This window comes from Carya illinoinensis, chromosome 2, assembly GCF_018687715.1.
Source record: "Carya illinoinensis cultivar Pawnee chromosome 2, C.illinoinensisPawnee_v1, whole genome shotgun sequence".
Lineage (NCBI taxonomy): Eukaryota > Viridiplantae > Streptophyta > Magnoliopsida > Fagales > Juglandaceae > Carya > Carya illinoinensis.
Window position 1 is genome coordinate 7,070,418 of NC_056753.1, and position 72,089 is coordinate 7,142,506.

General features: G+C 36.5%; 4 protein-coding genes across 6 annotated transcripts; 2 read left to right on the forward strand and 2 right to left on the reverse strand.

Annotated features, from left to right (window-relative positions):
* Positions 1-12,812: 12,812 nt before the first annotated feature.
* LOC122299395 (uncharacterized protein At5g41620-like) lies at positions 12,813-17,304 on the forward strand. Its single transcript, XM_043109654.1, has 3 exons — positions 12,813-13,326; positions 14,376-14,501; positions 15,513-17,304. The coding sequence occupies exons 1-3, from the start codon at positions 12,934-12,936 to the stop codon at positions 17,037-17,039; spliced, it is 2,046 nt and encodes a 681-aa protein (XP_042965588.1). The 5' UTR covers positions 12,813-12,933; the 3' UTR covers positions 17,040-17,304.
* A 25,576-nt stretch (positions 17,305-42,880) lies between these two features.
* Positions 42,881-57,422, forward strand: LOC122299403 (BTB/POZ domain-containing protein POB1-like). Of its 2 annotated transcripts, XM_043109665.1 has the most exons (7): positions 42,881-43,297; positions 51,406-51,474; positions 54,526-54,651; positions 54,887-55,008; positions 55,099-55,162; positions 55,270-55,549; positions 56,325-57,422. In XM_043109665.1, exons 1-7 carry the CDS (start codon positions 43,042-43,044, stop codon positions 57,136-57,138), a joined length of 1,731 nt encoding a protein of 576 aa, XP_042965599.1. In that variant the 5' UTR covers positions 42,881-43,041; the 3' UTR covers positions 57,139-57,422. The 2 variants fall into 2 exon arrangements, with proteins under 2 accessions (XP_042965599.1, XP_042965608.1); XM_043109674.1 differs by lacking the exon at positions 51,406-51,474 and having other exon boundaries at positions 42,883-43,297.
* Positions 57,423-63,543: 6,121 nt separating this feature from the next.
* On the reverse strand, positions 63,544-66,367 carry LOC122299416. 2 transcript variants are annotated; one of them, XM_043109685.1, is made up of 2 exons: positions 65,432-66,366; positions 63,544-63,907 (listed from the first exon to the last, which is right to left on the reverse strand). In XM_043109685.1, the coding sequence occupies exon 1, from the start codon at positions 66,205-66,207 to the stop codon at positions 65,449-65,451; it is 759 nt and encodes a 252-aa protein (XP_042965619.1). In that variant the 5' UTR covers positions 66,208-66,366; the 3' UTR covers positions 63,544-63,907; positions 65,432-65,448. The 2 variants fall into 2 exon arrangements, with proteins under 2 accessions (XP_042965619.1, XP_042965627.1); XM_043109693.1 differs by lacking the exon at positions 63,544-63,907 and adding an exon at positions 64,934-65,355 and having other exon boundaries at positions 65,432-66,367.
* Positions 66,368-69,187: 2,820 nt separating this feature from the next.
* Positions 69,188-72,023, reverse strand: LOC122299427 (protein CURVATURE THYLAKOID 1A, chloroplastic-like). The gene is made up of 5 exons (XM_043109706.1): positions 71,758-72,023; positions 70,821-70,915; positions 70,570-70,677; positions 70,265-70,336; positions 69,188-69,597 (listed from the first exon to the last, which is right to left on the reverse strand). The coding sequence occupies exons 1-5, from the start codon at positions 71,915-71,917 to the stop codon at positions 69,532-69,534; spliced, it is 501 nt and encodes a 166-aa protein (XP_042965640.1). The 5' UTR covers positions 71,918-72,023; the 3' UTR covers positions 69,188-69,531.
* Positions 72,024-72,089: the final 66 nt, after the last annotated feature.

Genomic DNA, 72,089 nt, shown 5'->3' on the forward strand with positions numbered 1-72,089 from the left:
ATCTTGGCTTAGGGTCATGAGAGACACACACACCCTTTTTGTTAAAATAGCCAACACCCCGTTTTTAAAACACCAACTCAAAGTGAGATATAATACTATAATGACTTACAAAATTCAGTTAAAATATATTGGAAAGTTATTCTAAAAACATAACATAGGATAAGTTATGGAAACGCTTGAACAACCTTTGTATAAGAATTGTAAAAGCAAGGAAATATGCAAATAGAGTGGTGAGATAAGGAAATAAAAAAATAACATGATAAATTTTTTTTTTTTTTTTTTAACACGTATGCAAAACACACATAATCCACAACCACCCATACACATTGCAAGCATCATCAATGTAGACACTTACCTCAATTAGTGAAGGTTTATTGAACTTGATCATTGGCAGGTAGTCTTTTCAACAGTCCGATTATGGCCTTAAGCTTCCAAGTATATGCAACCTTAAGCATTTGAGAAGTATGGTTCCTTTCTAAATAGGAAACTAAAATGAAGGAGAAAGAAACGAGACAAAGAGAAGAAGCTCTGAGATTTTAGAAAAGTGAGTGAAAGAGATAGCTGACGAAGATAATAAAATGGAAAAGAAATTGTTATGGGTTTTTTGAAATAATCGCGGGGATTGGTTCGTTGATTAGTGGGCTCTCAGCTGTCTAAGTGTATGCCAGGTTGGCAGAGGTGACAATAATGGTAATGATGAACCCCATCGTGTTCCAAAAGCTCGACCAAGGAGAGATGGGTTCCTCAAATAGAGTTGGTCTCCTAGTTTGTTGTGGTGAAAGTTGCACACTTGACGATAAAGATTGCGCATGGTCAAGCAGAAAGTGAGAGTCTGTGATTTTCCTTGTAATGATGTCGTATTGGCAGAAATAAGGAGTTTGTTGAGGGCACTTGGTTAGGGTCGTTTCCAAGCACTCCCACATTTTTTTTTAGCAATCCAATTAGTTCAGGGCACTTGCTCAAACTAGTAAATGGGCATGAGGAATGTGTTCATGTACTAGCCTGGACAAATAGTAAGGCGGGGAAACTACTTTTAGGCACCTATTTGGACTTGTATTGCTTTATTTGTTGCTCAGCTATTGCCCAATTTAATTTAATCATTTGCTCGCCCATCTTGCTCTCATTGTGCATTGCCCACTTGATGCTATGCCCAACTATTTTTTGCTTGTACTATGCTTACTCTAGCTTGCGTGACCCTTTCTTTGCCCATAACTTTGCTCGATAAGGCTTTCCATTCAAACCCACCATGAAAAACTCATGCTTTCATAATTAGTTTCACTTTTCTCAACCTATACAATTTTAGATTACACAAATTATTTTACTTAAACCAATCAAAACTGATTGTTTATGAATTAGTTTATGTTAATGTATACTACTTTGATTAGAATACTACCTAGATTACATTGATTTATCTTACTTTAATTAGAATATTTCCCTATTTCATTTGGCCTCTTTCCCTATAAATAAGTCTTCTTATTGTACATGTTAATTTTTCATAAATAATAGAAGTCTATTTCAAATTCCATTTTTTCTTGTTTTCATTATGGTATCAAAGCCCCAGGTTTATGTGGACTCTTTGAATAATTTTTTCCATATTTTTCTCTAGCAAGCATGTCGCTACTTGGTGCTTTTCAACCTTCATCACTGCTCGTTTTGAAACCAAATTTAAGAATCAAGTTCGCAAGGTGCTGATCTTCCAATCTATGAAAGACCCAATTCCATCTGCTATCACATGCGCCGCCATGACCCACCACAAAATTCGATCCTCAATACCACGGTAAGCCACCAATATTTTCTTTTGGAAATACTAGATCCCCCGCTGGGGGATCCCGCTCCCAGTGTTTTATTTTTTTTATTTATTTTTTCTTTTTCTTAATGATTAAGAAAAATTTATTTAATATTATTATGAATTTTTTTATTTTTTTAAAATGTTTAAAAATATTAAAAAATGATATGAAAAAAAAAATCTAAAAAAAAAAATTTTCTAAGCCAAGCGGGAGCCCCCAGCGGTAGCTGTAGAACGATCCTTTTCTTTTTCAGATCTTTCACAACATATTGTGATAGAACAGCTACTAGCGAGTTGAACAAGGCTTAAAATCAACAATAGTTGATGTTGCATGCACTTGCACACACCGCCCAAAGGATCTAGCTCTCATCCATGCGTCGACAAACTTCCATCTCATTATGCCACATCAGTCTTATCTATGTTGGCAGTGTCTTTGACCATTGACAATTGACTTTGACTAAGTGCTTCCTACCTAATTTTTTGCACCGATTTCATATTTTATCTATTTTTGCATTGACTTATCTCAATGGCTCAAAGTTTTCTAATTTGGAGAATATTGATCGTCCGATTGGTCCTATTTTTAATGGGCCAAATTATAATATGTGGGCCTAACATATGAAGATTTTTCTATGAGGACGCCAACTATGGGGTTATGTGTCTAGCAAAATCTCTCTGCCTACTCTAAAGATGGTGAAACATGATTTTACTTCACATCTTAAAGATTGGGATAGTATGCATTGTAAGATTATTTGTTTGTTGATCAACACTTCAATTCCTCTTATTTATATTTTACTTCCAAAGCTTGGGAATGCAAAAGTTGCATAGAATTTTCTAGTGCGTCGATACAACTACACTCATATGATGCTTCTTGGAGTTCCAACTTGAGACTAAACTTTATCAAATGTGTCAAGAATTAGGTTAGCCTATTTTTCATTTTTATTCTCAAGTAAATAATATTTGGGAACAACTATCAACTAGAGACCCTTAACTAAAGTGTCCTTAAGACGTAAAATTATTTGCGGCATATTGTGATCATAAAAAACTTACGCCTTTCATGATGACACTTCATAAGAATTTTGAGCTAACTCAGACTTCTCTTTCTCATTGTACGCATTTCCCAACACTAGAGGTTGCTATTTCTAAAGAATATCGTCGTTCCACTATGAACATGCAATCTCTGGATATGCTTGTGACAATTCCTTTACAAGTGCTCCCAAGCCTTCATCTAGTCACTCATCTACACAGGTTCCCTTCAAGTTAGTTTTATGCAAGTACTACAAAAGAGGGACCTCACCATCTGAATGCCACAAGTTAATATCAAAAGCAACAAGCTTCCACTCAGCTGGTTGTCGCAGTTGCTCCATCTGATATGAATCTGAATCTACTCTTAAGACTCCATCCCACTCTCATGCTTTCACTATAGCTTATGTTGAAGCACTAATTCACCATGTATTGTCTCGATCATCTATTGCATTGTTTGTCACCTTAGGTAAGTCTTCGTGGTTCATCGACTCTACATGTTATAATCATATGACGTCTAACCCTACATTGTTTTCCCACAAACTTTTCCTAATCCTGGCATTCATGTTGATAACAATTCGCACATATCTATCACTTATATTGGATCTGTCTCATCCTTTTCCTTATATGTTAATGACGTATAATTAGTTATATGCAACTTCCACCTAACTATGAGTATCCTCACAAAGTCTGATGTCTTCGTTGTGCTCTTTATGGTCTCAAATAAGCTCATTGTGGGTGGTTTGCCAAATTCAATTTTATGGTTGCTCAACAAGGTTTTATTCCCATATCATATGACTTATCTGTAGTATTTTTGTAGACCATTGATGTGGGTATTATTATCATTATTCTATATATTGACGATATGATTATTATCAGGAATGAAATTTCTAGGATACAAAGTCTTCAAACATTTATGAGTCAAAATTTCAAATAAAGCACCTGGGCAGACTCAACTACTTTCTTGGACTTGAGGTTATTTTTGGCACAAATGGTTATTACCTCTCTCAATCTAAATATGCTTCTGATTTACTTTTTTCGGTTGGTTTGATTGACAACAACACTGTCAACACCTCTCTGGAGACTAATGTTAAGCTTCTTACCACTGGTGGTAAGCCTCTTTCTGATGCTACTCTCTATAGACAGTTGGTCGGTAGCCTCATTTATCTTACTATCACACTACCAGATATTTCCTATGCGGCATATTTGGTTAGCCAATTATGATTACTTCTTGATCTACCTCTATTTCACGGACTACATTTTTCCTCAAACTCGTCCCTTCTTTCCTGCATTTGGGTGGGGGTAATTATTCTAATAAGTAGGGTTGCTTTTTTGGGCATATTGGGTGGTATGGGTCTTGGGGTTGGTCTATTTGGTGATGCATGGAGTCTCAACATGGGAGTTGGTGCATGTAACTTTAGTGGGGAATTTGGGTTAGTAGTGTTTTGAGTTTGGGATCTGGGTAGAATCCTTGGGTACAACACATCACTTCCTATTCTCGTAACCTGGCTAAACCAAAAGCTCTAGATAATGTAGAGGGTTTAAACATAGTAACAATAATTCCGAGATCATTCCAAAGTCCACTAAAAAAGGTACTAATGCGAAAACCCTTAGTTATTCCACTGGTTTTATTTGATAATGCTTCAAACTGAGTCTGATACTCCTCCAATGTACTGGTTTATCTTAACTTTGTAAATTCACCAACTAAATTCTCATATGCTGAGGGCCCAAACCGAACCTTTAGGGATGTTACAAACTCATCCCAAGTGTGAACTAAGCTTGAGTCCATGAGCCAATAATACCAAGAGGGAGCATTGCCCTCTATATGAAAGAAGGCTATTTGTAGCCTTCATACATCAGGTATATGATAATAAGTAAAAAATTGATGGGCCTTAAGAACTCATTTCATAGGTTTTGACCCATCAAACTTAGGAAAATCCAACCTAAGTGATCTGGCTTATATCCCCCATTTCCCTCAAACAAAGGATTATTACTAACCTTAGCATTCAAATTTGCGAACCCTTCACCTTACTATTGATTTCTAGCTATCACTGCTAACTACTTATAGCTAGATGCCAAGTTATTAATATGCTGCTACACTGCTTCTAATATGTTCTTCAGCCTTTCTTGTTCTTCCTGCAAGTGCATATTCTCCCCCTTCAACGACGCCATTGCTTCAGATAGCTGGGCTTGCCGAGTGTCTTCCGCCATGTCATAGGAACACGGCTCTAAAACCACTGTTATAGTGTATGTAATTTGTAAAGTAAAGAAATATAAATCTATAGGCTATTCGAGGTGCCTAAGGCATCCACATGTATACAAACATTGGATGAGAAACTAAGTACCTTCATTGATCTACTTTCAGAATTTAAATAGACTAATACAAAGCTAACCCACTACTAACACGTTTGCATAGCTCAGATGCAACTACCCACGTCTGACATTGCTCAACCCATTTAAACACTAACTAGACATAGTCAACATATATAACCCACTAACATAATGGCCCACGACCGGCTTAACCCAAACGGAAAACATAACATAACATAAATACCCTTACTGAAATAAAATAATTACATTAGTGTCCCGCCCTTAGGACATACCCAATATATACCCAACCCTAGAGTATAACCCTAGCCACCGCACATAATAGGGTGATTAATATATTGACTTTTTGGATGTACTTTGTGCCAAATACAGGATGAAAGACCCATTTGGATTAGGATTGTATTTGTTGGTTTAATGAAAATTTTGATATTTCTTTTTTGGAAATTTTCTATTTGAAGGATACGAATCTTTATTAGATCTTTAGGAGTAAACCCATATCTGGAATAGGAATGAAACCATGGTTGCTTTGCCATATCCTAGTTTTTAGCCCATGTTATGTTAGGCAGTACAATATAGTTAAGGTGGAGGCAATTGGAAACTAGGTATCTCTCAGCAAAATGGTAGTCTTTTTGAGAAAATGCCAACAATAGCTAGGAGCGGTATAGCTTGGTATGTGGAGGACTTATAATTGGCCTCTCATAAAAGTTATAGCCAGCTCAGACAGTCAATGTCAAAAGGTGTTTCAGAGTTGCATTGTTCTTTTTCTCTTCTATTTACCAAGGTGGGGAGAGTGGGATGTAAGAAAAATTATCATTTGAATGGAAATTAAATGGGATTTTTGGTGAGAAAAACTGAAGCCAATATTGTCTAGAATGACACTGATCTGGAAAAAAAAAATGAATGTAGCTGGGTACCCCACTCACATCATCATCTGAATAGAAATTAAATGGGATTTTTGGTGAGAGAACTGAAGCCAATACAGTCTGTAATGACACTGATGTGGAAAAAGAAGAATGTAGCTGGGTAGCACACTTTGAAATTGGGCTTATTTTTTAATAAAAAGACTTGCTACTTATTTATACATCATCTTCTTACATTATCAGGCAATTTAACTTTTCAAGCAGAAGTAGAATGCTTTTCTCTTTAGCCTAGTAGTGCACACTGTACCCCGGCCCTATGGGCTTGCGTTTCTATCATGTCATGAGACTTCAGTGTATATGATGTGAAGAAGGTTGGATTAGATGGCTTCCCATTAGTTTATTTTTTATTTTTTAAAGTTATTATTATTATTATTATAAAATAAAAAGGCTTTCAATCGCCGTTAGAAACCGTGCTGTAATTATATGTAAATTGAACTGGCTTTATCCATCTATATCGATCAATCCATCTAGACATGAATTGCTCAGTGAGATCTTTACTGTAGTTGTTCAAAGATTACGGCATGGAAAATGACTAAATTGGCTTGTTATTCTGCTTTAGCTTCTTGGTATAGAGTTTGTTTGTTTGTAGTTTTGCATGGCTATCTGTTTGTATTTTGTAGTTTTGTTTAGATTTTGTTGAGCTTGGCTTTGAATTTTTGTACTCTCAAGCTTTTTGTAACCACACGATATATTAATTTGCCACAACTGCAAATATATCAATAAAATTAAAGTAGAGTCATCTTATGTTAAAAAAAAAGAGGCTAAAATGGTTCAAACCTTTGCTTTTTTGTTTGTTTTGTATAAATCTTTACTAGTGGTGAGTTTATAAGTGTGAAGGAAAGTCTCACATCTTGAGTTAGCTTTTAAAGTTGAGAGAAGCTCAAGACCACCCAATACTGGTATCAGAGTCCAAGTTTACCAACAGTCTCAAACCCAACAATCCACGGGAGAAGCAGGTTGTCGTTGCCTCTAACCTAGGGCCCAATGTGTGAGGGGTAGATTATTAAAATTATCCCACATAGGTTGTGGAAGGAGCTGGTGGTCAGTTTATAAGTGTGAGAGAAAGTTTAAGCTAGCTTTCAAGGTTGAGAGAGGCCCAAGACCACCCAACAATTAAGTCTTGATGTAAACTGTAGAACCAATCGTTTTGGCTATTAAGCTACATAAATACCATCATCTACATTTTATAATGCTGATCCATATAGCATTTTTGAACAGGACAGTAAATGGCGGTTCCAAATCATGAAGAGCTCTCACCGATAGATTTCAAAGTGACCGAAATAAACTGGATGCAATATTCTATTTCGAACCCTACTTTTTACTATAAATAGTTTTCAAGTCTCCCTATATTTCAGTGCTTGCCAAATTCTTTAAGCCTTGTGATATTTCTCAAACTCCCAAATGCTATGATTGTGCATGCTGTTTAACATACATATATAATAACAGAAATGATAGTTACAGTCATGAGTGCATAAGTGCAACATAATCACTTTGAAAAAAGTGAATAAATACGAGATTTACATGAAAAGAAATTAATTTTAATAGTAGACTCTATTCTTTTTCAAAATGATTGCACGATACTTACACACTTCACAATAGTACGTAACATTACTTATATAATAAATTAATTAGCACGCTCGCTATCCTCCTTGAGTTAGTTTTAACGGCCACTGAAATCCTCAGAGAGTAGGAGAAGTTTGAGAGAGGCAAATGAGTATGGTAAAGGTGTATAAAGTGTCGAGACTCGTGTCCCCAGTTGATTACTAACCAGGTAGAACTAAATTTTTGTAATCTCCCTCAATTTTAGTTTTATGGGCCAGTCACATAAATGCTGGTTTTTATCTGGGCCATTAACTACCAATTGGACAAAACCTAGTTTGGGCCACTCGTACAAAGGTAACTTCTTACTAAGACGGCCCACTAATTGGATCCTGTCACCTTTTCTGCTTTTTGGACTAATTATACATTACTGTAAAAATAACAAATATTATAGGAATTCGTTAACAAGATTTTCAGTCTTCTTCTTCTTCTTCTTCTTTTTTTTTTTTTTTTTTTTTTAAATTTATAAAAAAAAAAAACTAGAATTTGCAATCTATAAAAAAAAGGAAAAAAATTGTTAAATTGCAGAAGTTATGATGATTGAGAAACCCAAAACCATTGCGAGATATTTTATTCTATCTCTCACACAATCAACGATCTCTCTAATCTCTCCAAGTTCATATTATACAGGCAAATTAGTTATATACACACAACAGTGTACATCAAACAATTTTCCTCCAACAAATAATATTTTTTTCAATCAAACATCATACTTTAAGATTCTAAAGGTAATATCATTAGAATTTGCATTTAGCAGCATATCATGTACAAAAATTATCCTAAACTTAGTTCAAAGAAATGTAAATAATCTATCTTCGATGCAAAATATATGCAGCAGATCATATTTTGGTGAAGATGGTCATGCAAATATTACACAGACCTTATCCTAAAAGAACACTTCAAAGAAAATATCTAAAAATAGCAGCTAGCTAGCATATTTCAATTCACAGCTTCCTTCTTGTATAGTTGCTATATATATACACTGAGAAATATAATATATGCCTTATTATTATTATTATTTTTAAAATAAAATTTAATATTAAAAAATTAATTTCTTTTATATAAATCAAATATTTATTCAATTTTTTTTTAAAAATAATTACACAATCACGTGCAAGTATCCTTTTTCTTTGCTTTATTTAATAAGGTAGTTTGCATTGCCAGAAAAAAGGAATCAGTCTTCTGTTGTCTACTTGCTCGGCCCCACAAAAGTTAATGCACATGTAATATTTGCCTTCCTCGATCTGTCATAATAACTTTCTGGTTTTCTTTGTTTGAAAAAGTTGTCCTGATCAATAACTGAAGATCAGTCAAAATGCATGAGGGCATCCAACATGAAACCAGGTTTTTAATAACAATTAATAATTATCAGATGTTCAGTTGCAGATACAAGAAATTTCGTTGTAGGTCCATTTAATATGGCTAAAATTCCAATTCCAGAAAGAGAAATTGATAGAGTATCCAACGTCGTTCTTCTTGCAGAATTAACTGATCTTTCTGACACTGAGCAGCTTGCAAACAACTTTACAGCTAAATATGTCTTTGTACCTCGCAAGACTAGCTATATATACATGGAATGGCAGGCAGGCTAACTCCAAAAATATGTGATAATCTCCACAAAAATTGAATCTTGAGTACTTGAATAAGCTGCATTTAGTTTACGTAAGAGTCTCGGCCATGCAAAAAGCAGAAGATCAAGATTAGTCATGAGTTCATAACTAGTAAATTCTTTCTTTCTTTTCTAGCTAACTTGTTCTTTCTTTCTTTCTTTTCTTCCATAAAAGTTCTTCATAATCAAAGCTGTTGCATTGTTTTGGCTTGAGGTGGTCTGACACATGCGAGTCTAGCTAGCCATGTGATATTTAACGACAACAAAAAGATCAGAAAAAGTTGGTAGATTCTCGTTATATCGATCAAATAAGCACGCATGCATCGAGTGCTCTCCAGGCTGCAGCAAGTACTGCTTGTTGCAGGCTACGTGCATGACACATGTCATGCACCCTGACCTGGCCCACGGCCTAAAGCTTAACGAAACTGGTTCAGTTAAAAGAAAGCCGTTCTTCCTGTAATGGATCGATATTGCGGGGGCTACAACCTTAATGGTGTTTGTTTCTTATCCTTTTCACGTTGCATGTCTCTCATGGAAAACCTTGAACGGTTCCTATCATCGAACACTCTCCCCACAACAATAATTGCATGCTCCAATCTCCAGAAGAAACCTCACAAGCAATCCGCATCATGATTACAATCGATGGACTGCATGTTGTCAAGTCTAGGGAGATGAGAACGCGCGTGTGGGGATCAAGATATTCTGAAGTGATCATCCTGATTAAAATCAATTATCTCTAGCTTTATTTCGTACTAAAAGAGATGTTGGTTGGGAACTTTACACTAATGATTGTGTTTTGCAAACAGAACAGACAAAGCAAAGACTTTGGACCACAATTTTGGAAGGAAGAAAGCCTAACCACACATGCAAGTGGTCCAGTACTACTACTTGTACTGATTCTGGTGCGTGATGGTCCTTCCACCTTTATTTCCCACGTAAAGGCCGTTGTAGTTCGGAATTGAAGAATGACACAAAGACAAAGAAGCCCCCACGTTGATGTGCTGATGATGCAGCACAAAAGTCTAGCCTGCATGCTTCTGACAGCCGACAGATCTATCTTTGTACGTAGGACCACCTGCATCATCTATCCCAAGTTTTCTTTCGATTTTAGGTTTCAGCTCATTTGGACCAAATTAAAGATACCCAATGCACCAAAACTGGCTTAAACCGCACGACCCCTACTTATGTACTCTTTAATATCTCCCACACCCCACTTGCGGCACTCCGTACCGTCTTCGGTCGGGGTGCATTGCATGCATGCGTCGTGCCATGCATCCACGCGCATGCATGGTCAAAAGCTTCTTAACCTTTCAACCTTCCCTATATAATCATTGAGTATAAATATGGATATCTCAAGTGTTGTAAGATCTGATTTTGTTCAGGAAAAAACAACTATATTTGTGCGATCGATGCACATGTTAATTTGTTAATGAAAAGCAATAAAAAAAAATTAACTGTCTCATGCACGGTCTAATATAAGTCTGGCTGAGTATTTTTGCATATGTCGTATGAAACCTTCAAGAATATTGTAAATATAAATTCTTTTTAAAAGACTTTCGACTAAATACGGTCTCAATTAAAAATGATACATAATGTCTCAACTTGATTTGCACAATGTACTCCCAAACTAGCACATGATGTTTGGTAATTTGTGTAGTTAGGTTTGAGTATTGAGAAGTAGTGTTGAAGTATGTTGTGAATAATAGTAAAAAAGTAGGTGAAAAGTAATAATAGAATATTGAATAATGGTAAAATGTAATGAATAATAGTAAAAATTAGATGAAAAGTAATAATAGAATATTAAATAATGGTAAAAAGTAATGAATAGTAATAAAAAGTAGGTAAAAAGTAATAATAAAGTAATGAATAGTAATAGAGAATGTTGAGAAGTATTGAGATACTCTTGGTACCCAAACATAATTCGGCTATCCAAATTAAGGCCCCCACACCTTACACCGATGACGTGAGTCAGCCATGTATTTTATTTTTTTAATAGAAACCAAAATGTACCAAATGCCCCGACTAATACCCTTATAACTCAAAATTCTCCCAAAATATCCGCCTGTTGCCTCCTAGCAAAGAGGCATGTGAAAAAGATCGTCCCAACAAATAAAATGATTGCGTTTGGATAATAAGGTGATTTCAGATATTTTGTAAATAGTAATAAAAAATAATAATAAAACAGAGCCTAAATCTCACCATTACCAACAACCAAATCACCCTTTTTTCGCAACAAAAACATAACTTAACACAATCCAAATAAAAAGGTAGCAATTCTAACACCCCCAAATCAGAAAAATGGATTGCCGCCCAAACTCATCAAATATTGTTTTCCAAATCAGTTACTCCATTGTCTCTTCTCAAATCCTTCATTGTATAATAAAAAAATAGTGTGAAACAAAAGAAATAATTGACAAAAAATAAATCTACGGTTTTTCTTTCCACCTCAAGCGAATATACAATCCATGGATTCATCAGTATTATATCTGTAAGTAGTAGTAAAATAGTTTGAATTAAAATATTTTATTAGGTCTTGAAAAATAAGAGAGAAAAAGTTGAATAAAAATATTATAAAATTAAGTTATTTTAATATAATTTTTGTTTTAAAAATTGAAAACTAGTATTGTTTTTTATATTTAATTGATAGTTTGAAAAAGTTATAATAATTAGGTAATGATTATATGAAAAATTTAAAAATTTGAAATTAAAAATATTTTGTGTTTAATTAATGCCTGAGAATAAAATATTTGAAAATATTTAGAATACTTAATAATAATTGTATTGTCAAACATATCTAAGTATCCAAATGGGCACTTAGTTTATCTAAGAATAATGAGAATAGGTAATGACCAATTTATTAGCCCTAGATTTATTTTTATTTATTTTTCTATATATTGCATGGGCTGTAACAGGACATTTAAATTTCATTGGTTAATGGGATGTTTAGCCATTTTTACTTATGTATTCTGTAGGAGTAATATTATAGTTATTTTTATGTATTTTTTGTATATTTTATTGATATAATTTGTTTGATCAATTATTTTTTAATAGATAATTAATTATTTTAATAAAATACATAAATATATATAAATGACTATTCATGACATTTTTTATTCTTAATGTTTTATCATATATACAATAATTGCTTTACAAAGAAAAAGAGAAGAGGGAAGTGATACGTTAGAATTAAATGTTGAGGTCCCGTTTGGTTATACAGATAAGATGAAATATTTTAAATAATAATGAATAAAATATTATTATAATATAATTTTTAAATATTAATTTTATATTAAAATTTGAAAAAATTAAATTATTTATTATATTTTATATTAAAATTTTAAAAAATATAATAATGAATTAAAATAAAATAAAATGAAATTTTAATTTTTGGTTAATCAAACAAATAAAGGTACAAGCGTTGTCAACAATAAGCTTGAGTGGCTGCCGAATGCCGAGCCACGTCTGATGTGCCTAGAGTTGTTAGTTGTAGGGGGTAAATCGAGTTTACTCAAGGAATAAAGTAAAAGCTAGCTGTGAAGCAGAACGGTCGGAAGTTTTGAGATGCATTTGATTTGAAAAAAAGAAAAGGGTGAAACACGGGTAAAACAGCGAAGCACGCGCAGATTAAAAATTGAATTGCGAGAGAGAATACGAGGCGGAAGAATACTAAGATGGAAGGCAAAGAAAAAGGTGCGAAGAGAGAAGCCAAAAAGCAGGGATTGATGGTGAAAAAGTTGAAACGCCGTATGTTGGTAGGGAAAAGAGGAGGCCCTTGTACTCCACCACCCACATGGAGGCTTGAGCTTTCATCTCACGAGAATGATGACACCTGTACTAGTAACATACAAGAATTCCTCACCTTTCCCAATAACACTGCAACAGTCTCAGCCAGAAAGCTCGGTGCAAACCTCTGGGACTGGGAGATACAGCCCCATCAACACGTCCCACTCAGGCTTGCTAAACTGAGTAAGGGTGTTGCTAGGCCCCGTCACCACCACCACAGGCACAAGGGGTTTGAGGTTTCCCAACACTTGGTTGACCCTCCTGATAGCCCCCCTTACTCGGTACAACTTTACCAGACTTACCCTGCCTTTCTCCTTTTCTGGTTGCTGAATGCCAACGTGCTTTTCCTTTTAAAGTTTTGCTAGTTATTTGGGGTTTTTATTTTTGGTTGTTTTCCTGGGAGGGGAACTTACCTGGTTATCCTGTGTTCTTGATTTCGTTTAGTTTCTGGTTTTTTTGTCCCAAGGGGGATATTTTTGTTAGTTGGCTCATTCAGAAATGTTTTCCCAGCCCAAATAATTTTTCTTTTTGGTTCAAGCTTACGGCTTTGTGGGATATCACTGGCTTGGTGGTTAAGTGTTCGCTGTCCTCTTCTTCTATTTTTTTTTTCTCCTCTGCTTCATGAATTGTTCAGATCTCATCTCTGGTTTACTACTATTTCGTTGGTAATTTTTCATGTACATTTGGAGAATTCGGTTTCGGCTGAAATATTGCTTCTTTGGATTCATGTCTTTGGTACTAAATACTAAGCGGGCTCTGCTTGGGACCTGTCTTGATGCATTCCCTTGAGATAGAAGGACTTCACCACATCCACCACATCGTTGCTAGTTGTTCAGACTATTATCAATTTATCACTTTATATCCATCCAAAGGACATTTAAAAGATATCTTAAAGATCGAGATGGAGTCACTCTTTCAGTAACCTTCTTTCCAGTCCATTTAATTTTCCGTAGGAAATTTCCTTGCTGTTTTCCTACCTTGCATCATTCTTTGAGCATTTTTCTTCTTGTTGATATCTTGCTTCCTTGGTTTATAGTATCAATAGTTCTGGAAACAGAAATTTGAAATTGCTTCTACCGAGGAAAAAATGCATGCGAAAAGTTTACATGTTACTAGGAATAGAGAGCATTTGCATGGTTTAAACGAGGGGTCTAATTGGCAAGGGTATTACATCTCGTTTAGCATTATTTTGAAGAAATAATTTTGTGGCAGCAACATGGATGGAATTAGTGTGATCTAATTGTAGCTGTAAACCTTCTGTCATTTCCTTTTTTTCTTCCTCCTTTTTGAAGTTTTTTTTTAATCTAAATACTGATTTTACCCTTTGCAGCCAGCTAGTGCAACTCGGTTGAGGAGGCATGTTGCAGCTTCTCCTGTACGACAGCATCGATCACTTCAAAGGAACCATTGTGCCCTGCAGCCTTTATCTTCTGCAAGTTATGGTAGCTCGTTGGAGGTAAGAATGTAGCCTAACCATCCATAATTCTATCTTCTGCAAGTTAGTCTTTTCTTTCTTTTCCTTTTATTTTTTTCTTCAATTATTATTGTGATGTATATGAGATAGCCTGCCCTTATCACCAATTTGCTAAACAACAATAGAGGAGAAATTATATGAAAAATCTTGCCATGGGAAGTTGTAGATATTAATATGTAATAGCAGAATTTGAAAAATGTTGAGCCTACAACTAAGCACAGAGCTTCCTGGCACAAGTGGCCTTGAGATACAAAATGCGTTGTATCGGGACCATGAGAACAACATGCTAGAGGACCTTGAACAAACTATGGAGGAGCTGATCAAGACTTTCCTTTCCAATGCTCTACTCCTTTGGACTACTACAATAGACTTTAGTGGGCTGAATTTGCATGTTTTTTCTTGATGCTTTCTTTTTTCTAAATAGGTATTTTTCTTGCATACAACCCGTGTACTTGGAGTAAACAATTTGAGAGTTTTAACAAAATTTTTATTACTAAAAAAAGGACCGTGAGAATGAAATTTTATATGGTCAAGTAATGTTTGTCAATGGAACAAGTGAAAAACTTACACCTGATACCTTTCAGGTTTATGTTATAATTGCCTCTTCCGATACCATCAATACTCATATTAATCATTTCCTCTAATGCTTGAGAATTATGACAGAGACCTTATTTTCACAGCTTCTTGAATGTAAGATGCTGATGAAAAGCATGACTGGCATATGTTTGAATCTTTGATTAATTAATCATGAATCGGTGACAAGAGATGCAACTAAATAACCTGATGACTTGTTAACTTCCTTTATGAAAGTATACTTACAAAAAAAAGCTTCCTTTATGAAACTGCAGTTTCTGTCATAATAAAAGTCATATCCCCTAAGTTCCTTGTGATAATTTGATTCTTTAACTTCACTGCTGTTACTTTCCTGCTTTTAAATTTCTCCTCGAAAAAATTCTTCAATTTAAGGGCCATTTCACCCTATTATTTTCACAGGTGGCATGTTATAGCCCTGCTGTCACTCCCACAAGTTCTTTGGACTTGAAGGCTAGAATGGTTGAATCAAGTTACGGCCTTAAAACATCCACACCGTTACTGAAGGTGCTCAATCGGATCTGGAGTCTTGAAGAAGAAAAAATATCCAATATATCGTTGGTAAAAGCATTGAAAACGGAACTATGTCGCTCGCAGGCTAGAATTAGAGAATTGCTAGAAGAGAAGCAATCAGATAGGCATGAAATGGATGACCTGATGAATCAAGTTACTGAGGATAACCTTGTTAGGAAGAATAAGGAGCAAGATCGAATTAAAGCTGCAGTGGGATCTATCAGGAATGAGCTAGAAGGTGAGAAGAAGTTAAGAAAGCACTCAGAAAGCCTGCACCGAAAGCTAACTCGAGAGCTTTCTGAATTGAAATCATCTTTTTCAAATGCTTTGAAAGAACTTGAAAGAGAGAGAAATGGACGGCTTCTCTTGGAAAACTTGTGTGACGAGTTTGCTGAAGGAATAAGAGATTATGACCAAGAAGTCCGGTCTTTAAAGCACAAGACTGACAAGGATGGGGTTGGTAGGGAAAACACTGACAGGTTAATTCTCCATATTTCAGAAGCATGGCTTGATGAACGGATGCAAATGAAATTGGTGGAAGCTCAAAATGATCTTGCAGAAAAGAATACAATCCTGGACAAGTTAGGGTTTGATATAGAAACTTTTCTTCAAGCTAAACAGTCCACTGAATCAAGGAAAAATAGTAACTTGTCACCCCAGGAGCTAAAGAATGTGGGTCGGCTTTCGCGAGAATCCTTTCCTTTGAATGAGACTGTTAGTGCACCTCAAAGTGCAGCTGATGAAAATTCCTCTACGAATGGTGATTCATGTTGCTTTGAACTAAACAAGAGTACTGGTGGGAAACGAAGCAAAGGCAGCTCCAAACAGAAGGATAATAATGCTGCAGAGAGCGATCACAAAGAGATTTTGAAATCAAGTTCGCTTAGAAAAAAGGTAGGATTATGGGAAATCAATGAAGTCTGTAACTCATCTTGTTTGCACGGTCAGTTTGAAGAACATAAGATGAAGGCCATGCCATGTAATGGTAGCAGGAGCCAGTTAGCAGTGAGGCAACAGGGTGAGATGCGAGGAGAGCAAGATGTTATAAACTATCTTGAGAAATCTGTAACGCGTGGGGCTACACAGGAAGATCTACAAGAAGGATGCAGCAGACGAGTTGGAACCAGTGGACTGAAGTCAAGTCATGTGCTTAATAACTCGATTCGAAGTCATTCCTTGTCATTGGAAGGTCAAAGTAATTGCAGAGAAGATTCTTGGTTTCAGTCTGTATTAACAGATAATGCAACTCCAGCACAACAATGGATGTCAAAATTAATGACTCCAGATCCTGGAAAATGTGAATCTTCTCTGAGATGGACGCAGGGCTTGAAGGAGAATACATTGATGGCAAAACTACTTGAAGCAAGGTTAGAGGGACAGCACTCTCGCTTAAAATCTTCCAGAGGTTCATTTTAAATTCAACATGATAATGGTAGATTTGCCTGTGGAAAGAAGTAATTGATTGAGCAGTGCACTGCTTTGTGAATATCGTGCCTAGATAGGTCCTCTTCCTAAAACGAGTATTTGTAGTAAAGCAATGTATCAGGGTAAAAGGTGGCATCCTTATTATAGTCTTGCTATAATAGAGATAATGGTGTACATCAGTACATGGATCAAAACTACTAGGACAATGCTGCCAACCAAGTCTTGTTTAAAATCAACTCGACCTATTTTTGCTGTGCGTAACGTGAGTTATAAGTTATAGCTCCCAAATTTATAAGGCTCCCTGTCATAAACTTAAAGCCAGGTTTATGAAAGGAGAAATGTTGGTATATTGGGTTATGAAGAATTTTAAAAATAATATTTCAGAATTCTCAATTTTTTTTTTTTTTTTTTTTAAAGATTAGAATTCGGGAAAGAAGAGAAAAATTTTAATAATTTTTTTTTTAAATTTTATCTCTAAAAGTAAGTTTGTATTGGATTTTGTAAAAGTGAATAAGGTGAATTGAAAAAGTTAACTGATTATAAATTTTTAAAAGCGTTTTTGTTTCAGGGTTTGTAAAAGTATTGATTTTTTATGTCACGGTAATGATTAAATAAAATTAATATTTTCATTTTTAGATTTAAAGATGTTTAGAAAGAAATTAAAAATTTTATATAACCAAATATTTATACATGTTGCTATATGCGTATATGCAGTGATAGTAAGAATTCATTCAAGGAGGTCGTTTGTTATGCATGGATAATTATTGATTAGGATTAGTTGAATGAGGGAATAGATCAATATTAGGAGTTTGAAAAATGATATATGCAATGGCACAATTCTTTTGAAAAAGTAAGTAAATGCAGAATTCATATGAAAAATTAATTTTTTAATAGTAAAACTTATTCTTTTTTAAAAGGATTGCACAATACTTACTGCTCAACGATTATATGTAGTATTACATTAACAATGAACAACATATTCCATCTAGTTGAAGAATTGGGCTAATGTTGAGTACTTCTCCCTCCCCCTTTCTTTGTTGCAGCGCAAAATGCAAAGTCATTTCTCTAACTCGCCTAAGGTCCCGTTTGATTGTTGAACTCAATTGCGTTCAATTTAGTTCCATTTAATTTTAAGCTGAATCTAACTTCTAAATATCTGACTCTCAAATTACTTAACTTATCTCAATTCAAAATTTTCTTACATGTGGAACTTACAACTTTTTTAATTTAACACATCTTTATAGGTGGGGCTCATAACCTTTTTTAATTTTTCATAAATCGTATCAAATTCATCTTAATATTTAAACTCATTTTAGATGAGTTCCACACAAATCACTTTACTAACTCAACGATTAAATTAATCATTTTGTTATCTCAAGAGATATTCAAGAGAGAGTGTGTGAGAATATATTTTTCCAATTTTCCACCGTCCCTTTCCATCTTACGGAGTGACCTTTTATAGGAATTTTAAACTTTATGTTAACTTTGAATCAGTTAGATAGATGGAAATGTATGATTATTCCCAAAAATTAGGGCTCATGGCCATTGTTTATAAGAAGTGACTAATTTATTTAGTTATTGGCATTTAGTGGTTTTGAGTTATCCCAACGGTAAAAAAAAAAAAATTTGCAGGAAAGCATAAGATCATCATTTTGACATATATAATATGATGTTTACAATTGTATGACATGCATACATTAATATAATAATTAAGTTGTAGAACATATTGTCAAAATATTCATTGATCTAAAAATATGTGATCATGTGCATGACCTAATTATATATATATATATATATAGAAGCAAAATTAATACGATACCAAAACCCAATGCTTTCATGATTTTGACAAAACCAGCTGCATGCATGTATGATGACTTCGTTCTTGATCATTTTGAGTCGAGAAATACAAGATTGGGTTAAATTTCTCATTTATTTATTTTATTTAGGATTTTAACGTTTGTACATTTTGAGGAGTTTATGAGATATTATCCAAATATGAATATTCCTAGTTCCTATTGTATGTCAATCATGTATTTTAACACAAACATTAATAATCAGATCTTTGATTTTATATATATACACCAATAGAATAATAAACAATTAAAAAAGTATCTTTCTCCATCTTAATTTGATAAAGAATTTGATCTGGTTATGAGAGAATGATCACCTTAACAACTTAGCCTCCAAATATCTTCTATGGTTAGAAGCACAATAATATTGTAGATGAGAATCATTAACCCCTTAGTACTATTTATAGACTTCTAGCCATTAAGAAATCTAAAAATTTTATATCTCACTATGATTAGATATAGAGGTACTTTAGTCTCACTATAATTCATTAAATTAAATAATAAGATCGATGGAGCTAATCTAAACCCATTATTAGGCCTGCAACCCGATCTGGATAATACGGGTTTACGCCCGATCTGACATGAATGGGCACAACCAAGGAGCGAAACCGACCCAATCCAACCCGAACAGAATAGAAACGGGTCGAACCCGTATGACCCGCCCTTTAAGGAGGCGTCTTCCAGATTATTCCTCGAGTAGAAAGAAATAGCAAACCATCCATTTTCTTTTCTTTGCCAACACCACACGAGGAATCGGATCATTGCCCCGCGACCAAGGCCAGCCCCACCCCTGCAAGTTTCTCCGATGGCAAGGCGTCACGACTCTTCACAGTTTACGTCGTCACTGTTAACACCTGCTGATGTCCCGAAAGCCCAAACGATATTGTTGGAAGTTGGAACAGATTTGTAAGCCTCTGCCTCTCGACTGGAAAAAAGCTCTTCCATTTTTGCTTCTATATTAGCTCAGATGATTGGCTTAATGTTCCTTTTCTGCTTCTGCATAGCAAACTCCATTTTCTCTCTCTTTGATTGTTTTTTTTTTCACTCTATTATCGTAAGAAGCCTAGTCTACGCTTCAATTTAGTCCTTCATGGTGAATTACTCACGTTGAAAAAGAAAACCCAAAACTTTTTCTTCACTATTTTTTATTTTGTTGCGTTTTCCTTTTTGTGAATTTCATTGTTCTGTTCAAGCTTGCCGATGTCGTGTGTGAATTTGGTGCTCATATCAGGCAAGACGGCCTAATCGAGTTCTTTGAACTCGACTGTGCTGTTGCTGTTGGCGTCCATGTTTGCCAGAAGGATGTGGAGCCGGTCGCCGGAGTGCTTGAGGCTGAGTGAGCAAAGAAATCTGAGTAGCGGCTACTGGCTAGGGTTTGAGACTAAGTATAAAATGGACGGGTTGACACAAATTATTCAAACTGGTTGTTAGTCAGGCTGGAGACCCGCTCAAATAATAACCCGGTAAAGTTGGGTCGGTTCGGATCATACTAATCGGATTGATCGGATGTACAGGTCAGATGCACACCCCTACCCATTATGATATACTTAAATGTGTGGGATATATAATTTAAATAACACTCTTATGGATCATTAATTTTAATTTTATCCAGAAAGAAAAGTGTAAATTAAATTTAGGAGTCAAGGACTAGGAGAGAGCTACTTATGCATAAATATATAGTAAACATGACAAGGCCGGCAGGCGACAAAACCATTCATGGCATGATATATTTTTAGATTCTACGAACTCTGAACATGTTTTGATTCCAAATTAACAGCTAGCATTCTAGGCCTGAAAAAGATTTACGTCGATCGATACTGGAAAGCTTTTGACCATCCATGTAACCATAATATATGAAGATCATCGAAATGCCCTTCAATATATATTTAAGGGTAATGATACACTTATCACTCTTTTATCATTATTTTATTATTTATAATGTATTTATTTTTTTATCATTTTCTTTTAAGTATTTTTTTAACATCCTTAGCCATTAAGAAAAAATTTTAAAAATATATAATTTTAGTGATAGTTACTTGCTTAATCATTAAGTAAAAAAAAAAAAATTTAAAAATTAAAAAATTAAAAAAAATGATAAAAGAGTGGTAAGATAGTGGTAAACTTATCATTATTCATATTTCAAATCGTACGTACTTCAGGCATGCAATAGAAAATCCAAAAGCAGATAAGAACATGAATAACGTCGTCGTCTCGAATGGCGCGCGTTGAATTGACCCCACCACCAGCACCAGGCTACCATGCATGCATGCATCTGCAAATAAGGTTGGAAATATGTGTTTAATGAATGGAGATTAATATTAATTTTGTATTAATTTGTCCTTTTAATCCATTATATATTGATCTTTGGCGGTGCATCTACGTACTTACGTACGCACATTGGTCAAAAATTACCGGCAGCTCACTGCATGGCTAGGCAAGATTAATGGGAAAAACAAACTTTAATTAATATGGGCTTATTAAGCATCTTCCATTGGTCTTGGAACATTATATTAGCCGATGATCTTTAATTATAGAAATACCTTCTAGCCGGTCCGGCTGATTTTTTCCAAATAATAGCCTGTCATTAAATTTTAAACACGTCAGCTTTTCACTACAATTAGTGTGAACCAGATTACATAGAATCATCCTTCTCGACAGCCCTGCTCGAAATAGGACCCACCCCTCCCCTTCCCCTGCACGAAACAGAACCCCTCCCCTCCTTTTTCCCTGCGCGAAATCGTATGTGTTCAAATCAACCAAATGAATTATATTGGACTACTACGACTTATAGTGCAGATCTGGATTGGCTTGCGCTTAGTCTTCAAGGTGTTCTAGCATATTTTGAGTTCAAAGGAAAGTAAGAAATTAAAGTTCTTGGGCTTTATGTGGAATCCTCTCTCATGGGTTATGGAAGTTGCTCTAGCCAACGGAGGAGTGAGTGTTATTTTTTCCTCTTCGAGGGGTTTTTCTACCCATTGCTGAAAAAAGAACCTGAGGAAATGAAAGGAAATTTAACTTTCCAAGCTTAATATTGATGTAAAATTGAGGGTACTATCCTTACAGAAAAAAAGTGCTTATATTGATGTTCTCTTGGTTTATTAGACCTTTTTTTTAAGGCTTAAATAGGATTTAGTTGATTTAAACGTTTGTTGTCTAGGGAGCCGAATAAAGACCATTTAAGTTCCTTTTTTTTCCGACCTCTTTCCTGCAACTTGTCTTCGATTAGAGGATTCTTACATTTTAGAATTTCTTACCGGTTGCACATATTGCAGGGAAAACTCCTGAATGGCAAGATTTTGTTGAGATCCCGATTTGCCATGAAAAATCGCACGATTTTGGGAGAGATGGAAAGATTTTCTAAAGATGAGAGTGTCGGCATCAGAATGAGAGGTGGCCGTTGAAATGAGACTTCTCGGCATCGGAAAGAGACTGATTGAGGTGTGGGCATCGAAATCGTATAGCTGAGTATCGACTCCGTGGAGAACGATTTTGAAATCAAAAGCGCTTCTAATTCTATCTTATTCTGAACATGATGAAGGCTGTGATTCTATGTGGGTGTACCTACTCGCTATTACGTGTAATATTTGAAGTGGCAAATTATTATGGGAGGGCTGCTTCTAAAGAAAAAACAGCCGAACCGGCTAGAAGCGCGACTCTTAATTATAATCTCTTTGGTCCATTTTCTCAATATTATAAACTGGTTAGGCACTGTCATATATATCACTTTCAAAATAGTACTAGGCATATAATATATAATATCATGTCTTTATATTATTAAATGTAGTGGACCACTATGTAAAAAGCAAGTGGCCTGCGTAAGATAATAATTAATTAATACTAATTCTATTTTTTTTATTTCTTTCGCCCATCTTATTGCATGGAGATCATCAGCTAGCCTTAATTACTTTTAACTTTAAAAGTATCATTTTTTTATGTGTTATATATATATACACACTTTATAGATAAATATTATTAAAATATTAATTTTTTTTATATAAATCTCATATCTATTAATTTTTTTATAATAAAACAATATCAGACGCTCATGTGCTGTACAAATATATTTCTCATACACCAGCCAATAATAGCCCAAATACAAAAAGGAAAGGAAAAGATATTGCTCATAAATAAGTAGTACTACCCATATATAGTATCGCAGATAACACGCCCTGCAGATTTTGGACATGAAGAAAATCCTCCTCAGATTTTGTGTATAAATATATTACCATCTTTAAAATTGATTAATGGCCCAGATTACATCTAGGCCCCCCTTGTCCTAGCCTATAAAAGGAGACCCCCTTCTGCTGATTATACTCACAACCTCGAGCTTAATTCTTTGTTTCCCAAGCTAGCTAAAAGATCATGTAGTAGTAACACACACGCATGATCATATATAATGTTTTATGGTTTATGAGAGTAGTAGTGCATGGGGGTCGAATGAATGGGGCTCTCTTTACTCCATATTCTGAAAGGAGGTAGAGGGGAAGCCACGGCTGCTAGTTCATGAGTACCCCCGGCCTGCGCATTAGTATCGATGCTGCACAGTCCAAGGGTTTGCATGAGCTTGGAGACGTGGTTACCTTTATCTTTTTGGTATTGGAGTGAAGGGAGCTCCATATTTATTTCCCTCTCTCTCTCTCTCTCTCTCTCTCTCTCTCTCTCTCTCTCTCTCTCTCTATATATATATATATATATATGATGTGCACGAATGCTGATATATATCAACCACAATCATGAGGATCATAAGTATTTATTGATCATATGCTGATTGATTTTTCTTTTTGTCTCTAATTACCAGTACTACTTGTGCTTATAGTTTTCGTGAATTGATTGTCGTAGTTATTTGAGACGTAGATGCTGGTAATCTCTTCCTTCTTCATGATCAGTTTCTCTTTTCCTCTATATATTTTTCATAATTAACTTAATCAGAAAAGGGTAGAGGATTAAAGCTAGCTGTTGATAATTCATTGTTATTACTTCTGTTTCAGGGTTGGATCTGATCGATTCGTGGGTTCCGTTCCTTTGCATGTGAAATATTCATCAAGTCGATCGGGATTCAAAAGCAATTATCAAGGCAATATATATGGGGAAAATCCCTCAAAATCATGCAGTAACAGTACCAGTGTCTTCGAATAAGGAGATATTAGAAATGTACTCAATTCCTGCACTAGTTTTATTTTTCGTTTCTATTGATCATCAGTATATATTTCAAACAGAAAAACAAAAAAACCCTTTTGTTTATACATTTTTATATCCAGATATATTGAAGTTGAGGGCCGCAGCCTCTACAATCACAACCCCAAATCACTTAGAAATTCATTACAGAATAACCAAAAATAAGACAAATTACAGAAGGCCGGCCAGGATCAGTTAGTACTGTTCCTAGTCCCATACATATGATCAAGTACTGCTGTGGATGAATATGTGATAAAAACGCAGAGAAGATGATCTGACATGAGAACTCCTGGGAATTATTAAACGGGCACTACAAGAAAATGTGCTTTTCTCAGCGTTTTTTTTAATTGCTCGGAATAAAATCGCTGATTATTGTTATTATTTATAGCGATTTTTTCATCGCTACAGATATTCAACGCTAATTAAAACGCTTGGCACGGGCATAGCTTAGAAATTTTATTGCAGCGATTTATGCTATAGTCGCGGCAAGAAATAACGCTGCAAATTAAAAAAGCTTATTACAGCGCTACATGATACGTCGAAATTAATTCAGGCGCCAAGATGAGCTCAGTTTTATTAATTTCCCCCAACACTTTTATCCCAAACAGTACCAGAGTTCCCAAATCATTCCCCCGACTCCTCTTCGGCCATACTCCCTACGAAACATCTACAAGTTCTTCGGTAATTACCTACTGCAAATCCCCTACATTTTCCTTGGTTTAACCACTCGGCTTGAAGATTTCTTCTCAAGCACACGTACACGAAGCGATTTGAATTTTCGGAGTCTCTTATTCCACCCCCTTCTCCCCCTGGTTAGTGTTTCTTGGTGGCTTTCTCAATTTGCCGAAAGTAGTTCAGACCCATCAGCGAGTTTGGAAGAGAAATTGAGTCTATATTTGGCCTATGTACTCACTGTGTTGGGTTCATTTTGGGGAATCGACCGATTATTTTCAGGGTAGGTTTTGTTTGAGCTGGTTGAAGTATGGTTTCTTCTCCCTTTAATTTTAATAGTCGCTCCCCCTTCATGTCTTAATTGTTGTTTTTCACAGCTTGCCTGTTTGTTTGCACACTACATTTTTTCCATGCTCCCCCATCTTCTTCCTTTCGCACGAATTTATATTTTTTTTCTGTATGGGTTGTTCTAAGTTTGGAGCTAGTATCATAACACCCACCCATTTGTGTGACCTATGTTTGGAAAAATAGAGCAGGTTCTAAACAAGCATGGCCCTTTTCCGTTAATGCTGTTATATGTTGTTACTTGATATGTGTATAAAGTACCAATCGTACTTGAAATTAGGAGAAAATTAAATCTAGTGCTTAGCCTTACCATTACTTCCTAGCTAACAAGTCTAGTATTTTCAGCGATTTTTGTTTATTCTCAGCTATTATATTACGCTGGAAAATTTATTATCAGCGATTAATTCTCAAATGAGAGTTATAACAGCGGCGAAAATAAATTTTTTCCGGGTGGCAAGAAACGCTGGAAATACTGAAGCATTTATAGCGATTTTCGACTATCGCTAGAGTAATTTATAAGTAAGCATACAACTGCGACTAATGTCCAGCGGTTAGTAAATCGCTGCTTATTATTATTTCCAGCGATTTTATGTATTTTTTCCGACTATTTATGGTGCTGAAAAAAGCGCATTTCCTTGTAGTGGGGAGAAAGACACAGATTATAAGGGGACGACTTATATATAGGAGAAATGAAAAATAAGTACGAGAGGAATTACAAGAAAATGTGCTATAGATGATTTGTTTTTTTTTTTTTAAAAGAATGTTAAATAACTTAAATTCAATACTGTTCAAGAAATTCACTTAGTCGGCAATAAATATTATATATGAGTCACTTTATATGTCTATCTCTCCCATACTCCAAGTCCTAGAATAATTCTGGATTAAAATTTAAGTTAAATTCTAGGGAATCTAAATACATAAATATTATAGATAAGTATGATGTAGAAATTAACAACCTGATCAATGGGCCGGTCATGATTATATATATATATAAGTAGAGCGGCAATACATGAATCAAATTCACTATTCTTATCATTTCCATTAGAAGTCTCCAATTGTTGCATATACTTCGTTGAATCTTCTTGTATTTCTTTGTCCCTTTGCTTTCAATACGTAACAAATATTCCTCCTCGTGCTAATGAGGTTGAAACTCAAAATCTCCTAAAAAAAATTGTAATTAATATATATATATATATATATATATATATATAGATAGACATGATCATTCACCACAACTTTTATCTGTTTACCATAAGGGAAATTTGATATTTGATTCAATAAGATCTTCACCTGATTTAATTCAAAATCCCAATTAAAGTTTCTTTCATGATTAGTTCATCTTATAAGATTCTAAGTTGTGAATATGCATCATTAGAGATTTCGTACACTTGCATCCCTTCAATGGCTCCTATGTCGATGAAAGATTGGTAGGTAAGACCGCTAGCTCCTCGGTTCTTTGGATGGTGCCATGTATCTCTTTGTAAGAGTTATGTACATATATTATAAGAGTTCTGTTATGTTTCAAATCAAGTATACAATAATATCCAATAATCCCCAATACAGAAATCCAAATACAAGAATTCCTCTTTCAGAGATCCTCCAACAGTATGACAGTATATAGATATGTACACAGATTCAAAACAATATACATATGTACACAGATTCAAAACAGAAGATAACTCAGGAATCTCAAAATGATAAGATTCTAATCAACACCGAAACTTAGTTGAGATATTCACAAGATATGATAATGATAACAGGATAACAAGAATAAGCTATGAATCAGTAAAGGAACAAGAAATATGCACAGAAAATAGAAAGAAAGGGGAAAGAAGAAGATACAAATAGAGATTACGTGGTTCGGCCCTAATGGCCTACATCCACGGCAGGAACAGCCTCAGAGATCACTTTATTGATGAATCTTCAAGGCCAAAATGCCATAGTACAAGATCGAACTACAATGGAGTCAAGAAAAGCCACAAAAACATGGCATTTCACTTTCCCTCACAAACCCTAGTTCTTTCTTTCTCTCGGACTCACCCAATCTCTCAGACGGCTACAGTACAAATGAAATCACTCTCTCTCTTAACCCTAGTTCGATAACCACATATATATACATGAAGTAGAGATTGATCGGACGGCTCTCCTTCATCCCAAGCTTTAAGTGAGACGGCACCGTTTAAACCACTGCAGGTTCTTATTGCTTCATTTATCATATAAGTGTTGTTGCTTATCACGTGAGTTAACAATCTGCATTGAGATGAGTTAGTAACAAATTGAAGATAAAAGTAATTGACACATTTATCACAATTCTCCACCTTGACAATATTTTATCTTATTCATCATTCCTATTCTACTCTCATCTTGGCTGTTCCTGCTTTGTCCCTCTACTAAGGGACCCCAACAGTTTTTACATTAATTAAGTTCAAACAGTGTTTGAACTTTGCTAATGGCAAGGACTTAGTCATCATATCTAAGGGATTTTCCTCTGTTGGAATTTTCTCCACTCCAACTTCTCTAGACTCAATTACATCCCTTACAAAGTGAAGCCTAACATCTATATGCTTAGACCTTTCATGAAATACTTGGTTTTTAGCCAAGTGTATAGAGCTTTGATTATCACAGTGTACAGTTATATTTCCTTTGAAAATGCCCAATTCATGTGATATCCCATTCAACCATATAGCTTCCTTTATAGCTTCTGTCAAAGCTATATACTCAGCCTCTGTTGTAGACAGGGCTACAACAGATTGCAAATTAGACTTCCAACTAATAGCCCCCCCAAAAGCAGTAAAAATATATCCTGTTAGAGACTTTCTAGTATCCACACTACCAGCATAATCAGCATCTACAAACCCTTCCAATTCACATCCTTCTTTAACATTATTTCCATATTTCAAGCCCAAAACAGTAGTTCCTGAAATGTATCTTAAAAGCCACTTAATAGCCTGCCAGTGTGCCTTACCAGGGTTAATCATAAACCTACTAACAACACTGACAGCATAGGTAAGATCAGGTCTTGTACAGACCATTGCATACATCACACTTCCTACCATACTAGCATAAGGTATTTGGTGCATAAACTCCATTTCAGATTCAGTTTGAGGGGCTTGAGTAATGGACAACTTGAAATGTTGACCTAGAGGTGTGCTTACAGGTTTAACTTGGTTCATACCAAATCTTTTAAGAATTTTAGATAGATAATTTCTTTGAGATAGAAACAGACATCTCTCTGGTCTATTTCTTATAATATCCATTCCTAAAATTCTACTAGCTGGTCCTAGTTCCTTCATATCAAACTCAGATTTTAACATGCACTTAGACTGTTTAATCAAATTTGGATCTTTACATGCTACCAACATATCATCTACATACAGCAACAAATATATTAATATTCCATTAACATCCTTATAATAAACACAGCTGTCATAGCAGCTTCTTTTAAAATCATTTTCAAGCATGTAAGTATCAAATCTCTTATACCATTGTCTAGGTGATTGTTTTAAGCCATATAGAGATTTTTTAAGCAAATATACCTGATCAGAGTTAATTTCTTTTGTAAACCCCTCAGGGGGTTGCATGTAAATTACCTCTTCTAATTCTCCATGTAAAAAAGCAGTTTTTACATCCAATTGTTCTAAGTGCAAATCATTATATGCTATAAAGGATAACAGCAATCTAATGGAGCTATGTTTAACCACAGGAGAGAATATCTCATTAAAATCTATTCCCTCTCTTTGAGTGAAACCTTTAGCCACTAATCTTGCCTTAAACCTAGTCCCTTCTACCCCTGGTATGCCTTCTTTCCTTTTAAAGATCCACTTGGATCCCACCAACTTTACCCCAGCAGGCTTTGTAACTAATTCCCAAGTTTTATTTTTATTTAAAGACTCCATTTCTTCTTGCATAGCAAGTATCCACTTAGTGGCATCTTGGCTTGCAATGGCCTCTTTATAAGTCCTTGGTTCTTGATAAATGACCTCATCAGCAATAGTCAAAGCAAAAGCAGTAAGCTCTGCATGACCATACCTAATGGGAGGTTTTATAGTCCTTTTCTTCCTGTCTCTTACTAACATGTAAGAGTCAGGACCTGGTTTATCTAAGTCCTCTGAAATTGGGTCTTCAAAGTTACTGACTTCCCCAGCATTACTACCAGTTGAGGTGTTTCCTCTCTCCACCTCAACCTGTACATTTCCCTCTGTATTTCCAGGTATTTGTTCTATTTCTGTATTCTGGACCCGAGCCATTTGGGATTCATTAAAGATCACATCCCTGCTAATTATACATTTATTTCTACTAGGTTTGTCTATCCATAGCTTATACCCCTTCACTCCCTCAGGGTATCCCACAAAAATGCATTTTAGTGCCCTAGGGTCTAACTTATCAGTTTTTGAATGTGCATAGGCTGTACATCCAAAAATTCTAAGGTAATCATACCTGGGAGGTTTCCCAGTCCACATTTCTTGTGGTGTTTTAAAGTCTATGGCAGAAGATGGACACCTATTAATTAAATGGACAGCTGTAGCAGCAGCTTCAGCCCAGAATGTTTTAGGTAACCCAGTATTTGACAACATGCATCTTACCCTCTCTAGAATGGTCCTATTCATCCTTTCAGCTAGACCATTCTGTTGAGGTGTTTCCCTAACAGTTTTGTGTCTTAGAATCCCTTCCTTTTGACAGAAATTATTAAACTCTGTTGACAGAAACTCTAACCCATTGTCAGTTCTTAATATTTTTAATTTTCTGTCTACCTGTTTTTCAACTAAGGATTTCCATTCCTTAAACTTTTCAAAAGTGTCACTCTTATGTTTAAGTATGTAAATCCACACCTTTCTAGAGTAATCATCAATGATGGAGAGAAAATAATTCCCTCCACCATGAGAACTTACTCTAGAAGGTCCCCAAAGGTCAGCATGTACATAATCTAGAGTCTGAGTAGTCAGATGAGTTGCCCTTTTAAAACTAACCCTTTTAGCCTTTCCATAGACACAGTCTTCACAGAAAGGTAAATTGTCCAGGTTTGCCTCTTTCAGCAGACCCTGTTTCTTAAGTTCTAAAAGCCCTCTTTGACTAACATGCCCTAGCCTCCTGTGCCATAGCACAGATTTTTTCTCAACTTCATTATGTACAGGGGATGCTTCCCCTACAGTTGTTTTCCCAACTAAGGTGTAAAGGCCATTCTTTATAACCCATTTCATAATTGTAAGTGAACCTTTAGTAACTCTAAGGACCCCTGATTCAGACTTAAAAGAATAACCTGAGTTATCAAGCATACCAAGAGAAATTAAATTTCTCTTTAGGTCAGGTATAAATCTGACCTCCCTCAAAAGTCTCTCCATCCCATCATGTAGTTTTAGTCTTACACACCCAATACCCATGATTTTACAGGATTTATTATTCCCTAGAATTACATGCCCACCATCCAATTCAGAAAAGTTTTCAAACCAGTCCCTGTTAGGACACATGTGAAAAGAACAACCTGAATCTAATATCCACTCACCTTCATGGCCTATATCAGATATATTTAGTACTTCAGCACTATCATACCCATCTAACACCACTGCTGCATCCCCTTCATCTTTGTTCTTGTATCCTATCTTTGTTTTTCTCTCAGGACAATCTCTCTTGAAATGTCATTCTTTGTGACACAGAAAACATTTTAACTGTTTTCCTTTAGACTTAGACCTATATTTCTTATTTTCTGTTTTGCCTTTCTTGCCTCTCTTTTCTGGTCTTCCCCTAACAGACAAACCCTCACCATGTTCTTGTTTGGTATTTTCTTGATTTTGTAATTCTCTAGCATGAAGCACAGATTGCACTTCATCTAGAGATATTGCATCTCTACCATACATCATGGTCTCCTTAAAGTTCTGGTATGAGGAGTCCAAAGAACTCAATAAGAGGATTGCTTGATCCTCATCCTCCACCTTAATATCTATATTAGCTAGGTCTAATATAATCTTATTAAAAGTATCCAGATGTTCTCCTATTGAAGTTCCAGAAGACATCTTAAGAGTATATAACCTAGTCTTTTTATATAGTCTGTTTGCCAGGGATTTAGTCATATAAAGATGTTCAAGCTTTAACCAGATACCAGCAGCAGTTTCTTCACTAGCTACTTCCTTTAAGACCTTGTCTCCTAGGGAAAGGATCAGAGCACTATGGGCCTTTTGGAGAATGTCCCTTTGGACCTTCTCCTTCCCTTCCTCTTTCGAGGAGGAGCCCATTTTATCACTGGTGAGGGCATCCTGCAAGCCCTGTTGGACTAGCAGAGCCCTCATCTTAATCCTCCACAAACCAAAATCATTTTCACCCGTGAACTTCTCAACATCAAATTTCGTGGTCCCCATAGAACCTAAGCTCTTGATACCACTTGTTATGTTTCAAATCAAGTATACAATAATATCCAATAATCCCCAATACAGAAATCCAAATACAAGAATTCCTCTTTCAGAGATCCTCCAACAGTATGACAGTATATAGATATGTACACAGATTCAAAACAATATACATATGTACACAGATTCAAAACAGAACATAACTCAGGAATCTCAAAATGATAAGATTATGATCAACACCGAAACTTAGTTGAGATATTCACAAGATATGATAATGATAACAGGATAACAAGAATAAGCTATGAATCAGTAAAGGAACAAGAAATATGCACAGAAAATAGAAAGAAAGGGGAAAGAAGAAGATACAAACAGAGATTACGTGGTTCGGCCCTAATGGCCTACATCCACGACAGGAACAGCCTCAGAGATCACTTTATTGATGAATCTTCAAGGCCAAAATGCCATAGTACAAGATCGAACTACAATGGAGTCAAGAAAAGCCACAAAAACATGGCATTTCACTTTCCCTCACAAACCCTAGTTCTTTCTTTCTCTCGGACTCACCCAATCTCTCAGACGGCTACAGTACAAATGAAATCACTCTCTCTCTTAACCCTAGTTCGATAACCACATATATATACATGAAGTAGAGATTGATCGGACGGCTTTCCTTCATCCCAAGCTTTAAGTGAGACGGCACCGTTTAAACCACTGCAGGTTCTTATTGCTTCATTTATCATATAAGTGCTGTTGCTTATCACGTGAGTTAACAATCTGCATTGAGATGAGTTAGTAACAAATTGAAGATAAAAGTAATTGACACATTTATCACAAGTTCTATTCTCAAGGCGGTAGGTAGAGCACATTTAGTAAAGTATATATATGGCATAATTTGATTTTGAAGATGCATTTTAAAATGATCTGAATCTTACGACAAATATTTAACTCTCTTAAAATTCATGACAATATGATTTATAATCATATGAAAATTATTATAACTTTTTACACTAGATCAAAAACTTGTTTTGCCTCCTACAAATTATCAGATTAATTATAAACAATACATCTAAAATAATTAACACATTATCATGATCTTTCTAATTATCCTTATGACAAGAGTTGGTGTACTGATGCTATTTAGAAAGTCTATGGCCGGATGCTTTGTATTCACATCTCTTCGAAAGGTTAAACAACGCACAGAGCACATATAGATCTTGGTTTAATTGAATAGTTAATAGACTTGATTTCATATTCGCAATATGCTTATAAGTACTGTGGAATTGAAAATATAGCTAGGTTCCATACAATTTACAATATAGCAATTAAGTACGACATACACATTGAATTGAACTTAGAAAACAAACATTAAAGCTAACGGATTAAGTTCTATATATATATATATTTATATATATATATATATATATATCTATGTCCAGTAATCAGTTTTTTTTTTTTATTAAAAGCTTTAGAAAACGAGAAATGATATTATTTGCAATCATAGAATTAGTATGCAAGTGCCACGCATTAATTTAAAAAAGAAAATGAATAAATATGAGACCTAAATAAATATAAATAAATTTCTTAATAATGAACCATACTCTTTTTCAAAATAAATGCGCGATACTTATTTAACAATATCTAGAATTATTCTCAGAAAACCGATTATAATTTCTAAGTGGAAATGGGCATTTCATCCTAAACAAAATTAACTTGGAATATAGTATAATATGGCCAAAAAAAAAAAAAAAAAACGTTACAGGAGCATTACTGCTATCTGATATCTAATCCATTTATGGAACAACTTTCTTTTGAAATAACCTTTGTTGGATTTCCATTTTTTCAGAGCCTGAAATTAAATAATAGAGATGGCCCATTTATGCTATTATGGTTCTTTTTACCCAAAACCATTAATGCCCATTGCCTCTCTGGCCTTTCCCACTTTTTGCTATTAAATCTCTCTCTTTAAAGAGAAAATCTATCCCATGATTTTGCTTTGGTGTCATATATGATTTAGCCCGTCAGCCTTGGTTATAAATATCCCTGTGGCTTGCGCTCTCTACTGGCTCTCAGAACTACCATGACGGTTTCTGGCATTTGCTAATGTATAGTTCTCTGGGTATAGGCTCTGTACATATATCATCATGCGAAGAGAACCATTTCTGGTTCACGCCATGCATATATATATATATATATATATATATATATATATATATATATATATATATATATATCTCATTAGCATTGTTTTGGCTAAATGATCAAAACTTGTGTGATGCATTCACCAGCCAAATAATTCAGTGGGAGCTCCCTTTGATTCAAAAGCAGGAGGAGAGTGGGGGTTTAGCCGACTGCTGGTTCATGGATACCTCTGGGCTGCGCTGATTAATCTTAAATTAATTAATAGGGCTTCCTTGCTTTTGCACACCTTAAGGGTTTGCATGACTCAGGAGATCAGACGTCTGTTGTGCCTCTAACCTGTCCGAAAATCACACAAAACAATTTTAAAGTGGTTCAGCAAATTGCCTATGTCCACTGGAGCCTCTTTTATAGAATTTGTACAAAATTTACAAAAATCTACAAATTCTCATCTCTCCCTCACGTCCCTCTTTCTCTGTTTTTCTTTCTCCCCCAACGCTGCTGCCGCGCCCCACTCTCTGCACAATTAAGCTCTCCTATTTATAGGAGAGCAAACCTCTTGGGTACAGCAGATTTCTGCATAATGTTAGGGGGAGGTGCCTAATAAAACAAAGCACCAAACGGTGCCTAATAAACCAAGAGAGAAAACGATGCATGTGCAGCCCTTCATACTTGGGTTGATTCAACAATCACCCCCTCCACCCAAGTATGCCATATTAGGCTGCTTGCAAACTGATTCATTTTTTAAATGAATGCACATCTTTATTTGACATGAGAGATTTCTGCTATCGAATACACTCCAATGCATCTGTAGGTACGTCTTCAAATGGATGTCCAAATGCTTCTCCAAATGCATCTTCAAATGCATTAGCATCGTTTACATCCACGGAGCTTGTAAGGGATTTTCTTCAGAGGAGATTTACAAGTGCTTCACTGCACAATCTCAACTCTCTAGAATTCTTCTTTTACTCGAGTCCATGAGTCCGCACTCATGTACACCTTGAGCAAACCGAGCTTCATTCGAGCCACAACCGAGCGAACAATCTACCTAGTACCTTTACAACTTTTAAACCAGGCTCCATAATCCTACAATCACACCAATCTCCTACTTGGAGACTGATTCTCAACATGCTAGCCTCTATCTCTAGCATGATCCCTTATCATCTATACAATTTTACAGCTCATGTCTTCATCTTAGAAGACTAACAAAAGTGATGCATAACTTTAGTTCTTCACGTACAGTGCCCTTAATCAATACATACATACAGGGCAACACATCTCCTACTGCACTAGGAATCAATGGTCTCACACGGACCTTAACACATATCAGAGAACCTGTTGTTGAGGTCTCCATCTCTGACTTGACTGACTCATCATCCTGCTGCTGTCTTCAGTCGCATGTGCCCATCTTGTGTGCAGTCTCCGACTTGCATAATCTTCCTTCTTGCAAGATTTTTCTTCATACCGTAGTTCACTACCTTCATTCAGCAGGATATAGTTTAAGGTAGTAACCACCATGAAAGTCTGATCGTCTTGACAGCCATGTGATCATCAATTTTAGGTGTAGATATCCATGGAACATTTGACGTTTTGTTCCCATCTCTCACACCTTTGCTTCATGTCGTGGTCTAGGGAGATTTCTTCAGACTTAGATGAGGAAAAATAAAACTGACTTCTTTTTACTTGCTCATCTAATTCACACGACTATTACCACAAGCCAAGACCAATGAATCATTCGTGACCTTCCATATCTTTTTAAGAAAACACTACCGAATGACTGCTGTCTTCAAGCTGTCTTTAACAGCATTGTGCACTGCAAGAAATGCAACGCCATGTATTTCTTCAGTCACCATATTCACAGCATCATTCACAATTTTCTCCTGATTTTAGCAGTCTCTTGTGGCCTGTCTTGCCACAATTTATAGCGAGTCATCTGTTGTCCAGATCTTGACTTGCCTCTGTCCTTACTATCAATATTCAAGACCAACAACTCGAGATCTTGCCAGAATCTCTTCTGCGCACCTCCTCATCCAGGATAAGATTTCTTACATTGAGAAACTTCAACTTGACTTCTTTGCAGAATTACTCATAGCCATTCTCATGACCTACCAACCTTTTGACCACAACGTCAAATGCTATTGGGCAACAATAGTACCTTCTGCATTTTCTGAAGTTGAACAATTTCTTCATCAGCACTTTGCTATTTGCAACTGACTTTTCAAAGAAAACCACAATGAGATCTGTTGCGGTTCTCCTCTTAAAATCATTATGCTCCATGAGTTGTCTTACTGCCAAAATCTGCTGATATAACAAGTTAATCAGCATCGTCCAATGATCAGAAGTTTGCTCCTCAAACTTCACAATCCCAACTGGCTTAAATCAAGCCCCAAAACCAATGAGTCTAGCCCGACTCCAACTGGTTGCGATCAAGTCCAAAACACATGAGTCCATCATGACTCCAACCGGCTGTGATCAAGCCCAAAACAAATTAAGTCCATCATGACTCCGACTAGCTACGATCAAGCCCACAATTGATCTGCAACTATGAATGGTTCAGATCGAAAGTACCGATGGCGAATCTCAACATTCCCACCTTACCGATGAGTCCGGAATGATCCAAATAGTTTGTCAGCACTATTTGATCATCGCAATGGAACTCCAACTGGTGTGGATCTAGCCCAAAATGATCTGCAACACGTGGACGGTTCAGATCGAATGTACGGTTCCTACCGTACGGATGAGTCCGGAATGATCCAAATAGTTTGACATCACCATTTGATCATTGCAATTAGACTCCAACTGGCGTAGATCTAGCCCAAAATGATTTGCAACACATCGACAGTTCAGATAGACAGTATCGATGGCGAATCTCAACATTCTCACCATACCGATGAGTCCGGAATGATCCAAATAGTTGGAAAGCACTATTTGATCGTTGAAAGCGGACTCCGAATGGCTTAGATCTAGCCCAATATGATCTACAACTGATGGACGATTCAAATCAAAAGTACCAATGATGAATCTCAACATTCCAACCATATGGATGAGTCCAGAATGATCCAAATAGTTAGAAACCACTATTTGATCGTTGAAATCGGACTTCGAATGGTTTAGATCTAGCCCAAAATCGATCTGCAACTTTTGGACGGTTCAGATCAGCCTTCCGCTACAGTAGCGCGTGGGAGCGCGTGCCTAAGCGTGGGGGCGCGTGGGAGAGTGTATTCCATGCGTATTCTTCCTCCAGATGCGAGTGGTGGCGCGTGGGAGCGTGTTTCCCACTCGTCTTCTTCCTCTGACGCGATTTAGGCGCGTCTGTGCACTCTCCAACTTCCAGGGGCGCGTACGGGCTCCTCCGGCATCCGTTTTTGATGCCGTTTGCGGCAACGGATTCATCTTGATGCGAAGAATATCACTGTATGGTCAAAATTTGATTTCGATCAACTTGATTTTTTTGGACAGTTCGAACCAGTGTTCTGATACCAGTTGTTGTGCCTCTAACCTGTCCGAAAATCACACAAAACAATTTTAAAGTGGTTCAGCAAATTGCCTACTTCCACTGGAGCCTCTTTTATAGAATTTGTACAAGATTTACAAAAATCTACAAATTCTCATCTCTCCCTCACGTCCCTCTTTCTCTGTTTTTCTTTCTCCCCCAACGCTGCTGCCGCGCCCCACTCTCTGCACAATTAAGCTCTCCTATTTATAGGAGAGCAGACCTCTTGGGTGCAGCAAATTTCTGCATAATGTTAGGGGGAGGTGCCTAATAAACCAAGAGAGAAAACGGTGCATGTGCAGCCCTTCATACTTGAGTTGATTCAACAACGTCTTCCCCACCTCTTTTCCTTTCTTGGATTGAAGGGAGCTCCAACGCTAGCTCTCTATCTCTTTATCTCTCCCTCATTGATTTTTTGCTGCAATAACCGTATTAATTAATATGCATACGTACGTTGATATATATACTCATAATGATCATGTTTATATAGGCCGGCCGTACGTTTTGGATTGGTTTTTCAAAAGATGAAGCGATCAAAATAAAGGTGCAAGCTTGCAGCCAGGTAGAAGAAACCTAAAACATCAACCCCAAAATGCAGCAAGTTTTCTGCTGGAGTACTGGTTACCTAAGAACCAGATCAGCGTTCCACACCATGCGCCCATGCAGCAGCTTAAGATATCAAATGATCCTATTTTGTATTTTCTGCTAAGATTTTGTTAGAAGTTTAATTTTGGACTCCTGTTTAATTTTCTTCTTTTGGCCTACCTATGCTCTGTGTATCTGTTTGAATAAACTCCAGTTATATGCATCCTGGGATTTTTTAATGCAGAGTTTCAGTACCAATGCCAGCCGCTGAAATGGTGCACGCGCGCAGACTTCCCACGCCGTCTCAAACTCTCACATCTCATGTCTGCATGCCTAACGTGACGACGTTCATTATATATTGATCTATGGAAGTGATCGGAGGAGGCCGGGAAAACGTTTCACACAGCTCGGCGGTGCGTCCAGAAAGGGTGAAATCGCCGGCCTCGATTGCCCACACGCTGTATTGGGAGGATCAGGATCTTCCCCATGACTACATACGAATTACGTACGGTCGTGATCAGAAAAGTTGGAATGCAAATTCGTCGGAACATGATGTATTAATTTATGAATCGTTGACGTCCATTTGTTTCCATCCACTCGACCCTTCTATGGTCATGAATATATAACTAAGTATTTTCTTTACGACAATAGGTTTGGTTTAGCACTATTTTGACATTTTGTGTGTGTGTGTATATATATATATTAAATATTTCATGATCTTCCTCTTAAAGCATGAAGCAAAGGATCAAGTCAAATGATATTGAGTTGTTAGATTATATGTTGATGGTGTTGAAATATCTTGAATTGGCATATCAGCGCAAAGATGTCAATAAACCATGATCTTTTTTTAATTGGGGCATTAAGGTGACCTTCTTCCCTTTAATGCTAAGAGAATATGTGTTTTTATGCCTATCTTGAATTACATTTCGATCATACTACCACGACTTGTCTAGCAATAAATGGCAAGCATCCATGGATACCATGTCACACCTCGTGGTTGGAATACTTCTGACAAATCGAAAAGGAGACCAATGCAAACACTAGTGGTGAACAATGACCTCACTGTCCTTCTTTAGTCATGACAGTTTGTACGACTTCAGGTGCTGGTTTGTCTTGAGTTACAACTTTTGAACTGCTTCCTTGGAGATCATGTTCTCACAACTACCATTGTCTCTTATCAGTTTGCACACACTATAAAAAATAATGCAGATCGTGTGAAAGATATTAGTTCTCAACCAGTCTTTGCCTGAATCCCCATTGGGAGTTCGTAAACTCCTCCTGACGACAAGGGTCTCGTTACCATCTTGGTGCAAGATAACCCCTTCCTTGCCATCTTTGTCATAGATCAGTTCTCTCATCCTTTCAACATCCTCCGTGTCATCTTCATTGATCAGGAGGTTTTTCCCTTTATAGATGGGAGAATTTCTGCATTCTGTCGCTCTATGACTGGGCTTCCTGAATTTGAAGCACTGAATATTAGCGTTGGAACTCTGAACTTGAGTGGGCTGTTGAGTAGGGCAAATCTCCTGTAGACGGACCTTAGTATGTTTTAATCACCCCTTGGCGCAGGGTCACTTGGTTTGCTGTTTCTCCACGACTAAAGTGTGTTGATAGGCTTCAGAAACAATCCACAGATAGTGGAGGCTGAGGATGTCTTGTAAGGGTTGTTGCAAGCCACCCAAATGATGTGCTACCAACTGCTCTTCAGTTTCAAAAAGATCATTGTGGGTCACCAACTGATAGAACTCCTCGATGTACTCATCAACATATTTCATTCCCTGTCTAAGCGTGTGAAGTCATTGAAACAAGGTCTAAGTATATTCGAAGGGCAAAAAGTGATCACCCTATATCTTTTTCTTCATCTTCTCCCAGTTACCAATCTTGGATTTACTCTCTCGCTCTCGAGACCGCTTCAACTGCTCCCACCAGGCAGACGCTCGGCCCTTTAGTTTGATGGTGACTAGTTTCACCTTCATATGATCTGGGACATCCTTGTATTCAAAAATACATTCCACTTCGTGCAACCAATTGATGAAGCCCTTCGCCTGTAGAGTACTAGAAAATTCTGGTAGATCCACTCTGAAGCCTAGGTCTCCACCTCACTCCTCCCGACCACAATACTTCTGAAAAGGAGCACGATTGTGATACAGGTTCTCAAAACTAGATTCTAACTCTTGATCATAAGTTTGACCCTCCAGGTTTTGCACCTCTAGAAATTGGGATAATTATGCTATTTGCCTTTGCAAATTTGCAACCATCGTATCTTGTATGTTATGATTGCGGGAAGGGACTTCCTCATGTGGAACATGTTCACATTGACCACAACCTCTACCACCAACCATGAAAACTGATGATAATTCACCCTAGGAAAACGCTAAAACTCTGATGCCAACTGAAACTGGACCAGAATAGGAGATTATTTGGACAATTAGTTAAAAATTAGAAACTAGAGATTGAGATTGAGAAAAACTGCAAACAAAGATAAACTTTGAGATTAGGGTTTTACTATAAAATAAGTCAATCCTTTTTCTGAAACCCACAAGTTAGGCTTAAATAGTTAACAAAAAATGGTAAAATTGTAATTATGGCCAAACAATAGAATACGAAATAAGATAACTAAAACTAAAATGTAGCTTAAGAATCCGAAATAAAGCCCTTATTAAAGACAAACATTATCATAAAGAAAATTAACTAAGAATGAAAGAGTTAACTAAAAATGACGATTTGGAAAAAAATAGATGATCTTGGGGTTGAAAAAGGGCCCACTAGATAGGGCATGGTGACCATGACATGCGTACTGAAGAGAACTTTTCAGATTGGGGTCATATGTGCGATTCTGATACTTGTAGCTAAAATTATAGTTAAAATACTAATGTTGCCAATTCTTCTCGGCCAACCAAGGGATAAGTCTCCTTGCCCAACCGAGGAATAAGTCTACTCTCTCAAATCTACAGCTTCTCCCCCAAATCCTAGGAATACTTATCTCTTTTTGTCGATTTTGCTCTAGTCTACCTTCTCAAAGTAGCCCATTGCTTTTAATGTGGCATTTGTCAGCTAAGCCTCCTCAACCTTGAATTCGGACTTAGATCCCCTTGCATCAGAAGCTAGCACTCATGATGCCCAAGAAAAAAAGAAAAAAGAAAAAAAAAAAGATAGTGACAGATGGCTGACACACAGACTGACAAACTGATGCAAATTGAGACATATAAACAAACATACTCAGACTGACACACAGACTAACAAATTGAGATAGACATATAGAAATGGAAGACAGACACCAATGTTAAATATTTTTATTTAGTGTTTGAATTTTTTTCTAAATGTCTTTGAAGTCATACTTACTATTCTTATTAGGCTTCTCAAATTTTCATGGAAAAGTAGCAGCTTGCAATTTTCGTATGAGAGAAAAGTTTAATATAAATAAATAAAACAAAGTGTGTGGTTTAGAAAAAACAAATAAAACAAAGCGTGTGGATAGTGTTAAGAACTTTCCAGGCAAAGATAGGTGTTTTCTTGTGAAGTTTTAGACTTAATTTATTGTGTAGAATTTGTATATTTTAATTTTATGATGATGCTGTTATATTTTGGAGAAGATAAGTTAAAAAAAGATCCATTGTAGCAATTTATTTGAGATTTTTTCAATCGAGGATGGCTTCAATCTTCCTAAAGAGAGCGAAACTTTCATGCTTAATTTCCTATTTTATCATTTTGTATTTCACCGATATATATATAAATATATATATTGCATTAACTTTGACAATAACAACAACGACAAAATTTTATAAAAGCAAGGAAAAGAATATAACATGACAAGATTAGATTTGTAAAAATATTTAAAGATGAGGAGGGTATCTCCTCTAGAACCTCTACACAGGCTTAAAAATGAATATTTTCTTTCTTAAAATATTATCAACGGATGGTTTAGAGATGATAAAGTTGAAGATGAAGAACATCACTTTTCTATAAACTTAATGTTGAATTTATGACTCGGTAATGGTTATAGAAAAACTCTAATACCTCATTCCATGAATGAATATCCTTTGTAGGAATCATGTTTTCTGTAAATTACTTTAGTAGTATACATCTATGAGTTTATGGATGGGAAGAAATAATGAAATGATGACTTAGGAAAGATGATTTAGGAGGAAACCATTGAAGGACTTGAAGAGCTGAACAATTCTTCTCAACTCAAAGAAAGGGGTGAGTTGAATTTTGTCAATCCTATTGCATGAATTTTCCTACTGACTACAACGCAGACTGACTTTAACCAACTCTCACTCACAACATCAAGTCTTCACCAAACCAATGCCCAGTCAAAAACGTTTATTTCAGCTACCTCTTGGTCTTCCTATTGGGTATGCAGAGATTTACATATACAAACTCTGACCATTTATATGAAAAAAAACTAACTTTATTATTTTAATACCATTTCCCATTCTAATCATTTAGTTGAACCAAACGTTGGGTTTTCTTGACTTTTTCAAGTTCTAACTTCTAAGAGAGTTTCAAGAACAGGAAACCTTTTTCTTATTCTTTTAATTAATATCATATTTATATATATAATTAATAATATTTAGGATCATAATTTAATGAATCTTGGGTAAACATTATAAACTTGTTGATGTTCACCTAATTTTGTAAGAATTTTAATAATATAACATAAAGTAATGAGATGAAAATGCACACTGTTGTTTATACTCGAAACTAATCGGAGTTGGCCTAATTGTACTTTTTTTTTTTTTGATATATTGGGAGAGATGGTCGAATCTATGATCTCTATTTTGAAGACGTGGGTTTTGTGCCATCTGGCTACTGACCGTTGGCATCTGCACTCATGTTTTGGTCTAACAAAACATCCACCTAATATGACATTTATCATTAGTTATTTAAACAGGTCATTGTCCCTTTTATTTTTTAATTTTAAACAACAATGGTGATAAATTATAAGTTTTGGGATCATTGAACTCACCTGTCTCTTTCTAGAAAATTCAAATAGAGAAAAAATGCAATATATGAGAAGAAAAATTTCTTAATAAAGTAATTTATAGTTAAATAAAAAACCCAAAAACAATCAAAGGCCACCTCACTTGACCATGATCAAATGCTTAATCCAAGTCAGAGAAACCAAAACAACAGTTAAAAAGAAAAACTACATAACAAAACCAAAATTGAAAAGGAAAAAATCATTCATTTATAATAATAATAATAATAATAAATGGTATAAAGCCGACCTTGAATCAGGCTCCGAAAGGTTTATTTGCTACCTCTGAAACATCATCTCCTCGGACAGTACAGACAGACTCCTCCCAACACCACGCGAGCCTGTCGATACTCCGGCGATTGAGTTCGGCACGCTTCGACGTTTTCTGGATCGGTTAGGGCTTGTGGGTTCTTGGGGAATGAGGAATTTGGATATGAATACAGATCTTTTCGACCCGAGGTCGGTGATGGACTCGGATTTCTCGCGGGGTCCATCGGCCGGGGAAGCCGATTTTGGGTTCGCTTTCAACGACAGCAACTTTTCCGACCGGGTGCTCAGGATCGAGATCGTGGCTGACCCGGCTGAAAATGGGCACGATTCGGAGGGGTGCACCAGTGTTGCCGATTGGGCCAGGCACCGGAAGCGGAGGCGAGAGGATATCAAGAAAGAAACAGGTAAGTATCTTTTTGGTTTCTATGGAAGTTTGAGCTTGTTGAAGGAAATGCTGTGTCTATATTTATCGGAAGAATTGCAACTTGGAACAGGTTAAATGGCTAGTTGATTCTATGAGCTTCTGTTTGCTTAAAATAAGTTACTTGTATTCTTTCGTATCTGGATGCGTGAACAAGATATTTGAAAATGAAGTCATAAAAGCCTTGGGGTTGGGGAGTGTTCCCCAGGTCTAAGTTTCAAATGGTGAAAACAATCTCTAGGTCCATCGGACTGGTGGATTCTCTGAGAGGTGCATTTGTGGAAAACTTCATGCTGAGGATCTGTGCACTCCCAGAATTAGTCGGGACGTTGTTTTTAGATACCCGGTGGCAATAAAAAAAAGATATTAGAAAGCTTAAAGATCTCCGTTTAATTTTCTATGTTTCAGTTTCGTTTGTAAGGAAGTTGTTTTTGTTTTGGTTCGCGGGGCGTGCCGGGGGGTGGGGGGGATTTCTACTGTCACGCTTAAAAAAAGAAGAAACTCAGAACAAACTAAATTTATTATTTGAATTTTCTCGTCACACTAAAATGTTAGTCGTTTGATTTTCTTGGCCGTGCTTACTTTTGTGATAGTATCAAGGAAAAGAAAGAAGAATGAGGGCTAAGATATGTTAAAGCTCAGAACAAACTACTTATAAAAAAGAAGCTCAGAACAAACTTTTTTTTTTTTTATAAGTAATATGATATTTCATTGATAAAAGGATAGGCATAGCCCAAGTACACTAGAGGTATACAAAAGCATACACCTTTTTAAGAACTAGTAACCGGTACAAGGAAATCATGAAAACTAAGCCCATTTAAATCCAATGCATAACAAACTAAAATTATCATTTTATTTACTGGGTCTCTTTTTGGTTTTGTAGAAAGTTTCTCACAAGAAGATATATTGAGATATCAATCTGTTGGGAATGTTGTTTTGGTTCTTGGAATGGAGACCCTTTTATGGTAGAACTGAATAAAAACTCAAGTCAACTGGCCGAATAACATAGTGTTATAGTGCTAAAGGTTATAGGAAATCATAAAATAATCTAGAACAATCAGTAATGCTTTTCTTTTCCATCACTTTTGATTCGACCATGGAGCATTACTTTTTTTTATTTTTATTAAACAGTTAAAAGGCACTCAACCAATCCTTAATTCCAACTAATCGGGGCTGTTCAATTTCAACCTTTCTGCTACTTTGCTCTGCAAATTGTGGTAATGAGGTGTTTCCTTAGGTCTTCCATTGTAGGTTTTTTGAGAAAACAAGAAAGTTAGACTCTTTGGGTCATATGATTGCACTGAAAGGTACTTGAGAATTGATTTATCTGTAATCCAGGGACTAGAGTTAGGAGAGATATGGCCTTAATAGTGTTTTATCCTTGTCATGTGATACAATTGGCCCGCAACTGGACATTGTTATTGCTTTCTGTTCTGTTTGGTGACATATGCATTTTGATATTGTTATGCTTGAAGTATTGAACATCTGAAAGGAAGTGTGCTGATTGAGCTTGAATAGTTGATTGTGTGACCCGTCTATGGTTAGAGCCCTAGCTCTCAATTTCATATCCAAATCTGGTCACTGGGTTATCATATTGTGCGGCCACACCTGAACTTCTATACTGAACAGTTTAGTTGTAGGCCTAGGTTGGATGGACTATATTATGATTTAGAAGGCAGAGGCTATTTGGTTAGAAAGATGGTTTGAGGAAACTGATGTTTTGCAGGTGGTGAAGCCCTATCTGATGACAAGGCTGCGAACACAAATGGTTAATGTCGTTTTCCCAAGTTGGTTGGGATGTGTGAATGTTTTCCACGACTTTCATGCCAAAGGAAACTTTGAAAGTAGTCTTAGGGGATGCTTGGGTAATGAGATGAGATGAAAATTTTGTGAATAGTTGTGAAATATTTTGTAAAAAGTAGTAAAATGGTTTGAGTGAAGATGTTTTATTGGGTTTTGGGAAATAAGGGAGAAAAAGTTGAATACAAATAATTTTTTTTTTTGATCGGTAACAAATATTATAACGTTAAAATATTATTAGAATATAAAACCCCTAGGGGTTGGCTCAAGTGGTAATGGCCTTGGGGGTATGCTCTCCCCTAGTCTAAGGTTTAAATCCCCTTAGGTGCAAACAATCACTAGGCGCGATCGGAATGAATGATTTTTCCGTTGAATTACTTGATTTGCATTTGCGGGAAACTTCTTGTTGAGGGCTAGTGAACCCCCGGGATTCAATGGGATGCTGTTCCTGGACACCTGATGCCAATAAAAGGAATTGTTAGAATATAATTTTTAATATAATTTTTATTTTGCAATTTGAAAAAGTTGTATTGTTTTTTTTTTGTATTTTGTTTGGAAGTTTTGGAAAGTAGTAATGATTAGATGAAAAAGTTAAATATTTGAATTTTTTGGTATGATGGGGGAACCACCCCACGACAAATTCCTTAGGACTCACCCATGGAACGTAAACCCCCGAAGAGACTCGAACAGCAACCCACTGCCATGGCCTCCCATTTAAATTGCAGTTTGGTCGCAGGGGGAATCGAACCTATGACATGGGGCACATGCACACAAGTTCGCCCTTACCACTTGGGCTATCCACCCGTGCCTAGATTTGAAATTGAAAAGTGCTTGTGTTTAAGTGATGATTGGGAAGGAAATTATGAGAAATTTTAAGAAGAGATGAGATCATCTCACTTTCCAAACAAGCCCTTTACGTCATTTCAAAGTGACCATCAAGGATTTTTACCTAATAGTCTCATAAATGGAGTTGATAAATTATTGTCAAATTTCGTGCTAATAGGTTTAAATTAGTGTTGGCGACGACTATGTTCAAATCCCAAAATGTATTTGTTGAAGAAAGTTGATTATTGATTTTGCTTTGACTACTATTGAATGTCTTGATAGCTTGGTGAGACCCGGAGAGCCAGGAGCCCCCTTTTTTCCTTTATCAATAAACCAAATTTCATTGATCATAAAAATAAGCAAGAGCCCAAGTATAGCCAGGAGCGCGTTGTAAATTAGATAGAGAAAGGGATGAAGAGCATGCGAATTGTGGTTTCTTGCTCAATATGTTGAGGTGTGACTTTGGGGGAGAAATGCTTATTGTATTTCCTCAATGTGTGTCTCATTCTTGGTAAATGGTACTCCCTTGTGGTTCCTTGTTGCATTCATGGTGTTGGGCTTCTGTGTGGAGTTTGGTTGTGTTTGGCAGTTTGGTTTGATGACCCAACTAGACAATAACCTGTTGCGGATTTTTGGTGGGTTTTTAATGAGGCTTGGGCTCTGGAACGGAGGCTTGGGTTCTAGAACGGTGGCTTGGGCAATTCTGGCTCTTGATCCGACCCAACCAGCTTATTAGGGTTTACTATATATTGTATAATTCTCTTGTATGACCGCTGCACTATATTTGCTTATCATCTGAAATAAAATCCTTTGCAGCTTCGTGAACGTAGGCATATTGTCGAACCACGTAAACCTTGTATCGTGTGTAATTGATTCCAAACAATTGTTATCAAGAGTCGGGTTCTGGTTTGAGTGTGAACAATAGTTGGAGAAGAAGTGAAGGTGTCTAGAATCGAGAAGTTTGACGGCACATATTTTGGGTATTGGAGGATGCTGATCAAGGTTTATCTCTATGGGAGGAGACTTTGTCTTCCTCTGTTGGGGAAGAAGCCGGATAACATTGAAGATGCATATTGGAATCTATTAGATTGACAAGTTCTAAGTGTCATTCAATTGACTCTATCAAGGTCAGTTGCACATAACATTATCAAGGAAAAGACCACGATCTTATGGTGGCCTTGTTTGGTATGTATGAGAAGCTGTTGGCTAATAACAATGTGTACTTGATGAAGAAGCTATTCAATCTAAAAATGGCAGAAGGTATGTTTGTTGTATCACATCTGAATGAGTTTAACACTATTAGAGATCAATTGTCATCTGTTGAGATTAAGTTTGATGATGAGAATTAGGCATTGATTTTGTTGGCCTCATTGCCAAATTGTTGAGAGGTCAATGACTGAGTAGTTTTGGTGGAAAATCGAAGCTAAAATATGATGATATCTGATATTGATTCTTGTCGAGGAGATGCGCATGAGAGATTTTGGTGAGACTTTGGGTTTGGGTTCTGCCTCTAATATTGACACTTGGGGCAGAAGACATGGCAGAAACTCAAATAAGGGTAGGTGAAAAGAGAGAAGAAATAAGGACAGGAGCAAGTTAAGGTCTGGGCAATGAAGTACTTGCTGGAGTTGTGGCAAGACGGGTCACTTCAAAAGAAATTATAAAAGTTTGAAGAAGACTAAGAATGACTCTGCAAATGCGGTGACTTAGGAAGTTCAGGATGCTCTACTTCTTGTGGTTCATAATCCGGTTGATGATTTGGTGTTGGTGTCGAGAGCCTCATTTCACACCACTTCACACTGAGAAATCTTGCAGAATTATGTTGCTGTTGACTTTTGTAAGGTGTATTTGGTTGATAGAGATGCTAGATGTTGTGGGATTGGGAGATGTATGCATTATACTTCCAAATAGAAATGTGTGGACTTTGTAGAAAGTCAGACATGTTCTTGAGCTGAAGAAAAACCTGATCTTTGTTGGACAACTTGATGATGACGATCATTTAATAGTTATTTTTGGGTGGTATATGGAAGGTTACAAAAAAAGCGATGGTTTTTGCTCGTGGTTAGAAAGTCAGTACTCTGTATATGACATTGGGATCAAACGATATGATTGCTATTACTGAAGCTGAGAATAATGCAGAGTGTTGGCACCACAGGCTTGATCATATGGGGAAAGCTAGCAAAACTAAAATCGGTTGATCTTAATATGTGTCAATAGGGACCATCAATGAGCGAGCTAGGAGCATGAGGTTACATGCTAGGTTACAACCAACATTTTGGGCAGTTGCAGTTAACACTGTAGTTTTTCTGATTAACCTTGGACTATTAGCTCCTTTAGAGTGCAGATTACCTGAGGAGGTTTGGAGCGGGAAGGAGGTGAAACTTTCTCGCTTAAAAGTTTTTGGTTGTGTTTCTTATATTCATATTGATTCTGATGCTTGCAGCAAGCTTGATGCCAAATCAAGAAAGTATTTCTTCATCGACTATGGAGATGAGTCATTTGGCTATCACTTTTGGAATGACTATAATTGGAAAATCATCAATAGGAATGTGATTTTTATTTAGAAAGTCATGTACAAGGACAAGTCTAGTGCAACAGCAGATACTGCAGATGTAGCTCCCATTCCTATTGTTCCACAAAGCAGAACAAAAGTTTGAGGGACATAGAGGGTGAGCCTAGTGCTCCCATTCCTATTGTTCCACAAAGCAGAACAAAAGTTTGAGGGACATAGAGGGTGAGCCTAGTGCTCCCATTCCTATTGTTCCACAATCAAATGCAGAGTCATGTATTGTTAGCAATGAAAGATGAGATGGACTCTTTGTTAGGGAACCAGAGCTAACTAAACTTCCAGCAAGGAAGAAATCTTTGCACATAAAGTGGGTATATCAGTTAAAGACAACGTAATGGCATCAAGAGTTATAAAGCTAGACTTGTTGTGAAAGGGTTTCAACAGAAGAGAGACATTGATTACTCTGAATGTTTCTGTCCAATTGTGAAAATTACAACAATCTGGTTAGTATTGTGAATGGTGGCTACAGAAAATTTACATCTTGAGTAGTTAGATGTGAAAACAACATTTTTTCATGGTGATTTAGAAAACATCTATATGCACCAGCCAAAGGAGTTCACGATAAAAGGAAATGAGAGTCTCGTTTGCAAATTAAAGAAGAGCTTGTATGGCCGGAAACAAGCTCCAAGGCAGTGGTACCGAAAGTTTGACAACTTCATTCGCAGTTTTGGTTACATCAGATGTTAGGCAGACTGTTATTGTTATTTTAGGCATTTTGACAATTCTTATATTATTCTATTGTTGTAAGTGGATGATATGGTTATTATGGCAAGATCCAATAGTGAGGAGACCAACAATTTGAAAAAATATTGTCGAAATAGTTTGCAATCAAGGATTTGGGAGCTACAAAGCAAATCCCTGGCATGAGAATTATCAGAGACAGAGTCACAGGCACATTGAGACTTTTACAGGCAATGTATGTTAGAAGAGTGCTCAATAGGTTCAATATGGACAAAGCTAAACTAGTGGGCACAGCTTTGGGAAGTCATTTTAAACTCAGCAAGGATCATCTCCAAACTTTGATAATTTGTATTTACTCATGGGTTTAGTGAAGGCTGTCAATTGATGCTTTTATGAGATTTGTCTTTTCATCAAAGGTCATAATTTTAGTTATTAAGAACTCAAAGAGATCACATCAAAGATCATAGAAAGTTTATATTGAAACCAAAAATAGAAAAATCAATCTGCAAAAGGGACTTATAACTCCTTGTAAAGTGGTAGAGTTTACAGTCTGCAAATCAATGATGTCAAACTCAGTAACAGCAGCGATGTGCTTTTAATTTGCTAATAGAATTCAATACTTCTCTCTTAGCTAGTCAGCTAGCTCTCTGCTGAAGTCACTGGAAAACTCTAAGATCACATGCATTTTGATTCAGATACCAGAAAACAAAAATGGAATGTTGATCAGATCACATGGTTTCTGTGAGTTATATATATATATATATATATAAGAGTAATACATTGGAGGTGATCACAAAAGAAAGAGGCAGATTTGTTCTATCTCTAATTCATTACTTGTCTAATATTCTCATGCAACAACTTCCCTCTTGAGAAAGACAAATGAATGAATGGAGAGATAGATTCTTCTGCACACGAAAAGCTAGCAAATAAGATCAAGAATCATGCATATTGATATTAATGCTACAACAACAAAGTAATAGCTCTGTTACTTGAAATCTTCTTTCTTTTATATTCAGATATGCACCATGCCAACATATAGCTTAAAACAACTTTTATTCAATGGTGTAGAGTCGAATGCTAGAAAGCTCAAATGAGTACTACGCCTTGTTTTGCCTTTTGGTTGATATATCCTAAAAGCCATATACTGACGAAAGTATCAGTTTATCAAAGCTTCAAACATCCAAATGACAAACCCATACACTGACGAAAGTAAGTGAACCCACAAAAGCCGATTGTATCAAGGGTTGACAGCATCCAGGCCTCTGATTTCTAGATGGTGAAAGAAAACCAAGCAGATTGAAGAAATTACAGAGGATAGATGGTGTGTTTTGACGTGTGTAGATGAAAAGTCAGAACCCGTGAGCCAGGACTGCCACCAGTATCCTTGTCGGCCTCGACTAGAGCTGCTTTGAGAGCTTCAGGGTGTGCAAACTCACCCGGAGATCCAACGGCAATCTGAGAGGAAATAAGGCAGTGACAAATGGAGGGGAAGGAATAAAGCGGTGACAAATGGAGGGGAAGGAATAGGCAGTGACGAACGGAAGGGAACGAAGGTGATGGCAAACGAAGGAGTTGACGAAGAGAAGTGGGGGTTAGCAGGCTAGGGTTGCGTAGCTTTGATATCAGTTCATTGTGGGATCCTGGAATGGGGATGGGCATGCTATTTCTCTTCTTTTGTCTGCAAATAATCCTTTAGTATGTTGTCATGCAAACCCGAAATTCATTTTCAGAACTAACATCACTGTTCTTATGTTAGAAGGCAGTATCTGATGGGAAGACAAACTTGGCTAAGTCTCAATTGCTTCTGGTTTGGTAATTTAAGACTCTTGACAGTTTGACAAATATTCTTGATTTTAGGATTTCTTCTCTACCTAGGTACCCCCCTTTCCCGTAAGGTTAGGAGTGCTACAAATTCACGTAGTACCAGGTAATGAGAGATCTATAAATCTAAATATCTCAATCATACTATAAATGTGAATACCTCAAACCGTATTTCATTTTTGAAGTAGTAAAGCAGAATGTAGCAATTTTTAGCAATAGAAAACAAACGATACTTCAGTGCAGAATTTACCTTTGAAAGAATGCTTAATCACTTTAGTCATTCGTATCATGCCATATCAAATCAATGCTTATCATATTAATTTAGCCTTATTACTGATCTAAAAAAAATCTATACTTGTTTAATGGCCATTCACTTTAACCCACTTGTGTGTAAGGTTGTCCACCAAGCTCACCTCCTGTGGTCACAAGGGACACTGCTATACTATTGGATGTTGTCATCCTAGGTGTGCCACACATTTTCAATGTTCTTTAGTGTTGCTTGCACTCCAATTCATAACTTTGCATCAGTATCAAGCATCATTACATGGCCAACATATAAGCCTTCATAACATGCCTTCATTTATCATTTCTTTTCTCATAACCTTCATATCGCAAGCGTTTTCATAACATTTATAACATGAGCATAATCATAAATCTCTTAGCTTTTATATCAGAACATTGGTATAATTTCATAACGTAAATATAATCATGGTCATGACATAATAAATAGCACATGCACCATGTCATCATCGAACTTTACTTGCATAACATATCATATCATAGGTGCATAAAAAATGGTTTACATGAAATGCTAACGATATCATAGCATATAGCTTAAGAAACACTTCTGCCGACTTCAAAAAAACTTAAATAACACTTTTCAATTACAGAACATTTTCCTGTAATAATTAAAGGCATGATCATTTATACTTGCCTCATTTTCTTAGTCCGATAAAAAAAAGGTTGCTCCTGATAATGTCTTTGAGTCTTTTATTCATGCTTTTGTAAGTAGAAACAGATCTGGTTTCTGTTATCTGACGCTTTGATGTCCATAGAAAATAGCTCCTCTGTTAATGGATGATCACACATACCGATAAAAAAAGGTAGTGAGCGTCAACTTGCTTTCATGCATCGCAATGTGCTAAGCCTAACACCACTCACCTAAACTATTCTCCAATTGATAGTTCTCTAAAAAGGTTACTTAGGGTCACTGAATTGCTGCTGTCAATTGCTACACACTTGGTTTCTTGGCTAAATGACAAAGGGGCATGTGCTGAAATTTCCAGCAAACATAATGGTGACTTTAGGGCCCTCTAATATGTGTCTTGTGGGTGTACTTTCTAGAGTTTGTTACCGCTTTAAGGCCTCATGTTTGGTCTGAACGTAGGCTCTAACAGTAAATGTGATACTCCATATTGAGTGAATATAGGGTGTAAAATAAGATTCTACATTGCTTGGGAGGGAGAAATTATTTGAACTATCACCCAGATATGGCTTGGGTTTTCCTAAGGTCATTACAAATGGTATTATAGCCAATCCCAACCAGAAATATGGGACTTTGAGCTGTGCCACCTATAATACTATGGCCCAACAAGGACATTAGGAATTTGTTGGGGGGAGGGAGATTGCAAGACCATATCGAGTGAATATAGGTAGTGAATGGAATCTCGCATTGCTTGGAATGGAAAAGTTCTTGCTCTTTATAACGATTCCAATGGCCTCTATTTGTACCATTGACTAATCTTTTTGGAGTATGACCCAGATGGCCTTAGGCTTTCTTTGAGGTCTCAAAATGGTGGTGTGTGTGCATGACTGTTCTACAGGTATGTAATTATGGAGTTTTACCTCTATGACACCAAGGTTCTGTCCTAATACCCGAGGGATTTGAGTCACTCCAAGGGTGACTTATTGAGGTCAAAACTTTGGCCTTAAATTCGTATCACAGTTCCTAAAAAGAGTCCAAACAGCAAACACTTTGAGGTCTCGTGTTTCAGAATTATCTCCAATGGCTCGATCTTGCCTTTAACTAAATGTATGAAAATTATACCACATATAAACTGCATAGCTCATGAAGTCTATGATCTGTGTGGTGTGATCATGCTGAGATGTGATTTTTAAACCGTAAACATAAGGAAACCAGCTTATTTCGTTCTTGGACAGCATGTATAAAATTTAACACCAATAACAAAAATCTTACTTCTATAATGGGTGTATTATACATCTATCATGGTATCACACTTATATATGTTAAAAACCATGCATGAACAAACCTTTACCTAGCCTCCAAAAGCCTTGAACCATGAATCAAATGATAGAATCTGTCCGCTCGTGTTTCCTAGACAAAACTCTGCCTTTTGCATTATCTAGCCTCAGGGTTCTGTGTTTCAACATACAAAAACAATGAGGAATAGATTATATGCGTAAAGGATAGGAAATTTCGAGTTCTAGGGTGATTGCTTGAGAAGACTTAAACTTGGATCAACTTGGAGATTGCATAAAGAGTTGCAGCCGCTAGAGATTAATAAAACTTGAAAGAGGTGCTGTAGGAGTGCGAAAGAAGCAGAAAACTGAGTGTTCTCACACTGATTTAGTTGCTGGATGATAGTCTTGGACTTTCTCTAAAGAACTGAAGATGAGAACTCACCTAAATCACCAAAGGGTGCCCAACAGATAGGATTTTGTTAAGGGGGAAAAGGCTGCGAATTTATGAAATCCTTTGAGTTGTAGGGCTGAAAAGGGACAATATCATAGGGAAAATTATGGCAGAGTTGAAATAATGAGGTTAAGGGTCCTCTTTATAAGAAAAAGTTCTGATTTTTTTGGGTTGCATTAAAGCTGAATGGGGTTTTAAGGACTTCTAGGAAGCTTCCTTTGATGGTGTTTAAGAAGGCATGAGTTCTGGGTTTTAAGAATTCCTATTTGAGTAAGTTTCCTACTCCTATAAGTAACAGTTCAGATAAAAATCAACTCAGTTTTGGAAAGTTTTACCACTTGCCTATCATAACAATCAGTATGTAATACAACCAACTAATCTTGAAAACGGTCAAGTAGAAGCTAAAATCAGGAAATTTAAGACAAAATTCGAAATTATTCAAACCAGAAAAATCCCTAATTTCAAAATCATAGGTGCTCGAGTATGACATCCTTTTTGGTAAGTTGACAATCTCTCACTCTCTCTAGTTTCTAATACCATTATCTTTCTACTGTTAATCTTTCTATTTATCAATAAGGTGTTTCTCTTGTATACGTCTTGTGTACTTGGGCTATGCTTATTGTTCAGATCAATAAATTCCCAATTACCTATCAAAAAAATGTTCATATGTATCTCTTCTATACTCTGTATTTAGTAAAAACATCTTCTCAATAGCATGGGATTATGATTTATTGATGGCAAAAGATCGATTGTTGGTGTAGCATGCATGCTTATTTTTATATATATTCCATGTAATGTCACCGTGTATGCTTGTTTGCTGTCTTGCCTAATAAATGCTTGGTGGTTACCATCTGTTTTCCAGTTCTGGATCTCACTGCATGCCCTGAGGAGCAAATTTTGAACTGTAACCAGCCTGATATGGATGATGGTGCAGGGTGTGAAAACCCAGATGAGGAAGTAGATGCAATGAGTGAAGAATCACGTTCAGGTAAGTATCAATCTTAAATAGAATGGTCCCCTTTGGTGTTGTTTTTTATTCAAATAAGTATATATTTCATTTGAATTGAGACCCATCTGTTTATAACTTCACCAACTGCAATATCATCCAAACATAACCTAATGGGAAGAGGCGAAGAGTGTTTACGCATAAATTGTTCATTTTCTTCCTAATCTAAGAACTTAATCAGTGGATGTGTTTCAAGCATGCTCATTTTTTCTTGTAGGTGATGAAGCTGGAAATAGCAATGATTCTAGTTGGATCACGGATTGTCCTGCAGTTTTAAGAGTTAAAACATTACATATTAGCTCTCCTATTTTGGCAGCCAAAAGTCCGTTCTTCTATAAGGTATAGGTTAGATATTACCTCAAGTGGTTTTACATACAGTTACTTGTAATGCTTGCTGGATGGTCTTTCATTTCCTTTTATTTGTTGTAGTTATTCTCAAATGGGATGAGAGAGTCAGAGCAGCGACATGTAACCCTTACCATCAATGCCTCCGGTATAAAGAAATATCATAAACTTCCTGTTTTCTCACGAAACCATTACCTTCTTGGTGTGTATGACTAATTTAACTTACAACCCTTTTACTTTTCTGCCCTGGAACAGAAGAAGTTGCCCTCATGGAGCTACTGAATTTTATGTACATCAATACCTTATCCGTCACTACAGCTCCTGCTTTGCTGGATGTTCTTATGGCTGCAGACAAATATGAGGTCGCCTCTTGCATGAGGTATTGCAGTCGACTATTGCGGAATATGCCAATGACACCTGAGTCTGCATTGCATTATCTTGAGCTTCCTTCCAGTGTTTTAATCGGTGAAGCGGTCCAGCCATTGACTGACACTGCAAAGCAGTACCTTGCTGCCTACTATAAGGACATCACCAAGTAAGTTCTACTTAGTACAACCATACATTGGATTTTATTTTCCTGTCTTCCCTCTTGTCGGTTCTATTAGGGATTGATAGCATTGGATTTTACTATGAAGAGCTAAAGTAGATCACATGTTACCCTTGCATATGTCATTATCGACATTCTGAAACATCTTTTGTGCTCAACTATTTTCTTTAGTGATGTCTGTGATTGGGTTTTGCTGCCGTAGTTCAAAATGTGATACTGCTGTCATGTTGGGATTTTTCTTGTTTGTCTGTCCTTCAAGTTGAATCATGTGAATGAAGATTATGATACCAGCCGAAGACTTTTGAAGCATCCTTTTTCATAAATTATCCTCTTATTTCATATGTCATGCGATTCTCTTTTGTTTTTCATGTTGGTTACATGAATAAAATCACACATTTTGCAGTCATTTGTTGGGCCATAACCTTATCCTTGGTTTTAACAGTCCACCTTGCAATTTCTACCTATATCTTTGGCTTGATTAAGCAAGAGAAATTGATCCTTTCGTTGTGAAATCATTTAAGATGTAATATGGTATTAGGGCAAAGTTGACCCACACAGCCATTGGCAAGGTTAACATGTCATAATGATTAATTAAGCACAACTGTTCTCACCTCAATTCTTTTTAATTCTCTTTTAATTCCTGCTGCTGTTGTTTCTGCTGCTTCTGTTGTTTGGTGTCTTCATCATTATTCAAATTAAATGTGATTCGTCTTCTGGGAGGCAGCTTATGAATGAGATTTTCTGATTTTGCTTGTTTGTCCAGGTTCCAGGAAGAGGTGATGGCCTTGCCCCTTGCTGGAGTAGAGGCAGTATTGTCCAGTGATGATCTCCAGGTTGCATCAGAGGATACTGTGTATGACTTTGTGTTGAAATGGGCTAGGAATCAGTACCCAAAACTGGAGGAGCGGAGAGAAATCCTTGGCATGCGCCTGGCACGCTTCATTCGCTTCCCTTTCATGAGCTGCCGGAAGCTTAGGAAGGTTTTAACCTGTAATGATTTTGATAATGATGTGGCATCCAAACTCGTAATGGAGGCCCTCTTTTTTAAGGCCGAGGTGCCACACCGCCAACGCATTCTGGTTGCAGAAGAGTCCAACACCCCAGCCCGTCGCTATGTGGAGCGGGCCTACAAGTACCGCCCTGTCAAGGTGGTAGAATTTGAACTTCCCAGACAGCAGTGCGTGGTTTACCTGGACCTGAAGCGGGAAGAGTGTGCAAATTTGTTCCCTTCTGGACGGGTGTATTCACAGGCATTCCATCTGGGTGGCCAAGGGTTCTTCCTGTCGGCTCACTGCAACATGGACCAGCAGAACTCTTTCCACTGCTTTGGGCTGTTTTTAGGGATGCAGGAAAAGGGGTCAGTGACATTTGCAGTAGACTATGAATTTGCAGCAAGATCAAAACCAACCGAGGAATTTGTCAGTAAATACAAAGGCAACTACACATTCACCGGGGGCAAGGCAGTCGGCTACCGAAACTTATTTGCTATACCATGGACTTCCTTCATGGCTGATGATAGTCTCTACTTTATCAATGGAGTCCTCCACCTCAGAGCTGAGCTTACCATCAGGCTCTGACTCCACGCAATTCCTGTTTCTTAAAGCTGTAGATCGATTTGCCCTTTTAATTGGTGGGCCTAACCTTTTCTTTTGTTCTGTTTTCCCAGCACCTTTTCTCCCAAATGCTTGTAATAAACCAGGCATTACTCTCCTCTCGAGATACTTTCTGTAGCAGATTGTTGAGTGATGATTCCAAATAATTCTCTCGTTCTGAGTCTACTTGTGCGTGGAAGGAACGAGGGTAAAATGTAAATAGGTTTGAGTAGGTTGCAGAATCAATACCGTTTTCGAGTTCTGTTTTCCTTTCCTTTTCTTTTCTTCTTTATTTTTTCATTTTTTAACTGGAACTGTGTGACAGCGTGAGCGTTTCATCAAAATTAGCACTTCTGTACTGAGTGGAGCATGGAAAATTCAAGTGCCTCGTCTATGCAGTACAAATCCCGTTTCTGCACACAAGATTTTGGCTTAACTTCGACCATGTAGGGAAAGCAAATCTAGAATACAACTTCGTCTATTGAGTGAGAGCATGGAAAATTCAAGTGCCTCGTCTATGCAGTACAAAAATTCAAGTGCCCCGTCTATGCAGTACAAATCCCGTTTCTGCACACAAGATTTTGGCTTAACTTCGACCATGTTATTACATTAAAGAGAAGGAGGGGGGGGGGGGGGGGGGGGGGGGGGGGGGGGGGGGGGGGGGGGGGGTGGTGGTGGTGAAGGCGGGGGGGAGGGAAAGCAAATCTAGAATACAACTTCCTGATAAATTTATGAGTTTAAATGAATGAATTGATTAATCGGCTAATTTTAATTATAAAACTTGTATAATATAAGGAATGCTGCATCTTATATTCATATGTACTCGAGGACTTTGTTCAAGAAGTAAACCACTTCATCCAGCCCCCCCACATTGCAAGCGTGCAGCATGAATAAGCATCATTTGAAACTCTCTGACCTCACTTCTGCCACCCCCACATAACCATATACACAACTCCCCAGACTTCAGAAACGCACACCTCCACTTCGTTCCACAATAGTATCCACAAAGCAAGCAATTCAAATAGGCATGTGCATTTGCGCCATTTTTTTCCAGCCCGGTTTAGAACCTGAAAAATCGGGTTCATCCGGGTGGGTATCTAGATTTCGTATCCGCCCCTATCTAGATGCAGGCGATGTTATATAATGTGACATCATTTTGATCTTCAAAACTATCTTTTATGTTTGTGACCTTCCTCTTTAAAACGGTTTTTTGGAAATTTTGGATATCTTATTACAATTCGGGTAACATATATTCAGAGTTTTATAACCAGGTATCCGCCCAAGTTACAACCATATTAAACCGGGTGGGTACTTGGATTACATTATAAACCCGGATGCAGATCTGGATATAACCGAGTACTTAGATCAACATTCGGGTTTACTCTCCTAAATTCAAGGACTTTTTAGAAAAGATTCGAAACTTGCAATACAACTTTTCCAATTCGAAGGTGTCACCAGATTGACTCCAACTCCAACTTTATGCTCCGACTCCGATATTATACATATGTTATAAAAATATATATTTATCTATATATTGATAATATATAATAGTATAGTTATATGGTTATATAACTATAACTTATATATTTAAATTCAATAATATATTAGTATGAGCTAATTATTATAAAATAATATACTTATATTATAATACAAATAGACTAATAATAGTCTAATATATGTAAATATCATAGTATTATTACTCTACATAATATAATAACATATAATTAGACACTAAAAATAATTATAGTATTGAATTAAGTTAGAAATAAGTTAGATACTAGTATAATATAATAATATATAATACTATAGTATAATAACATGTAATTAGACACAGTATAGTATAAGTCTAGTATAAAAATAAGTTAGATATTAGGATAGAGTTTATATAGTTAAGTTCAAGAATAATAATAGACTAATAATCAATGTGATTATTGTTAAAGAATAACATTAATAGATTAATAATCAATTATATGTACACACTCACATCATAGTATTACTATCATACATATTAAATATGTTAAGGTAGGTGAAAATTGACTAACTAATAGTGAATCATGTATCATGTATCATGTATAATGTATATATTGTAGGACTATTAATTTATTATCTAGATTCTAATATAATAGTATGTAACTAGAAAAATGATGGCGTGTAATTGTATATATAGAACAATTTTTAGTAGTTATAGATTATAAACTACACATAACTTAATACTAGTGAATTAGCACTTGTTAATTTTTTTATGATTCAATACAAACAATTAATTCAGTGTTTACAAGAACTAGAAATTTTTTTAATGAATAAGAAGAGTAGTCTTGTAACCAACCCCCATAAAGTATTCATATTCAAGTCTGCACTTCTGGATTCTCCTTGAGTAATGTACCCATACATCTTGTGTTGAACAACAACTCCAGTTGGCATACTCCACACTTTCCTCTGTGTTAAGACAGATGGCATAATTTAGGTTGTTAATATTTTTTTCTTATAGAGGTTCAATTTGGTTGGTAGAGCTTCATGACAGGCTCTCCACAAGAATGTTTTAATAGCATTTACTTTCTTGAGGCTCCAAATTTTGGACCAAATCTTGTCCTTAGTATCATTGCTCGATGACTGTCCCTCGTGTCTGTCTTGAGTTTCTCATTGGAGATGATGTACACTTCTTACTAAGAACTTCCCATCTATTGTGCATCTCCACATTAATCTATCAAGGATGTTGCATGTGCTTATAGGAATCCTGCTTATTCCCTACTCTTCATCCTCTTTGAATATTGTCCTTATCAAAGGAATGTTCCATTGTTTTGTATCACTGTCCATTTGCTCCTTTAACTCGGCATTTTTGTGAAAAACTTGCATGGATGATTGAGTCCTGAAATATACTAGTCTAGGAAGCCACTTGTCCTTCCAAATTTTTACTGGTCCTTATCTCTAATTCTCCAAAGCAAACCTTCTTCAATAAGTGGTTTTGCAGCCATTAGGCTTCTCCACATGTAAAAAGAGTTATAGCCTAACTTAGCCTTAAGAAAATGCCATGTTGAATAGTATTTTGCTCTTAAAATCTTGGCTGCTAGTGAGTCTGGGCTTTGCACTAATATCCAACATTGCTTTGCTAGCATAGCAATGTTGAAGTTTTTAAGATCCTTGAATCCAAGACCACCTTCATTCTTTGCTTTCCCCCTTTTCTTCCACTTAACCAGTGTATGTTATTAGTATCCTCTCTTTGACTCCACTAGAAGAACTACATAATTCTATTGAGTTCCTTCAACAAACTTTTTGGTAGCTTGAACACTCTCATGCTATAGGCTAGGATGGTTTGAATGATAGACTTAAGGAGGATTTCCTTACTAGCTTGGGACAAGAACTTCACCTTCCAGTTGCTAATTTTGCTCATGATATTGTCCAAAATATTCTTGAATGCCTTTGATCTCGATTTACCCAGGAGAGTAGGTAACCCTATGTATTTTTCATAAAAGAATAAGGCTAAGATTCCTGCAGTTGCCAAAATCATGCCTTGGACTTCTTGCTTTGTGTTTCTGCTAAAATAGAAGGCTTGTCCTTGTTGAGTCTTTGACTTGAAGTCATCTCATATATTTCCAGTAGCCTTCTTAATATACTCCACTCCAATGAATTGGCCTTACAAAACAAGAGGCTATCATCTACAAAATAAATAAATAAATAAATGATTAATGTGAATCGTGCCTCAAGATATTAGGATTCTTGTGATATGGCCTTGTGCCTCAGCATTGTGAAGGATGGAACTTGGCACTTCAGAGCAAATAATGGAAAGGTAGGTTGATAAAGGTCACCTTGTCAATGCCTCTAAAAGGCTTGAACTTGTTTTGGGGAACACCATTAATAAGAATGGAATAGGATACAATACCAACACATCTCATAATGATTTCTATCCTACCACCAAAGCCCATTTTATGCATTGCAGCTCTCAGAAATTCTCATTTAATTATCTTATAGGCCTTACTCATGTCAAGCTTTAGAGCCATGAAATGCATTTTACTCCCTCTTGTTTTGTTATGCATGGTGTGCATTGTTTTGTATATCACAATCATGTTGTATGACATTAACCTTCCAGCAGGGGCGGCTCAATATAAATTGAGGCCTAAGGCGGAATTGAAGTTAGTCATTCGTAATTATAATACAATAAAATATAAATTATTGTATGAAATATTTTTAAAATTTTCAATAAAATGAGATTTTATTTAAAATCTTTAATTTTTTTGAATTTATATTGAATACTACAACTTAAAATGAGGTCTCAATGCAAATTTAGCACCTCAATTTAGTAAGATCTTAAAAAATTATTTAAAATATAAATAATTCATTACATTAAATATTAAATTTAGTATTATGGGGTCTTGCACATATTGAAAAATAAAAAATTTATTTAAACTTTTATATAATGAAATGGTTTTTTATTTTTTTTTCAAAAAAAATATTAAGAAAAAAATATCTCATTTTTAATTTTATGGGCCTTACATAAAATGGGGGCCTTAGGCAATGGCCTAACTGGCCTTGCCATTGAGTCGGCCCTGCCTTCCAGGCACAAAAACACTTTGAGTTGGTGATATGATCTGGATGAACTTTGGCTAGAATTTTTTGAAAAGAAATTTCTTCTCTCTCTCTCTCTCTCTCTCTCTCTCTCTCTCTCTCTCTTATTTTTTATTTTATTGACATAAGTTGTCTAAGAACAGCGTCCCAACTAATCTTGAGGCTGCATGGGCCCTTGGCAAAGAGTTTCTCGCAAGTGCATCTTAAGTAATTCAAGAGAAAAATCTTCAAATCTGATAGCTCCTAGAGATTATTTTTATCCAAGGAGATTTGAAATTTAGACTTATTTAGGATGGCGGGAATGGTGCATCATCACTTGCTAGACAACTCACTTGAATGGAGGCATATGGGATGAGGGAATCGTAGACATATTATTAGTCAAGTTTATAGCCATTCCTTTCTTCTTGGCTACACAATTTGAATTCCTTGATTCTAGCAGAGACTGCTTCCCTTACTTATTGATGGCAGATTGTACAAATACATCTGCTTCCTTTCTAGTTGAGATATTCTCATCCTCTTGCCACGACATTTGATCTGAAGGCTTTTCCCCTACTAACTTTTGACTAGCATGTTCCCTTTCCATCATCCCTTAGTCTGAAGGCATATGCGGTGTGCTAGGTGTTCTAATCTTTGCTTATCCCCCTATCTAATAACTTAAAAATCAAATTAAGTGTACCTATTAATTCAGTCATGCACTAATCACATAAGATTATGTTATACGTAGTCTCCATTATAAGAACAAGAATCTATAAAATCTACTTCTAATATATTTTCTAGAAATAAAATTACAAGTACTACAAAACAAGTCCATTTTCACTTGAGAAAGATGAGACAACTTTTACCTAGTGAAGACTCATGATCTCTAGTGCATATTAATTGACCAAGGAGGCAGATAAAAAAAAAGATCAAAAGATAATCTTAAAAGCAAAGTATATGAGAGTTTAAGAATCGTTCGCACAAAGAATTGACCAATTAATAATGTGATTTTCAGTTGGCCAATCATGCTAGACAACTTGTGATTTAGCATATGCTCTCCATGAGTTTGAAATGACCAAGTACAGGCGCCTATACGAGTAGACACGCAGATTTTCACCCCATCTGGCTCCATTCCTCGCCCTATTCAATTCATTGGCACCCACCCCATGGTCGAGTAGACAAGGGCCAATTCAGCCGTTATCCCAAACATTTTGCTTGGCCACTCAAAGATGAATAGAAATATTTATTTATAATAGGAATATAAACATAGTTATTTTATGTATTAAATATGGGTAGACAGGCAGATGAATCACATAATGAATATTAACCCACTCGCCCCTTGCCCATTTGTTTTAAAAACTCAACATCTACGATAGTGGGTCTCCATGCAGAGTGACCCACAATCACGACCACGGGTCTCCAAGCACAAAGACCCATGGACATATCCAGGGATCTCCATGTGTATAGACCGACTACTGCCACGATCGTGGGTTTGATTCTGATCTTTGGTTTTGATATGCCGCGTTGATATTCATGGTTTGATATTTGACACTCTGGTTTATTATTTATAGGGTTTGACATCATGGTCGGGGGGTTCAAAGATATATGATTTGGATTTAGATGGCAACGAGCCAGATGGTGGCCTTAAAAATTCACCCACCATTCTAGCGATTAAGGACATGCAGGGTTTAGAGTTACGGGTGAGATGGAAAATGGCCACCCCACCCAATCGAGGGTGGGGAAGGTGGCTATCCACTTGTTTAGGACCATTGGCAACCTAGCCCTAACTATAAAAGTTTCCAAAATAATTTAGAAGACTCCAAATGATTGATGTTTTGCAATTTGACTCTCATATGTTCTAAGAAATAGAGGAGACAATTCAGATTGTTTTACGACATCGACATTCGAGCAGTATTGTTTAAACAGGAAATAGTTTCCCTTGATGCTCCTTCAAACCCTGGATTGAGAATAAATGTCCATCACGATGGATTTGAACATAATCTAAATACATTGATTTGGAAAAATTTCTAAGTTGAACAAGCCAGACAAAAAAAATAACGTTCTAGATACCAAAAGGCATCGTTCTAAACTCAGCAAGTTTATTGCATCAGCCCATTAGTGCTTTGCTGCCCACCGGAACCCTTAAACACAGCTTTAAGACTCTACTTGCCCCTTGTGAAACGACTGAAGTTCTCCAGGCTCACAAACATAGCTCATTCTGCCGCACAAGGGATAGCATTATAAATCATACAAATAGATAGAATACAGCAGATAAACATATAACGAATGTAAGCATGTGCCCTTACACAAACGTCTTATTTTGAGTAAAAGGTAATACTTTAGCAAGCAACATGACATGCCCAAGAACCAATTTCGGATGATTTTCATAACACAACAACTAAATGAAGCTTTTTGGTTCTCATCTGGCCCAAGACCATCTCAGTTCAACAGCCAATCCAGAAGTATTTTTATAAGTAAATGGGGATTTTATTAATAATAACAATGGGCATAGCCCAAGTACACCAGCCATACGAGAAAAATACCCACTAAGAACTAGAAACCCTTACAAGGAGCCAATCTGGAAATATTAGTCACCTAAACAGGAAGTGTTGTTGACGAAAAACAAAAGAAAATAGCAACTATCACATCATAACTCTCTCCTCAGCGGAAACCCCTGGGGGTTGGCTCAAGTGGTAAAGGCCTTGGGCTTGGGGGGTATGCTCTCCTCAGGTTTAAGGTTCAAATCCCCTTCGGTGTAAGCAATCTCTAGGGGCCATTTGATTGGAGGATTTTCTCCTTGAATTACTCGAGATGTACTTGCGGGAAACTCCTTGCCGAGTGCCTATGCACCCCCAGGATTAGTTGAGACATTGATCCTGGACATCTAGTGCCAAAAAAAAAAAAAAAATCTCTCTCCTCATTGGAAATTTCCCTGAACTGATCACTAAAGATTGCAATTGTATAAAAGAATTTGGATTTGGACTTGAATTTTAAATCAAGAGATTAAGAATGTCTATTTCAAATTCCTTAAAAAATAAAGGAATTTGAGATTGGAACATTTTGAAGGGTTGAAACCTGGTATGGATTTGGGGCAAAATCCAAATCAAGATTTTGAAATATGATCCAACACAAGAGACTTGAATCTTGAAGCTCCAAATCCAAGATCCTCCTCCCCAAATCCGGCCATCCAAACCCACCAAACGTATTTTGATATCATGCAAAATATATAGTGGCAAAGAACAGATAACAACTAACACGAGCCGTCATTAAATAAATAAGGTTGTATTTACGTACTTCAATTTGAAATACAGATTGAATCAACATTGGCTCATTTGATGTCAAAGAGAAAACCTCCGATGTCTTTTCCCTCTAAATTATGCTATACTTAATCTTCAGCTGCTCTGACAACACTAACAAACATACTAAGATAGACATTACTGTTTATCTTGAGCAAACATGTCTTATGTCTAGTGACCGGTCACTGGCCTATAGGTTATTACGCCAGTTGCTGCTGATGATTCCTTCCAATGGAGAAAAATCGTATAGGTCAATGGCGAACTTCCATTCAAGAATAGGCTATCATTACATTAAATGATATGAACCCGCGGATCTTGGTGGCCATCATTAAACTACGCCCAATTCATCTATCACTACTAATAACCAAACCTAGCAAGAAACACAAGCAAATACATACTTACAAAACATCTAATGGAAAAAATTATTTATAAAGAAAATGTTTAACCTTGGGGTGTGGGAGTGTCATCTGAGCTTCTCCTTCCCGCTACTCTTCTTGGCCGCTTCTTTGACTTTATCAATGTAACCCTCAATTGGCGGAGTCAAAGTAGCCATGAATCGACTCGCGGGGAAAGGAGTCAGGTCCGGTACCAAAGCGGCGGTTCTCAAATCCTCCGGTAGGGCCTCGATTGCCTCCTTCTTCAACCTCAAAAGGTTGGACTCGGCGGCCTGCCTGGTCCGGTGGCGCCTCATAAGAACCCTACTGTACTCCTTGGCCAGTCGCCGCCCATCCTCCACAGTGAGTTCATACTGGGGAAGCTTGTCGGCATCAACCAGTCCCAGCGATATCAGATCCAACCCAGGAGTCCCAATAATAGTCGGCGTCTCCGGGATACCCAACTTTTGCTTGTAGTCCTTCTTCTTCATCAAATCCAGCTCTCGCTGCCGGTCCTTGTTGACAAGCCCCAACTTCTCTCGCTTGGCTTCGCGTGCTCTTTCTCTCGGGTTCAGGTATCGGACGGGAGTGGGAGCATTGAGGCAGAGGTGTTCGAGCCTGTCTTCTCGTTCGAACGGCTTTTTGGATCCTCCGGCGGTTATAGATTCGGTAGCGCCCTTTTTGGTATTGGTTCTGAATCGCTTTAAGGTTTGGCCGGCTTTGATTTTGCCTTTGCCCTTAGCGGTACCACTGACTGAGCATCGTTGGAGGAATTGGTGGTTCCAAGAGGAGGAGGAGGACACCATGGACAACCCTAGAGGCTTTAGTTTTGCAATTCGGGACAGCATTTTCTCGGCAACACCACCACTGACCCAGCCCTGTGATTATCGGCCTCAGACTCTCAGTAGAGTAGAAGAAGAGATCTACGACGACGACGGGAGGAATGCCACTGAACAGAGAGGAAAGGGTTTTGTGACTATGGCCTAAAATGGGGTTTTAAATGAAGGGAACTGCCAAGGCCACCGATAGCTTTCCGACAGATTTCACCGCTAAGAGTATAACTTTTTATTATTATTATTAAAAAATTATATTCATTATTCTCATTTCACGTATTTTTAGATTATGAGTAGAAAATTTTAATTAATTTAAAAATATAAATATTAAAAAAATATAAATAAGTGTAGTGCGTAGGATAATGAATAGCAAAATTTATTTTTATTTTTATTTTTTGTGTTTTTTTATGCATTTTTTAAATCTCTTTAATTTTAAAAAATTAAAAAAATCACAAACTCATTAAAATACACTTCTTTAACCATTAAGGTCTCGTTTATTTTCACAGATGAGATAAGTTGAGATAAAAGTTAAAAATAAAATAAAATAGTGTTAGAATATATATTTTTTTAATATTATTTTTATTTTGTGTTGTGTATGTTTATGTTTGCTACCGAAGTCTCGATTAGCCTACTTCATTCTATTCAATTATGTTCTCATTTTCCCTAATGATCCAAAGAAGAAGAAATTGGGAAGCTCCATCAAAATCACCATCATAGATTATTGTAGAGTCCTATTGTGAACTATGACCTCAAATTGCAGCGATGAAATCCACAATTGGACTACATGAAACGTTTGCCTTAGACAGTCTCCTCCTTAGTTAGCAAAGAACATGAACTCAGACCAATTTATTTTGTCCATTGTCAACCTTTTTTTATTTTTATTTTTTTTTATTTTAATGTCATGTAATGTGTCTACTCTAACTAGGTCTTTTTTAGGGTTCCTCAACCCCGCCTTTTGTGTTCTTGATTTATATTAATGCATCTTTAATTACAAAAAGAAAAGAAAAGAAAGAGATATTGGCTCATTTACGAGTGGAAGATGTTCATGATGCTTACATTCGTAGATTCTATTGAACGTATTTTTTTACTTCCAATCCATTTTTCTATGCGGACAATGTTAGGAAGAAAAGAGTTCTTCTCATTATTTCTTTCAATATTACTTTGCTCTTACTAGAATTGAGATAAGACTATGGCTGAAGTCCATCTTGAGGGAACATCTGTAACTCTTTGTCATCTAGGCTCCTTTGAGGGGCTTCTTAGTCAGTATTCACTCTCATTTAGAGACTACCAATCTGACCTCTCTCCTAGTCTTTTTTACAGAACATGTTGTGTAAAAATTGGCATTGATTATAGGTTCAAGATGGTTGCAAATGTTGGTTCTTAGAAGGGATACCCAAAATCAATTTTTCTTGCGACAATAAATTTTGAAGTTGCTCTGTATTTGAAGCTATTGTTGTGTTATTTGAATCATTTCAATCTGATTTGAGGTGCTGTGGATTGGGTGGGTGGTTTGGAGAATTTTAAATGAGATTTGAACTTCCTGAATCAGATCTACAGCCCTTTCTCAACCTCTCTAGCTTCTAGTTCTATATTTGGTGTCAGAACAGAGCAAATATGAACCTTAAAGGAGAAAATGGAAGGGTACCAGAGAGAAAACAATAGAATAAATCATTTTGAAATTAAAAAATATTTGTGTTTAAGTGATGTTTGGAAAGGAAATTTGAGATGAGATGATTTGTGTACCCAAACAAGGGCTTACTCTCATTCTTAGTTTGCAAATTCTGACAACTCTTTTATGTAGATGATGAGATTCTCGATTGATATGATCTTAAGATGGTGAAGCATTTGTGGCTCTATCATGGAAATTTACTCGAAAGAATTACTTGAAGTCATCAGACACTTTTCAACTCTCTTCCAGGTTGACAAACATGATTCCTAATTTCTTGCTTCCCTCCATTTCTCAAGTATAAAGTCCCATGATTCTAAAATGAAAATTTGCCAAAGAACAAGATACTTGTATTCGGAAATTTTATGTAAAATGTTGGGATCAATTCAAGTTTCACATAATAATTTTACATGCTTAGAAAGAATTACCATCATTAAAAGACCAAACAAAGTTTCTTGAGAGAGTAGGACTTCAGACAGTCATGGCCGAAACCCAAGTCAAGACTAAGCAGATCTATCATACCTCTTGAAAGAAGCACTATTGCAAAATGAGACATCTCAAATCTCCTCAGCATTCTCAGCCAGTTGGCAAACAAGAAATGAGTCCCCATTAAAATTTAGCTAAAGTCACACCTAAGACTAGGCCTTGTTCACAGTAATGAAGTTTTCCAAAATGCACAAGATCCCTATTCTTACCTCGGTGAAGATTTTTAATCCCAGAGGAAAAGAATGTAACAAATAAGAATGTAGCAAGAAAATGAAGTCATCGATGCTATCCATGAAATAGTAAAATCTGACAAAATACTATTCATCAACAGTTTGTTGTCCCATGGTCGAAGTTGCCTCTAGTCTCATAAAATTTATATTTGCAAACTCCAATGTACGTTTCTCTTATATGATTATCTTATTGCGAAGTATGAATTATTTGTTTACCTACTTTACCTACATGTCTTTATATACTAATTATGGTGAAGATCAATCCGCATAACGACCATCCTGACTTAGAGATTCAATTATTTAAAAAAATAATAATTTTGCTTCCTGTCAGAACTGATCAATTCATTTGCATACATCTTTTGTCTTTTAGGGCTGCAATGGTCAACCTTAAAAAGCATTTGGAAGCAAAATTCAACATACAGAACTTAGAAGGTAAATCAACAGAGAAAATAATCATGTGGAGTTCCTCCACATTTTCTCCCACATTAAAAGACAACTTCAAACTAAAAAATCATTGCTCGTCTTAAAAGCATCAATGAGAATCGATGAATTAATCATTTAATTTGTATTCTAATACTCCTCTTTACATGTGAGTTGAAATGAAGTCAATACATCAAACTGAACCGTTTTTGTTATAATACCATGCTAAATCATAAATTGTCTCGAATCATTAAGAATAACAAAAATCAGAGAACCGATGATCATGTCTTTATCAGCCCCATGTTAAGTATGTAATCCATGCGTAAAGAGCTTATATAGCATAGCGGATGTAAGAGCTGCTACAATTGCATTGATCTAGAGCCGAACATAAAGCTGCCCAAGTCTTTCTTGATGAACAAAACATGGTAAACACAAGAGTAATTACGACTGATGGATAAGCTATTCTACAATACAGGATACAATTGCCTCTTGTACAAGAATTACATGATACCAATAGAAACACCAAACCGTATGAATTTATTCAGTTCCAGCAATCTTCTTCTTCAATTCTTCAATATCTGTAGCTAGTTCTTTTCTGCTTGACTGAAGAAAAAGAATGATATCATTTGTCAGCGAGAGGTGATTTTCTGCGCTAATGAAAGATAAAGCCGTTCAACAGCTACAGCATCATGAAAAATCACAGGCTTATCTTATATTTTTTATGATGAGGAACACCTGAACCATGTAAATGTAACATGTCTATTATCTGGTTAAACCTTGGATCCGTGTAGCCTGCTCACTTCACATAAATAAGTAAATTATCGGCTTTTTACCGATAGGACGTGATCCCTAGAAATAAATTGTTTGCACCCAAGGATTCAAACCTTAAACTTGGGGAAAACATCCCCCAAGACCAAAACCCTTACAACTTGAGCCAATCCCTAGTGATTGTTTGTCATAAAGAAAACATAAGATGTGCTGATAATAAGATGCCACATATTAAGCCCTCAGACAGGTTTTCGCATCCTCTGTATTCTTCTCCTTTGTTAAATTAGTTAAGATTTGAGACTGAGATTTTGTTCACCCAAATTAAGAATAAAATGATTAAAGCTCTAATTATTCAAAGGGAAAACAAATCCTGAGCAATAGATAATGGGCTGCATAAGGAATTAAAAAAAGTGCAACAGAGCCTATCTAATTGGGCCAAAAAGATACCAGAACAATCTGTGCAAATAAAATAAAGCAAGAAAAATGTTGTAGTCAGTTTTACCTTGAAGAGAAGGTAACGGTAGACAAACCATCCTGTGTATCCTAGTCCTACCAACTCCATAATCTTTGGAAGCTAGAAAAGAGGAGAAAATCATGTCAGGGTTGAATAAAATTTGAAATGAGAAAACATTTTTTGTCTTTTATGGAGAGAGAGAGAGAGAGAGAGAGAGAGAGAGAGAGGAGGCAAAAATAATTTTTATTTGCTGCAAAATTAATCAGCAAACTAAGGACCTGAATTGCATGAATCCTCAAGATACAATCCAATTTAAGAAAATGGAAGCACGTGTATCAAAAGAAAGGACCTACCAAAGGGACTGAATTGACGGCTCCAACTACAACTGCAGAAAGCCAAACGGCAACTATTGCCCCACCTCCATAGAGAAGTACTGTTGACTTGTTTTCAACTGCATCCCACTAATTATAAACAAAGAAGGAAACCATTTAATACCATGGCATTCTTTACTCAATCAAAAAAAGTATTATTAGTGACAAGGAAATGGTACGAAACAGGTCAAGTTTCTTCAGTAGTACAAATGCCAGCTTTGCTTCTTTCTCACCTTCTCCTTCAAGCCTGTGAAAAGCTCACCAGTGTCGAGAGACGTGTCTTCTGAAGAAGAGGCTCTGACCTGAAGCAGAGAAGACCTACGGGGCTCTGGATGAAAGTGGAACAAGAAAGTCAAGAATACAATTTAGACATTTTTAAACAATCCTTTTCAATTCTAGATACTTGGAAAGTTAGTTTTACAATACCAACTATTAATTCTTAAAAGTTAGACACAGAAAGCGCAAAAGCAACTCACCCTTCAAAAGCCCATTAACACTGCCTACTTTACAAGTCTTGCACACAATTTTATAAATGCGTTCCAAAAAAGAGTAGTATTGTGATGCACTGATGCTCTAATTTATTTTCAACCTTTGTTTACATATTGCAACATGGGCATTTAGGTTCTACTCCCTCATCATCTCGACACCTACCTTAGATAGTTAACTTGGATTGGCTTTTTAGATCTGTCCCATCTTGTAACCCACCGATGCCCGTTCCATCCACCAACTTATCTCCCACCACATTTACTTCAAATTTCTATCTTCTATAAACATTTTCGCTATCTCTAAACTACGCACACATTCAAAAAGCTGTGTTACTTCGTGAACCACTTCGTCACCCCTGAACTTATGACTTCCATGTCTTTAACCCTGCTTTTTGTAATGAAAAGCAAAACAAGATTTCATATAACTTCTCTAATCTTTTCACATTATTTAGATTACATAAATTGAGAACTTCAGTGGAGCCAACTAATTGTCATGAGACGAAGTTAGCCGGAGCCTTGGGATCATAATTTACCTCCAGTGCCCGATAATTAAACCCGTATCTCTAGCATAAGCTACGACCAACCACATAGCTACTCAAACAGGAAGAAAAACGGGTGGGGGATAAAATAAAATTAAAAATCACCCATTTATGATTTATGTACAAAGAAAATAATAAAGAAATACCTGAAAAGTGCTTAGTAGACGCGGTGAAAGCTGTGGAGGAAGAGCGAGGCGGGAGGTAAGGCAAGGCAGAGCAACGAACGGTGGGTTTGGTGGTGTGGAGGCGAGGGACTAAGACGGCGGTGTTAGAATAGGCAGTCGCATATGCTGGTGCTGCTGCCATTGATGATGATGACGATTGACTATCGAACAGCCAACGATATGTCTATCTCTATCCCCAAAACTTGATGGGCTATGCCGATGCGGTTCTGAGCCGCTGCCTCCAATTGCTGACTTTACTGGGGGATTTTCTTCACAGTTGGTTTGGTTATCCAGAGTGCGACACGTGGACAAAC

What these genes read in the sequence shown, in the direction of transcription:
- LOC122299395 (XM_043109654.1), top strand. Translation starts at nt 12,934, where the DNA reads ATGGAAGGCAAAGAAAAAGGTGCGAAGAGAGAAGCCAAAAAGCAGGGA. An exon ending in CTGATAGCCCCCCTTACTCG is followed by an intron (nt 13,327 to 14,375) that starts GTACAACTTTAC and finishes TACCCTTTGCAG; the next exon opens with CCAGCTAGTGCAACTCGGTT. An exon ending in GTTATGGTAGCTCGTTGGAG is followed by an intron (nt 14,502 to 15,512) that starts GTAAGAATGTAG and finishes TTATTTTCACAG; the next exon opens with GTGGCATGTTATAGCCCTGC.
- LOC122299403 (XM_043109665.1), top strand. Translation starts at nt 43,042, where the DNA reads ATGAGGAATTTGGATATGAATACAGATCTTTTCGACCCGAGGTCGGTG. An exon ending in GGATATCAAGAAAGAAACAG is followed by an intron (nt 43,298 to 51,405) that starts GTAAGTATCTTT and finishes CTTGTGTGTAAG; the next exon opens with GTTGTCCACCAAGCTCACCT. An exon ending in GAGTGAAGAATCACGTTCAG is followed by an intron (nt 54,652 to 54,886) that starts GTAAGTATCAAT and finishes TTTTTCTTGTAG; the next exon opens with GTGATGAAGCTGGAAATAGC.
- LOC122299416 (XM_043109685.1), bottom strand. Translation starts at nt 66,207, where the DNA reads ATGCTGTCCCGAATTGCAAAACTAAAGCCTCTAGGGTTGTCCATGGTG.
- LOC122299427 (XM_043109706.1), bottom strand. Translation starts at nt 71,917, where the DNA reads ATGGCAGCAGCACCAGCATATGCGACTGCCTATTCTAACACCGCCGTC. An exon ending in TCACAGGCTTGAAGGAGAAG is followed by an intron (nt 70,678 to 70,820) that starts GTGAGAAAGAAG and finishes GTTTATAATTAG; the next exon opens with TGGGATGCAGTTGAAAACAA. An exon ending in CCGTCAATTCAGTCCCTTTG is followed by an intron (nt 70,337 to 70,569) that starts GTAGGTCCTTTC and finishes CCTCTTTTCTAG; the next exon opens with CTTCCAAAGATTATGGAGTT.